This window comes from Triturus cristatus, chromosome 1_1, assembly GCF_964204655.1.
Source record: "Triturus cristatus chromosome 1_1, aTriCri1.1, whole genome shotgun sequence".
Classification (NCBI taxonomy): domain Eukaryota; kingdom Metazoa; phylum Chordata; class Amphibia; order Caudata; family Salamandridae; genus Triturus; species Triturus cristatus.
This window is the reverse complement of record NC_140579.1, coordinates 1,115,908,089-1,115,980,177: the sequence shown is the minus strand read 5'-3', so window position 1 is coordinate 1,115,980,177 and position 72,089 is coordinate 1,115,908,089.

The following is a 72,089-nucleotide window of genomic DNA, read 5'->3' as shown; positions in this document are numbered from 1 at the left end:
CCATCCATGGACAAGTATGTCAGCTCTATTCCTTCCTGTGTGCTGCCTGTCACCACTGTTATGTGTGAAAGGCACCGTACATTCGCTCTGAGGGCGTGTGTACGTTCCCTATCACTATGGGAGTGCTGCCGTAGGCCTACCCATAGTGATAGTGAGCGTACATGCGTGTGTATGATCCGTATCACTATGGGTACGCATACGCGAGCACACCCATAGTGATAGTGAGCGTACGCGCGTGTGTACGGTCCGTATCACTATGGGTACGCATACGCGAGCACACCCATAGTGATAGTGAGCGTACGCGCGTGTGTACGGTCCGTATCACTATGAGTACGCATACGTGAGCACACCCATAGTGATACGGACCGTACACACGCGCGTACGCTCACTATCACTATGGGTGTGCTCGCGCATGCATACCCATAGTGATACGGACCGTACACACGTGCGTACGCTCACTATCACTATGGGTGTGCTCGCGCATGCGTACCCATAGTGATACGGACTGTACACACGCGCGTACGCTCACTATCACTATGGGTGTGCTCGCGTATGCGTACCCATAGTGATACGGACCGTACACACGCGCGTACGCTCACTATGGGTGTGCTCGCGTATGCGTACCCATAGTGATACGGACCGTACACACGCGCGTACGCTCACTATCACTATGGGTGTGCTCGCGTATGCGTACCCATAGTGATACGGAGCGTACACACGCCTGTACGGGCCATTGCTATGCATTTGGGGTGCCCTAGGGCCCCGGAACGCACCGTACCTGTGTGTGAATCTCCAAATTACATAGGGGACACATGAGGGACAAGTATAAAGGCCTACATGCATGCTGGTTGTCATGGAGACCAAGTTTAAAGTATGAATTTTTTTCTGCAGGTGCACAGCAAAAGTCGGTTTGAATGAATCTACTTTGTTGCAAAGTGGTTGTGGAGTTGACATCATGCTCAAGAAAAAAGCAAACTGTCAAGAATTCCTGTCATACAAGGGAAACACGCCCTTATGTAAACAGGAGAGCTGTTACATAACTCAAGGGAAACACGCCCTTATGTAAACAGGAGAGCTGTTACATAACTCAAGGGAAACACGCCCTTATGTAAACAGGAGAGCTGTTACATAACTCAAGGAAAACACGCCCTATAAAGGGAGGAACCGGGAGGTACAAGGCTGTCGGATATTGTGTTTACACCGACGTACCTGCTTCGTGAAGAGCAGTGTTCCGGAGTGGTGCTCCAGTAAGGCAAGAACGGAGGTAGGTCGAGTCGTTACTCCCTGGGCCGTGTCTTGCCCCATCGTCACCTGTGAAGGACCCGGAAGCTCTACCGGTCAACCATTGAGCTTCGCTTTTTGACTCGGCTGAGTCCAAGCGCAGTGGCGCTTTTGCTGGTTGGAGTCGTAACTCCCAGCCCGACCAGAGACACAGGGACTGCCAGCTGTAACGCACACCAGGAGGTGTTTGCCGCGTTACAGACTCGGAAGTCCACAGGATCGATCGAGCGGCTGCTCTCGGTTCAGTCTTCTTGCTTGTGATTGGGGTATCGGTGACGCATCACCAGGAGGTGACTCCGCGTCCCGGTGCAGTCTGAGGAAGAGGTTGAGCGGCTGCTCCCTTCAGGTAGAGACCCCGGCTGGGTGTTTCCCTGACTCCTCGATTCTCCCCAACACTCTTCATGCCCCTCACAGCCTACCGATTGGCATTGTCGGCCATTTCATTTCTGCCCTCTGTTGGCATACGCCGGGATCGGCGTATATGCAGAGGACGGTTAGGACCATCCGTGCTGTGGGCTGGTAACGTACTTAGCCTGGAGGATTCCAGTGACTATAACTTTTGTTTGTTCTTTGTATTTTATTTGCCTTCATTAAAAGAACTAACCCTTCACAAGTGGTTGCGTCCTCATTGTCGTGTCTGTTAAACGATCCTGAGACGTTCAGGGCGTTACAAAATATCCGACCTTAATAACACTAACTGTCTCCCGGTCGATAACAGACATGGCAACACTTGATGATGTGCTGGCTGCTTTAGCGGCCATGCAAGTTGAAGTGGCTGCCTCTAGGCAAGAAACAGCCGATGTAAAAGCCAGACTGGATGCTATCCAATTGGACCCGCTCACGCCCAGCACCTCCCTCACGAACCAGACCCCTGCGGTAGTAGTGGAAATGCCGGTAGCCATCCCCTTGGCAACACCAGAGAGGTACAGTGGGGATCCTAACACAGTGCAGGTATTCCTCACACAAGTGGCGCTACATTTATCGTGCAAACCAAAGGCGTTCCCCACGAGTCAGGCTCGTGTGGCTTTCCTTATATCCTATTTGGCTGGAAACGCGGCACAATGGGCCGTACCTCTGGTGAGCAGGGACGACCCCCTCTTATGTGATTGGGGTGCTTTTCGCGAGGAATTCCTGAAGGTATTCGACAGAAGGGCTGACTCGTACACGGCGGACCGTGAAATGCTTGAGTTGAGACAGGGATCCAACGACCTGGTGCAGTATCTCAACGCGTTCCGAAGGCTGGTTGCGGAAACCAAGTGGCCTGTTGCTAAACAGACGGCGCTCTTCCATCAAGGGCTGTGCGATGAGCTCAAGGACGCCGTGGCTCATATTGACCCTCAACCCAAGACATGTGAGGGCCTTATCAACCTGGTATTACGGCTGGAACATAGGCTAAGTGAAAGAAAGGGGGATCATGGGAGAAAAGGAAAATCCCTTCCATCCTATGTGACGGTGGGAAGTCCTGAAACTTCCACCGCATCCAAGGGAGAACCCATGGACATCAGCGCAATACGAGCGAGCCTCACAGCCACGGAGAAAGAGTCACGCCGTAAACAAGGATTGTGCCTATATTGTGGCAAATTAGGCCACTACGTACGTGAATGCCCTGCCAAACCGAAGACGTCACGTTATCGGGCCAACCGGTCGGTAACAGCCGTGGTGGACATACCGGCGGAAAACTAGAGGACTCCAAGACCAGAGAAGGGGCATCTCGGAGTCACTCATCCATCCCTTCACTTTCCAACTCGGTCACTAAGGGACAACGACACCTGTTTATCACGGTGCACGTGGGAGTGCATGACCAGTGGATACCCGTTGTGGCCATGGTGGATTCAGGGGCCACTGGCATGTTTATGGACCACAACGAGGCATGCAGGCTAGGGCTAGTGCTTCTTCCCAAAGCAGTACCCGAAGACGTCTATGCGGTAGACGGAAGGCGATTGGTGACGGGGCCCATCGGACAGCACACGGGGGTCCTTCCGATGAGATATGGGAGGAACCATTTGGAACAAATCGATTTTAACATCATCCGAGCGCCCCAATATGGCGTCATATTGGGATTGCCGTGGCTACAGAAACACAACCCCTTTGTGGATTGGCCAACACATCGCATCGAAATGACGTCACCGTATTGCATCCTGCATTGTGGAATAAGAACGGAATCCCTTGACGCAGATGAGAGCGGGAGTCAGACGGTGGCTACAGCGGCAGAAAAAGATGTGGCTCTCCCCCAGGCTTATCACAGTTTTGAGGATGTATTTGATGAGGTGAAGGCGGAAGTGCTACCACCACATAGACAGTTTGACTGCCAGATCGACCTGGTGCCAGGGTCCAGCGTTCCCAGCGGCAGGCTGTATGCCCTGACGGAGCCTGAAAACGTGCATCTCCGGGGGTACCTGGATAAACTCCTCAAGCTAGGATTCATCCGCCCGTCCAAGTCTCCGGCCGCCTCGCCACTCTTCTTCATCCCGAAGGCTAATGGGGAGCTGAGAGCCTGTGTGGACTTTAGGGCATTGAATGCGATAACCATAAAAAATCGGTACCCCTTGCCTCTCATCAGTGTACTTCTGGAACAGGTCAAGAAAGCTCGTATCTACACCAAGTTGGATTTGAAAGGGGCATACCATCTGGTGCGCATGAGGGACGGAGACGAGTGGAAGACCGCCTTTAAGACCAGGTTCGGCCTTTTTGAGTACCTCGTCATGCCGTTCGGTCTGTGCAACGCCCCGGCAGCCTTTCAGTACTTTTTGAATGAGGTATTCAGAGAGGAGTTGGATATCTACGTGGTCGTATATATCGACGACATCCTCATCTATTCGTCCAGTGTGGAGGAGCACGTACACCACGTCAAAGCTGTGCTCCAAAAGCTGAGGGAAAACATGCTGTTTTGTAAGCTCAGCAAGTGTGACTTCCACGTCACATCCGTGGAATTCCTCGGAGTGATGCTGAGTCCAGAGGGACAGGAGATGGCAGAACGAAAGATCAAGGCGGTGAAAGAATGGCCGGTGCCCCAAAGCGTGAAGGACGTCCAAAGTTTCATTGGCTTCGCCAACTTTTACAGGCGGTTTATAGATGGATTTTCAGGAGTGGTGGCCCCAATCACACAGCTACTGAGGAAGTCCAAGGAGTTTGTCTGGTCCCCTGAAGCGAACAAAGCCTTTGAGGCCCTGAAAAGCGCCTTTGGTAAGGCGCCGGTGTTGGCTCACCCCGATCCGGATCTCCCCTACGTGGTGGAAGCGGACGCGTTGGATGTGGCGCTGGGGGCTATCTTGTCCCAACGCAACCACGACACAGGGGTGCTTCATCCCGTTGCGTACATGTCCCGCAAACTCAACGACGCCGAACGCAACTACCATATTGCGGAGAAGGAGCTTCTCGCAATCAAGGACGCCTTCACCGAATGGAGGCATTGGTTGATGGGGGCAAGACATGTGGTATCGGTGTACACGGACCATCGGAACCTACAGTTCATGACGGCCACTAGACACCTTTCTCCCAGGCAGCTGCGGTGGATGATCTTCTTTGCGGGGTTCAACTTCCGCATCACATATCGGCCGGGGACGGAAAACCGGAAGGCGGACGCCCTGTCCCGTCAATCTGCAGTTAAGGAACCATTGCCTGCAACCGAGCGTTCCATCATTTCCCCGAGGATGGTATTGGGGGTTATCCAACCGGATACTTTCCTGAGGGGAATAAAGAGAGGGATCAGGTCATTCGCATGGCGGAGGTGGCTCCTCAGTCACAGAGAATGGCAGCTGAAGGACGGGATACCCCTGAAGGGCAGGTGCCTATTGATACCCACGCCTAGGCTAAGGAAACAAGCATTCATCTGGTGCCATGACTCTCCATGCGCAGGTCATTTGGGCTTTGAAAAAACGGTGGCTAGCATGGGACGGCATTTCTGGTGGCCAACCATGAGAGTGGATGTCAGGAGGTGGGGACAGGAGTGTCCTACGTGTGCTACCATGAAGGCCGACCATGGCCGAACCCAAGGGCTCTTACATCCACTTCCGACCCCGGATAGACCATGGGATAGCATATCACTGGACTTCGTGGTGGGCCTACCGGTAGACCAGGGGATGACGGCAATACTGGTGGTGGTGGATTACTTGACGAAAATGGGGCACTTCATCCCCTGCAAGAGAGTCCCTACGGCCGGGGAATTGGCGTCACTACTCCTAAAGAATGTGGTACGACTGCATGGATTACCTGGGGTGATCGTGTCGGACCGGGGGTCGCAGTTTACTGCGCAATTCTGGAAGACTTGGTGCACTGCGCTGCATGTTAAGACCGCCCTGTCCACCAGCTACCACCCTCAAACGGACGGCCAAACCGAGCGCCTGAACCAAACGCTCAAACAGTATCTGCGATGTTTTGTGGACCAGGGCAGGGAAGAATGGGTCGACTTGCTATGGGTTGCAGAGATAGCCTATAACAACGCCACTCACAGCTCCACACAGTCATCTCCGTTCTATAGCAACTATGGCCAACATCCCAGGTTCTTGCCATTTCTACATCCGTTCAGAGAGGACAGGATTCCCGCCACAGCGGACAGGGTGGCACACATAAAAGACACGTTGATGCGCTCAAGGGCTGTCCTAATAGAGGCCAAGAGAAGATACAAGGCTGCGGCAGATAGGAAGAGAAGGCCCGGGCCACTGTACCGCACTGGAGACTACGTCTGGATATCCACAAGAAACATGAGGTTTCTAAAGAACAGTGTGTTCCATCCCAAGTACATGGGCCCCTATCGAATTACCAAGTGTATGGGTCCCGTGAACGTGAAGGTGTGCTTGCCCCAGTCATTGCGGATACACCCTGTCTTTCATGTATCATTGCTCAAACCAGCACCCTCCAAGCCGTCTGGGACACCTAGGCCGGTATGCGTGGAGTCGGAGGTGGAGTATGAAGTGTCGGGCATACGGGCGTCCAAATGGCGCAGGGGGAAGCTGTGGTACCTGGTTGCGTGGAAAGGCTATGGCCCGGAGGAGCATTCATGGGAACCGGCTGAAGGGGTTCATGCTCCGCGCTTGGTCTCCTTGTTCCATCGGCGTTTTCCTGCCAGCGCTGGACCCGTGGGGAGCCGCTGAGAGGGAGGATGTACTGTCAAGAATTCCTGTCATACAAGGGAAACACGCCCTTATGTAAACAGGAGAGCTGTTACATAACTCAAGGGAAACACGCCCTTATGTAAACAGGAGAGCTGTTACATAACTCAAGGGAAACACGCCCTTATGTAAACAGGAGAGCTGTTACATAACTCAAGGAAAACACGCCCTATAAAGGGAGGAACCGGGAGGTACAAGGCTGTCGGATATTGTGTTTACACCGACGTACCTGCTTCGTGAAGAGCAGTGTTCCGGAGTGGTGCTCCAGTAAGGCAAGAACGGAGGTAGGTCGAGTCGTTACTCCCTGGGCCGTGTCTTGCCCCATCGTCACCTGTGAAGGACCCGGAAGCTCTACCGGTCAACCATTGAGCTTCGCTTTTTGACTCGGCTGAGTCCAAGCGCAGTGGCGCTTTTGCTGGTTGGAGTCGTAACTCCCAGCCCGACCAGAGACACAGGGACTGCCAGCTGTAACGCACACCAGGAGGTGTTTGCCGCGTTACAGACTCGGAAGTCCACAGGATCGATCGAGCGGCTGCTCTCGGTTCAGTCTTCTTGCTTGTGATTGGGGTATCGGTGACGCATCACCAGGAGGTGACTCCGCGTCCCGGTGCAGTCTGAGGAAGAGGTTGAGCGGCTGCTCCCTTCAGGTAGAGACCCCGGCTGGGTGTTTCCCTGACTCCTCGATTCTCCCCAACACTCTTCATGCCCCTCACAGCCTACCGATTGGCATTGTCGGCCATTTCATTTCTGCCCTCTGTTGGCATACGCCGGGATCGGCGTATATGCAGAGGACGGTTAGGACCATCCGTGCTGTGGGCTGGTAACGTACTTAGCCTGGAGGATTCCAGTGACTATAACTTTTGTTTGTTCTTTGTATTTTATTTGCCTTCATTAAAAGAACTAACCCTTCACAAGTGGTTGCGTCCTCATTGTCGTGTCTGTTAAACGATCCTGAGACGTTCAGGGCGTTACACAAACAAACCCATCTGACTGTGCTAGGTTTAAAGGGATTGGAGGAAACATAGGATGCAAATGTGAGTGACCAATCACTCTGTACTCCTGTGCATGAAACAGGCCAGCAAGGCAGATATAAGGCAGCCAGGTCCCATGAGAGAGCACTTGCCTGCACATCTTTGGATTCGACGACCCTGCTGCTGCTCGTGATTCCCTGGAACCATGTCAAGGTCTGTGGAGAGGGCCCAGCCTTTCACCCTGGAGGAGAACCTGGCATTGCTGGATGTGACCTCCCACAGTACCCCATGCTGTATGGGCGACCAGGGTATCAGGTGAGTGCAGAGTCCACTAGCACAGACTGTGTCCCTTTTTTGTGACTGTGACTTCTGGCATTGTGTCCAGGTGTGACACACATGCAATGTACTGTAGGGGGGGTCCCAGGGGGGGGAATGCCTGATGTCTCCCAGCCAGAGCATGCTGTGGTGCATGTCTGCCGTCCTCACTTGCATTGTGTTTACTGTGACAATCACTGCATGGTGCATGCCACATTCTGCCTGTCTTATCCTCCTGGGAATGTTGCCTCTACAGTCCTCATGTGAATATGTGGTCAGCCCAGTGTGACAGGTGACTGTACCCACAGATGTGTGTTAGTTCTGTGTACCTGTGCTGAGAGTGTCCACGTGATGTGGGCGTACCCTGGATATCGGTGTGTGTGTAAGTCCCCTGTCATGTGGGTGGGTGCATATGTGGAGTGTAGCACCCAAGCTGCATGAGGGATGGATATACCCTGCCCATCTGTTGTGAGCAGGGAGCAGTGCTGTGTGTCTGACGTGCAGAGCCAGCCCCACACCTGTGAGCCCCCCCGTCTAGTGGCACATGTGCAGAGTGAGGTTTGTAGCTGCATTTGGCAATGGCAGGTGAATGTCCTGTGCGTGTCTGTGTACTCTGCTGAGGTGGCGTCAGTGGCCTGTGGCATGTGACTGCTTTGAGGTGCTGCACATAATCCTGGTGTAGCTTGTGATGCACAGTGTGAGCCTGGATCATTGATTGTGTCGTTGCCCTCATTCCACCTGTGTACTTTCAATGGCACGTACTGCTTTTGCCCTTCCCCAGAGGATAATGTCCCTATGACAAAGGTGCAATGCGTTGGCTGCATACTATGCCTTGTTGTAACCAGCAAATTTGTTCTAATATGTGTCTCTGTGACATGTGCCAGGTGTATTGATGTAGTGTCACTTGTTCATCCTCACAGGTAGGCGCCTCTGCCAAGAAGCAGATCTGGATGAACGCCGTCAGTGCCGTGAGGAGGACGGAGGGTCGCAAGCGGCGCCTGGCCCAGGTGAGAAAACGCTGGCAGGATATCCGGTGCTGGACGCGGAGGATCGCACGGGTCCTGCTGGGGGACTCACCTGAGACCCATAAGAACCGTGGGCGCCGCCGTCTGACCCACATCCACAAGCGTGTGCTGGCGGTGGTCTTTCCAGACTTGGACAGGCGCTTACGGGAGAAGCAGCAGCAGGAAGGGGGTAGGTACATGTATGTTTGTTGTGTGTCACCAGCATTTGTAAGTGCGCAGTTGCATGGATACACTGCCAGGGTTTAAATGTGCTGTGCAGATCCTGTTACCCACAGTATAGCGGTGCTCTCCTGCCTCCCTTCCCCTCCTTGCAATGTGTTCCCTGGTCTGTGTGTAGTCACTCCTTCACAAGGTTATCTAGGCTGGCAGTTTATCCACGTGAACAATGCCTGTAGCATCATGTGTGGGGGTGGTGTGTAACAGGTTTTGGGACCTTGCCTGTGCCCTGTCCAGTTCAGTACTTGTGGGTTCCATGTCAGTTGGCACTGATGCTGAGTCCAGACATGGGAGTTAGTCTCTCAAGTGTCATGCCTTACAGCACGCATGTCCTATGTTGTGGCCTGTGACATGATGTGTATGAGTGTGCAATACGCATAGTGCAGGGATGGTGGCGTGTGTTGCAGTCATTCCCATTCAGGACCATGGAGTTGTGTGGCCACTACTGTCCCCTGGGGCATATTTTCCTAGGTATCATGTGTGTCATCACAAAATGTGGACACTCTCAGTGTCTACAGCAGAGATTGTGCTCTGTGCCATTGTCCCCTGGCACCATGTATATTGACGTAAAATGTAGTACAAGTGTCCACTGTACAGCCTGACCTGATTTTCCTTGTTCATACTCACGGTGGCCAGTGCCTGTGTGTCTTTTTACAATCATCTGATGATGCACATTTGTACATGATTCTTTGGACAGGCGCACCTTGGGTATTTTGTGTCCAATCTTGCATTTTTCCAGCCCATGTGTATTTCACCCAGACTAAGAGATGTAAGTGCTTCCTGTGTCTCAACAAATTGTCTCATGTAGGGGGTGGTTGGTGCGGGCAAGGCCTAGATGTCAAAACCTGAAATCTCCTTGCTAGGTCTGGCCAGTGTGTGATGTTTGTCTGGACATACACTCAAGGTGCAGTGAGCCAGTCATGGTGGGCATGTTTTCAGTATTACCTATGCAGCATGTGCCTCAAGTTCATGGATATGGTCCCTGCTCATCCCTATTTTCGGCAACGCTGTGTGGTGCAGATGCAGTGCTGGATTGTCCCCAGAGCCTGGCTCCTCTGTCAAAATCCATTTCATGTCATTTGCAATTGTGTCATGCTCTCCATAGTTTTTCAGTGGCATGGTGGGTCAACCAACTGTGTGTTGCAGGGCCTACATATGTACCTTGTATTGTAGATGTTACTCATCTTTCTTTTCAGGCTATGCACTGTACCCTATGTAGATTGGACTCATTTGACATATGTATACAGGTGTATGATGAATTCCTGTCTCTTCACCTTGCCCACAGCATCGTCGGGGGACACGGATGGAGACATCAGCACAGACCGTGTGGAGGGACCGAGCACCAGTGCCAGCAGTGACATCTTGGCTGGCACATCGAGTGGGACTGAGGCGGAGGGGAGTGAGGCGGAGGACCTGTCCAGTGCCACCACAGAATATGAAGCTGACGGGTCCGAGGCTGAGCTCTCCGAGTGGGCGGAGGCTGCACCACCAGCTGACAGCGGCACAACATCTCTCCCCGCCCCCTCCATTGCCATCAGCCGCCTCCCACTTCCTCGTGTCCCTTCCCAGCGTGCCCGGTCACCACATGTCTCCTTCCTGCCAGGCACTGCACCCCCTGCCCCTGTCTCCACTGCTGCCGCCAATGCCGAGTCTGTGGACATCCAGCGGCAGTTGCAGGTTGGTCAGGCTGCGATGCTTAATGTCCTCCATGGCCACAGCCAAGTGCTAAACAACATGGAGGCATACTTGGAGGGCATTTTCTCATCGCAGGCTGACCAACGCAACTTGCTGTGGTCCATTGACTCGACACTGACTGCAGCAGTGGGTCTCCTGCAGCGCTTCGTCCAACCCCCTACCCCTGACCCATCCACACTTCCCACTCCCATGCCTGTCCCACGTACACCCAGACGTCAGCATGCACCCACCACAACAGACACAGGCACCACACCAGCAGGGAAGGTCAAACGCACACCTCCTGGCACGCACACACAGGGTGCAGTAGGCACACCCACTGGGTCGGGGGGCAAACGTAAGACACGCAGCCAGAGTGGGAGTCCGCATTCCACAAAATCCACTCCCTCCAAATCCCCTCCCCTCAGCTCTCCTGGCCAAGAGTCGGATACAGGGTCAGTTCTGCCCAGTCTGTCCATCAGCCCCAGTGTGGCACCACCCCGCAAGCGGTGGAGGCAGGACACCAGCAGGGGAGTTGAGGCCCCCCCCTGTCCACAGCCTCCCCCAGTGGCGCTGCGACCCATCTCTCCGACCCCCCCCCCCTCCTTGGGGCCTGTGGTTCCTTCGGGTGCAGGGGAGACGCTGGGGGACCTTGCTGAGGTGTGCAGCGCCATCCTGACCTCCACCTTTGGTGCTGCCCCACCCCCTGTGGTGGAGTCCTCCGTCCCTGCACCCACGACGCCTACCCTTCGCCCTCATGTCCCTGCGGTGCCTGGTCCTTCCCCCCCACATGATGCCCCCCCCCCTCTGGAAGACAAAGGAGTCTGACTGTGCAGGCAAGCTAGGGGACACGCGTCCCACTGTGTCCCCCTTCCGGATTGGAGTCGTGGACTGCGCTATGGGCCTTGTATATATTGACATTTATAAGGATTATTAGTTAGATCCTGCTGAATAAAGCATTTATTTTTTTGTTTAAATAGAACACTACTGTTTATCTGGTATTGCTGTTGGTGGACCTGCTCCATTATTTTGGGTGGTGGTAATGTGTTGGGTGTGTGGGAATTGTAGTCTTGTGCTGGTCATAGGGTGGACCCTGGTATCTGTGTGCCATCACAAGCTGTTGGCTACATAACTTTGTTCATGTAAGCAGTTACTGCATGGTGACATCGTCCCAAGGTGTGTTCCTTCCTCTGTGTAACCTGACATCTTCCCTGCAGGGTCATTCCAATATGTGGTGCTGAGCTGTGTCTACATTGGCTGGGTGTGTGATGGACTCGTTAGACTTGGGCCATGCATGCTGAGCGATGTCTCCACCTGCATCATTCGTGGCATCCTTGGTGGTCACTGTACTTGTGTATGTAGACTGTTGACATGACTTCATGTGGACATGTTTCCTTTTCGGCGCTATGCATGTGTATACTCCCAGCCTCGCACACATGTGGTACATGTACTGCAGGGTCTTTGTGCACCTGACTGACATTTGTGGCCATTGGATCTGTGGGTACTCCACCCTTTTCTTTCCAGGGGCACTGCTGTGAGTGTTAGGCACCCACCCCGCCTGTGTCTGGGCACTGCTGGGAGGACTCTGCACCCACCCCTCCTATGTTTGGGCACTGCTGGGAGGAATCTGCACCCACCCCTCCTGTGTCTGGGCACTGCTGGGAGGACTCTGCACCCACCCCTCCTGTGTCTGGGCACTGCTGGGAGGACTCTGCACCCACCCCTCCTATGTTTGGGCACTGCTGGGAGGAATCTGCACCCACCCCTCCTGTGGCTGGGCACTGCTGGGAGGACTCTGCACCCACCCCTCCTATGTTTGGGCACTGCTGGGAGGAATCTGCACCCACCCCTCCTGTGTCTGGGCACTGCTGGGAGGACTCTGCACCCACCCCTCCTGTGTCTGGGCACTGCTGGGAGGACTCTGCACCCACCCCTCCTATGTTTGGGCACTGCTGGGAGGACTCTGCACCCACCCCTCCTGTGTCTGGGCACTGCTGGGAGGACTCTGCACCCACCCCTCCTGTGTCTGGGCACTGCTGGGAGGACTCTGCACCCACCCCTCCTGTGTCTGGGCACTGCTGGGAGGAATCTGCACCCACCCCTCCTATGTGTGGGCACTGCTGGGAGGAATCTGCACCCACCCCTCCTGTGTCTGGGCACTGCTGGGAGGACTCTGCACCCACCCCTCCTGTGTCTGGGCACTGCTGGGAGGACTCTGCACCCACCCCTCTTATGTCTGGCCACTGCTGGGAGGACTCTGCACCCAACCCTCCTATATCAGGATATGTACGCTTAGAACATACACGGGTGTGGGTTCGCTCCATGCATACGCGGGTGGGGGTACGGTCCGTACGTACACTGTTGGGGTGGGGGGTACGCTCCATACATATGGGGGTGGTGTTACGGTCTGTACGTACACTGTTGGGGTGGGGGGTACGCTCCATACATACGGGGGTGGTGTTACGGTCCGTACGTACACTGTTGGGGTGGGGGGTACGCTCCATACATACGGGGGTGGTGTTACGGTCCGTACATACGCTGTTGTGGTGGGGGTTGGCTCCATGCATACGCGGGTGGGGGTACGGTCCGTACGTACACTGTTGGGGTGGGGGTTCGCTCCATACATACGGGGGTGGTGTTACGGTCCGTACGTACACTGTTGGGGTGGGGGGTACGCTCCATACATACGGGGGTGGTGTTACGGTCCGTACATACGCTTTTGTGGTGGGAGTTGGCTCCATGCATACGCGGGCGGGGGTACGGTCTGTACGTACACTGTTGGGGTGGGGGGTACGCTCCATACATACGGGGGGTGTTACGGTCCGTACGTACGCTGTTGGGGTGGGGGGTACGCTCCATACATACGGGGGTGGTGTTACGGTCCGTACATACGCTGTTGTGGTGGGGGTTGGCTCCATGCATACGCGGGTGGTGTTACGGTCCGTACGTACACTGTTGGGGTGGGGGGTACGCTCCATACATACGGGGGTGGTGTTACGGTCCGTACATACGCTGTTGTGGTGGGGGTTGGCTCCATGCATACGCGGGTGGGGGTACGGTCCGTACATACACTGTTGGGGTGGGGGTACGCTCCATACATACGGGGGTGGTGTTACGGTCCGTACATACGCTGTTGTGGTGGGGGTTGGCTCCATGCATACGCGGGTGGGGGTACGGTCCGTACGTACACTGTTGGGGTGGGGGGTACGCTCCATACATACGGGGGTGGTGTTACGGTCCGTACATACGCTGTTGTGGTGGGGGTTGGCTCCATGCATAGGCGGGTGGGGGTACGGTCTGTACGTACACTGTTGGGGTGGGGAGTACGCACCATACATACGGGGGTGTGTTACGGTCCCTAAATACACTGTTGGGGTGGGGGGTACGCTCCATGCATACGCGGGTGGGGGTACGGTCCGTACATATCTGTACCCACGCTGTGGAATGCTTGTGCGGGCCGTACCCAGGCCTTTGCCACGTGGGTACGAGTCCCGCCATTGTTGGGGTGACGTAGGTGTGGGCGTGGTACGACTCGTACCCACGCTCTTAAGGCGTGGGTATGGGACGTACCTGTATTGTTGTGTTACCGGTTCGCGTCGTCAACCACTTCCGTTGTGGCGGACGCTGGCTTTGCTGGACACGCCCCCACCCCCTCGTAGTGACCAGGGCCTGGGGGTCAGGTATGTCCAGGGCATGTGTGCTGTATGACTTGGGTGGGGGTTTTGTGGCCTGCCCCTGCTCCTGCCCCCCCACCCCCCTTTCCCCCCTCCCTTTGTTGTTCTGTCCTTCTGCGGCATCTGCGTCGGAACCTGTAGAGGAGGTCGACTGCTATGAGGGCCGAGATGACACGTAGGTTCGGGTCCATGTCTGTCCGTCGCGTGCAGGTACTCCTTGTTCGCGTCGTCCTGATTTCCCGGCAGTTTTTGGCTGCCGGAAAATATTCTCCGTGCGGGATGACGTCGGTGCGAATCGTACTGCCTGGTTCGTGAATGGCAGGCTGCGTGCGTCCCGACGTCACGTCGGCGCTTTCCCAGATCACATTTGTATGTGTATTTTCGTCGGTCGGTGTTTTGTACGAATCGTACGGAAATGGTATTTCTGTGCGAATCGTACTTCCATGTTTGTATATTGTTCCGACCGGGTACGCGTCGGACGGAGAATATGCTCCGTCCGACGGTTCGTACCTGGTTTTTCCAGGATCGTAATCGGCACCCTAGTGTCACTAAACCCCAGTGACCAGAGTCTGACTCCACCTCCTCCCCAATCCAAGCCCCGTAATACTTGCAGACACTCACCCTCTGCTCCGAGACACAGTTCCCAGCCTTACATAAACAGCTGTGCAGCAGTTTCTGGAAGCTGCTCTCCCTGGCTGATGCCAGTCCCAATGCACCAACCCCGAAGCCACTCCAGATCCTCCGCTTCTGCAAGCTTAGTGCGCATGCGGGATACAGGGGGCTTCACAGGAGCAGCTGGTTCACCGCCAGGCAGGATCACTATCCTGCACATGAAGAAGCACAGATGCCCACCACCCACTGGGATGGCGAGGTGACAGCTCTGAGAGAAGCCAGATGGCGAAAAAAACAATACAAGACATGAGCACCGCTGGTGGAAAGGCAAGGGGCACACTGTAATGGCCTGGCTGCTTGTTTACTGCAGCACTCCCAACCCAAAAGCTCAGCATCTGTGCTGCTGCGTCATTACACTTGGATGTGGCACTCATTTTTGGAGTAGGGAATCCACTTTGCGTCATGCTACATTGGACAACAGCTCTGCTGCTGGTACATGTGGCAGGACACACTATCCATATTGTGTTTTAGTGAATATACCATGAAAACTGGGCACCTCTCTATTTTTACAGGTAATATTCAGTCCATGTCTTAACCACACACTTACTAGCAGCTGTTACATTAATTTCTGAATACTTACAATCTTGCTAAGAGGGAGCAAAGTAATAAGTTAAACAAGTGATTGTCCAAGAGCACACAATTCGCCAAATGGAAGGTTAGGATTAAAAACTGTCTCCTGGTTCCAAGTTTCCAATCGGTCCACTAGACCACAGCTGGGTGGCAGAGACACTGCTGGGAATGCCCAGGGACTGCCATTCTCGTAACTGTGTTGTGGACACTGCCCAGCCTCATAGTACAATGCTAAATTCCAACACATTTCAGTGAAGTGGTAAAGCTGAGATTAGTTTGTCAAGTATCTTAGTTCCAGACCAAAATGTACCCACTGCCCACAGGTCCTATGACAGCAGGTGGTTATTAGGCCCTATCTTTGGTAGATACTAATATTCACCATTGTCAGACTCCCCAGCTTTTCGCAATTTCGCGAATCGTATATTTGCCCGCAAATTAATGCCCAGGTGCGGCAGGACAAAAAACCAAAGAGTTATTTCACCGAATTAGTTATAGTTTTATGGCCTCCCGGATCTGAAAACAATAATCTAAACTTGGCTTCTACTTGCTACACAGCCAGCCGCACTGAAAGTTTCACTTTCAGAAGGAACAGGCTGGCAACCCCCACCTACGTCCTGTCCCCAGTGGAGCTGTGCGGGTCAAAGCCTGGCAGACAGCAACTTCCTTGCTGAAATAAAATTCAGCTTGCTTACAGCCATACTACCCCCGAGGAACGCAATATTATCCGTGGTGGATGCCCTACTGGCAGTATCAAAAGGAAGACTGTCGAAGGGGAGCGCGCGGCGGCAGCGGCAAGATGGCCGCACCCTGAGAGGGCTCCACAGCATCGGAACGAACTGCGTAGCGAAGGGACCTTTCTTTTGAGCCGCGTACGCTCACAAGTGGATGTGAGTGTGTCGGAAACCGCCCGGATTACGGAGGCGAGTTTCCGGATCAACGAAATGCTTTCCTGTTTCTGTTTTTCAGCGCGCTTTTGACTCTGCCTCCAATGCCCAGCACTGCGGCCGCCATTTTGTGAGCGCTCGGAACAGCGCTTCACAATTCCCCCTCAGCACAACTTTTCTTCCGGCCGCTACTGTATGTATTTGCTTGTCACAGCCTGCATGTTACAGAGTTTGAAGGAGAGAGAAGGGGAGAGAAAAAGGGGGAAAGAAGGAACAAGAGAGAAAAGAGGAAAGGAGAAGAAAGAAATAGAGAAAGAAAAAAAGGAAACACTACATTTATAGATAACCTGCCTATATTTCCTCTGCATAACGGCTGCTGCTGCATTTCCACCTGGGTTTTGATTTTTACTTTGCCTCAGTCGATTCTGCATCTTGGCTGTCATCATGTGGTCACTTGTAAATGTGCATATTAATTCACCTCAGCTTCCCAGACATTACAGCTGATTCTGTTTGTGTCCTTCCATAATGTAATTATCCATACAGCAATTTATTACATTATTGCAGCTGTTACTGTATGCAGGTTTTCAATGGCGCAACTAATATGACTTTTTCCTCAAATAGCATGTTTGCTGTCATTCTATATGCGCAGATGCTGACCTGTGGTTGCTTGTAATGCAGCTCACCTTATCTATGCACTTCTAAAGTAACTCCCTCCTACGTACAGCAGGATTAGATAATGTTACAGTGGATATCGCTACAGTGTTAATGCGCATAATAATTAGTTAATCTGATCCTCTACTGGATTTTGGACCTATTTACTCATTCGAAAGGCAGTAATCATCTCTTTACCAATTTTTCTTTTGACTCCAACTGGAACCCCTTTTTTTTGACCTACTACTTGCTCCTGGGTAGCATTCTGTTGCTACTTGCTTTATTCTCCAAATACGTATGGTCACCTCTGACAGTATATTATCTGCTTTTCAGCGTTTTCTGTCCGCACTGCACCTACTTATATACTGTCTCAGTGCCTTCCAGATTCTGTTCTTCACTGACTCCACCTTCAACAACGATGGATCCTCCGCAGTCTAACAAATCTCATGGAACTTCTGGGACTGCTTCTGGTGGTCGTAAAGATTCTACAGTTAGCAACAGCAAACGCCTTAAGAAGGACCCCTCCTCTCCAACCAAGTCTCCTCTTCCCATCACGTTAGAGGACATTATGGATGAGCTGCGTCTCTTTCGTCCATTCATGTCGGACACCACCACCCTCCAAAGAATCGAGGAAAAATGGTCCGGTCTAGACATGAGACTATCTGATGTTGAACAGAAGGTAAGCGACGCACAGGATGTTATTGCTAAAGTTGAGGGTCTCACCAAGGAAGTTAACCAACTTAAAAAATCTACTGAGGATTTAGAAAATCGAATCGGCGTAACAACCTACGCATTTATGGAATTCCAGAGGGTTCCGAAGGTTCCGATATGATCTCCTTCTTGAAATCTCAGGTTCTGCAGCTGGTTGGCCTCCCGAAATCAGTTGACTTTAATATTCAACGAGCGCATAGATTAGGGCCTCAAAATGCATCCTCTGCTACCAAACCAAGAGGTATCATCGCCTATTTTCTGTTGTACTCTGACCTTATGGCAATCCTCACTTCAGCCAAACAACACAAGCACTTGTTTTGGTCAGGCCACAAGATTTTTTTCAGTCAGGATGTGTCTAAACAAACTGCCAATATACGCAAAGAATTCCTAGATCTCAGACCGGCCTTAAAATGCATGGCCTTATACACCCCTGTTTCTTCAAAGTGACTTACAAAGACAGAAACTTTTCCTTTGATGATCTAGCTGATCTCCGGAAGTTTATTCATACTCATCGTGAGGAACATATGGAACTTGGCAAACATTGATTGTCTTGTTGTTGTCTTTTGATTAAGTCTTTATTGTATTTCCCGTTTAAAAAAAAATATTTTTAGGTTATACATATGTTGTAAGTCATTGGTAACCGTTCCTTGTCTGTTTTAGGTTCCTCTTCTGCTGTGGTTGAAGATTCCTGCTTCCAACACTCGTTTGTCTATTTTGTTTGGCGTACTCAGTTGATTTGTTCCCTTGTGTCTGGTAAGCGCCCTTTCTCTTTTTCTCATTTGTTAAAAAAATGTCCTTTTTGGTATATTTTATCCCTTCCTTTTCATCTGATGCTTTTTTGTCGATTTCTGTTCTCGGTGCCCCTCCCGTTGGTGTGGTTGTTCTGGTTATTTGCTGTCCCCCCTCCCTCAACAATGTTATTTGTTCTCTCCTCTCTGATCTTTATGACTAAAGCCTCTTGGCTTTTCGTCATCCTTTCTTTCCTAAATTCTTCGGGAGATTATGCTCCCCATTCCTACTGTTCTTTTTCTCTTTTTTTTTTTCTTCTCTATATTTTCCTTCTCTTTCGCATCTTCTTCTCATCCCTCCTTTTTGTCTAAATCTTTTCTTGTCTCCTTAGTATACGGTACTTCATTTTTTTTTTTACTTTTCTTCTCCCTGTGTGGTCTGTCTACACAAGTTCTTCCTTCCTCTATGCACTATGTATTTTCTTAACCTTTCCTTTACTCCTTTTCTCTAGCATTTTTCCTCTCTCTTTCTTTGGCTTGTTCTTACTTTCAAGCCTAACAACAGTTAAACATTTTAGATGAAAGGTTTTCGTGTTGTATTATGGAATGTTAAAGGTATTTGCAACCCAGTTAAGAAGCAACGTGTTTTATCTCACTTAGCAAGACTCAAATGTCAGGTTGCATTGTTACAAGAGACACACCTTAAGCTACAAGAATTGTCTTCATTACGTAAACAATGGGTAGAAGTTTTTTGTTCTCCTGCAGTGAACAACAAAAATGGTGTGATAATATTATTTCACAAATCGTTGTGCGTTCAATTGCAAAATGAGTTTCATGATGATAATGGTAGATGGTTGTTTTTAAATGCTACTGTTAATAATGCTCCACTTTCGTTTTGTAATGTTTATGGTCCGAATGGTATAGACTTACTATTTTGGAATTACTTTTCCTCCTTCCTTTCCTCACATGCTGTAGACGATTTGATCTTGGGTGGTGACTGTAATCAACTGATGGATCCTTTCCTGGATCACAAATCACAAACCAAATATGTCCCCAACAAAATGCAAAAGCTTTTTCACAGAGCAATCTCATCTAGAGGCCTCATTGACTCATGGAGAATCTCTCATCCTGACATATTGGAATTTTCTTTTTTTTCTCCCGTTCACAAGTCTCACTCCCGTATTGACTGCATCTTTCTCACTCAACACGCACTACAGTTTATGACTGGCCTGGCATATGCTGGTCACTAGTTATAGTGGCCACCTTGCACCAGTCCAATTCGACTCTTGGTAGATAGGTTTAAAGACAACCTTTTAAAGAGAGCTATCCTAGTGGTAGCTGTGGAGAGCAGCCTTCAGGCTAAGTCTCTGAGGAATGTAAAGCAGCTTGTTTTATCTTATAATCTCTTGAATCAGCCCACAGGAGACGCGTGCAGTGTCTAAACACACACGCGGGTTTTAAATGCGTTTCAATTGCAAATGTCGCGGTTTGTATTTTACAGTTCTAGGGCACTTCGCAAAAGTCAACAGACAAGCAACTTACAGGGTAAGTATTTCGAGAGCCAACACACACTTGGGCACCGGAGTGCACGAGTTACCTCACCCAGGGAAGCCGGGTGCATAGGTGTCCTTTGGTGTCGGGTCGCGATACTGTTTCCAATGGAGATCACTGGATACTTGCTGCTTGTGACGACTGGAGAGGTGTCCGTTCAAATCCGACGATGGATTGGAGTTGCAAAAGACCTAGAAATTGACGGGACAGAGTTCAGAGTCACTTGCCAGTGACCGGTGGCCAGCAAGATGGATGACCACAGCTGTCGCGTCTCTTCAGGTCGGTGATGGTGTTTTGTCTCTTCGCTCACGAGGTTCAGGAAGGCTCGACGATGACCAGCAGCTGGATTCTGGAGGTGCCACGACGTCTGCAGCTGTCGACGGTGTCGGCACCCGGATTGAAGCCAACAAGCCTTGGCAACTGCAAGTCTTGTGTAGAAGGAAGATTGGCAATGGTGCAGACCAGCAAGGTCTGATGGACTTACCCAGCAAGGGTATGAGAGGGCAGGCCCAGAGCAACCAGGCGAGCCCTTAAAGTTGATGTGGAAGTCTTCCGGTGAGTTACTAGCCAACGGGCAAGCAACCGCAAAGACGCCTTTGCAGGAAAAGTTTAACAACAGCCCACGTTCACGCGGGACTGGGTAGGCCACTGAATTTCGGTACTAGACTTGCTAGGGACTTGGACAACAAGTGGTCCAAAGCACAACTTCATTGGACGTAGATTAGGGCTTGCACTCAAGATCAGTGCACGGTTCCCTGGTATTGCTGTTCCTCGTCACTCGTGGGGTCCAGATGCCATAGCTTCGCTGGGGACTCAAATTGGCCGTCGAGACGTCAGGAAATCTGCTTCAGGGGACACAGGGACTTCGGGCTCCGGCGGGAGCGGTAAAGTTTGCAACCATTGTTGAAGAGTTTTGGTGCCTGCCAAGCAGGGGAGTCACTCCTTGACTCCAAGGAAGATTCTTCAGTCTTCCTGAGATAGTGGAACGTCGAAGGGCCAGGATTCTTCTTAGTAGAGCGTCGTCCAGGTGTAATCTAAAATGCATTGGCAATGTGTGGTATCTTATAGTGAAAAGATGGGCGGGACTAGCTCTATGACCACTCCTCTAGGAGGGTCAGGGTAGTGGGTGGTTACACCCACTTCCCTTTGTCCAGTTTCGCGCCAGAGCAGGGGCAGGTAGCCCCTGAACCGGTTTGAGCTGGCATATGCACAGAAGAGCCTACTCCTCCCCCAGTGCAGGACTTCAAAGCACTCTAAGAGTGCACCCACCCAGCTCCAATACACTAAATCCTGTCTGGGAGGTGGTGACACCTCCCTGTGACAGGAAACCCTTTGTTGGGCTCCCTCCACTGCGAGTTTCGGTCAGCAGCAGGAGGGCAGCCCGGTGTCTGTGCTGGTGGCATCCATTTTGTGATGCCAGGGCTCTGAAAGATTTCTACCGTGTAGTACAGTGGGTACATGTCGTCCCCTCTAGAAGGGTGGGATCCTACTCCCACACCAGTTACTGGTGTGGGGGTAGGATTCCAAGTTGTTTGACACCAAACACGACATGTTTTGATGCAGTCATTCCAAAGTTAGCATTTACCGCGAGGTTATAATGCACTTAAGAGTATATGGTTTAACCGCATCCACAAACAGCAGCAGAGAATAGACTCGGCCAGCTGCAGAGGGGTCCTGCTCAGGCAGAAGCACCCCCTCACATAGTAAACCAAGCACCCTGCCCTTGGGATTGATAGGGCCTACCATAGGGGTGACTGATAGGTTTATATGTGTGTGTATGGTGAGATATAGGAACCTATACCTCTGTGAGGAGTGCTAACACTACCTCACACAGGCTGCAGTAGCAGGCCTGTGGTGTCAGATTGTGAATGCTTCCCAGGGGTGGCATAATACATGCTGCAGCCCCTGGTAGGCCTGTGAAGTACCAATGCCCTAGGTACCTAAGGTACCATATACTAGGGGATCATAAGGTACCACAGTATCCAATCACTAGTGCATCTAATATGAACACCAATCATTTAAGGGAGTAAGCAGATAGGCTGGGGTCCTGGATAGAAGGATCCCAGCCAGACTAGTCAAAAACCATTCAAACACCAGGAAAAAAGTGGGCGCAACCATATAGTCAGATTCCACCTTCCTACAATGACCAACTCGGAAATTGGCTCCATCCTAATCTCCGATCATGCCCCTGTCATCCTAGATATGGACTTTCCTTCACCTCATCCTACTTCCCGTCAATGGCGTTTTAATAACTCTCTTCTCTTAGATGCCCAGTTTGTTGAACAATTCCACACTATTTATCGATGATTTCTTTCTCCACAATCTCTCTTCTACTTCTCAATTTCATTCAGTTAGGGACGCTTTTAAGGCCATTGCCAGAGGTTTTATTATTGATTTTGTATCTCGTAAGAAGAAGAAAGCCCTCTCTGATTCTTCTCTTATCCTTAAACAAATCAAAGCTCTTGAACATCAATATTTCACTACTAGTTCTAATGATACTCTTTCCTCTCTCATCAAGGCTAAAATGCAATTTAACAAATATTCATGGGATTCTGCATGCAACAACCATCTAAGATTTATCGCTAAAATGTACGGTGGGCGGAATAAAGCTGGCAAATCTTTGGCCAATTATCTTAAAATTAAGAAACAGAAATCTAAAATTATTGCCATTCTTGACAATTCTGGTGTTCGTCAAACTGCTGATGACAGAATACTTGATTGCTTTGTCCAGTATTATTCTTCTCTTTATAGTCCAGAGTTCACTCCCTCTTCCGTTCAAAATGATTCTTTTTTTCAATCTCTTCCTCATGCTCCTGATGTTTCTGTAGATTTTAAGTCATTGGATACCCCTCTTTTGGAAAAGGAATTTCTCAATGCTCTTCATCTTTTACCCAAAGATAAAGCGCACGGCCCGGACGGTTTCACTGTTCGGTTTTATCTCCCATTTTTAAAAATCTCTAATACCTCATTTACTTTCATTAATCAATTACTTTCTCAACGAAGGGAAATCAGTGGGAACCTTCACCCAAGCTATGCTTTGTTTGATCCCTAAAAAGGATAAAGATCCTTCCTTAGGCAAACATTATAGGCCCATCTCTTTAATTAACACTGACTGTAAAATCTTCGCTAAAATATTGGCTATCCGCATCAACAATGTGATTCCTGATCTTATCAATATTTATCAATCTGGGTTTGTCAAAGGGAGGTCTATAACTGAAAACTCGAGAACCCTCCTTAACATCATTCACCTTGCCTCTCAAATGGATTCTCCTATTGCTGCCATTATGCTCGACGCTGAAAAAGCATTTAATAGGGTTAGCTGGGACTTTATGTTTGGAGCACTGAGATGGCTTGGTTTTTAGCTCCCCATTCATTCGTTTCATTCAATTGCTTTATTCTGATCCCTCTACTTCTATATGGGTTAATGGATGTCAATCTAAATACTTTTCTCTTCATAGAGGAACAAGACAAGGGTGCCCCCTTTCTCCACTTCTTTTTATTCTTGCTTTAGTGCCTTTTCTTGAAAAAATCAGGCGCTCACCTTTATACACAGGTCTCCAATTTCAAAATGTTGACATCAAGTTTACTGCATATGCAGATGATATTCTGCTTTACATCTCTAATCCTCCCACTTCTTTACCGGCTCTTTTTTCCTTATTACAAGAATATTCATCAGTCTCCGGCTATAAATTGAATATAGATCAATCTGAAGTTTTGTCCTTAAACAAATTTTGTCTATCCTATATGTTTCATGGCTCTGGCTTTGAATGGAATCCCAAAAACATCAAATGTTTAGGCATCCTTTATGCTAACACTATTAGGGAAACCGTTAAGATTAACCATATGGATATACTTAAAAAACTTTCTGCCCTTATTGAGAGATGGTCCTCTCTTTTTTTATCCTGGTGGGGTAGACTAGCCACTATTAAGATGATGCTTCTTCCTATTATCAATTTTTATCTCTCTATGCTTCCCGTTTCTCTCCTGCTTTACTTCTTTAGCACCATTAATCGTTCTTTAACAAAACGTTTATGGAATAACCGTAAAGCTAGGATTTCTCTATCTCGTCTCCAGAAACCCAAGGATGTGGGTGGAGTCAATTTTCTGAACATCAATCGCTACCACTCTGCCTTCACATTAAAACAAATTTGGCCTTTTTTATCTGATTCTCCTTGCCCTACCATGACGGCTTGGAGTACACTTGAGCTCGCTCAGCTCCTACCATTTACATTTCTCACAGCTACTCGTCTATCGCAACCGTCATAACGTTTTTCCACTCCCATTTTTAACCATTCCAAATCTCTTGCTCTTTCTCTACTTCGATCTCATCTTTCTCCTAGGGACTTTTTCTCCCAAACCCCAATATGGTAGAATACATTTTTAAAGATTAATAATAGAGCGCTCTTCTGGAAAGAATGGATTGATAAAGGTATCATGACTCTTGCTCAATTAATGAAGGACAATTTGCCGAGGGAATTTTCAGACATCCAGGAATCTTTCGGCATTTCCAACACTCACTCTTTTCACTACCCCCATTTGACAGTCTCTCTCATTCACATTTTTTCTCACTTATGTCCTCCAGCGGCTCCTGTTCAGGCTGCTTCATCTCTAATTGATTTTTCTATCCTTCTCAGAGCTGCTGCCATTTATAAATTGCTCTCCCGTCCTTCAGCAGATAGATCGAAGTCGCCAATAGAACTATTATGGGAACAAGACTTTACAAAATAATTTTCTCTACAGCTCTGGGAATCTGTTTGGTCCAAAATACATACCTCCTCCCGCTCTGCTAGTACTACCCAAACTCAATTGTTTTTTTTACAACAGATTTTTTTTTCTCCTTCTGACTTATACAACTTTAAACTACTTGACTCTAAAAAATGCTGGTCATGCTCATGTGAAGACAGCGATCTTCTCCATATGTTTTTTTCATTCTCTAATGATTAAATCCTTATGGCTTTGTATTTGGTCCAAATTAAACGATATTCTTTCCACAAATTTTACTTTTGACATTACACATATATTTTTAGGAGGCTCCTCACCAATATGGGATGCTCATTGTAATGCACGAAAATTCATAGATTTATTTATTGCTATTTCCCTCCAAATTATCACAACCAATTGGAAAGATACTTCAAAAATGTCATATCCGGCTTGGTGGAACTTGTTATGTCATCACCACCGATTGGATCGTGCGTTGGCCACCTCTGTACCTTTATTAATTAAAAGGGATTTATTATGTTCTCCTTTTACTGCATACCTCTCTAAGCATGTTCCCTGATTGTTTTTGCTTTCTTTTAAAGTACCTTCTGTTTACTTTTAACTCTTGCAGATGTTACAAATATTGTGTTGATATTCTTCCTTTTTATTATCCCCTCTCTCTTCCCTGCTATCTTTAATTTTTTTTTTCTTTTCTCTCTCTTTCTTTCTGTCTTCTTTCTTCTTCTCTCTCTTATTAAAAATTTAAAAAGCTCTTTTCTCTTAGTATAGTTGTATCTCCCAGTTATGGGATTCATTTTGATAATATTATAATGTAATACTGCTTGTTTTTTTTTCATTGTAAATTTTTTATTTTGCAATGATGTTTTACTATGTTTACAATTTGCAATAAAGCTCTTTAAACTAAAAAAAATAAAAATAAAAGGAAGACTGTCGGGTGAATGAAGAGTCACCTAATTTTTTGAAACACACAGCATTGTCAGCAGCAGTTGCGCACACGTATTTTAGAGATTTAGTGGCATCGCAGCTAAAGTCCTCAAGGTTGTGTTGGTGGTCTGAGCTCTGGATGTGCCTGGCCTCGATGCCGTATGGCAGGTTGCCGACTATAAGTGGCTGTTAGGCCGGGAAATGAAACACACGTGGAGGCGAAGTGAAAGTGTGCATAAGCTTCGGTGGAGGTCTCTGTCCCGAGGACACGCCCAGCAACAGCCACATTTATTTAACCAGCCCCACGTGACGTGGGGAGAACCACGTAGCCATCAGCCCACAGGGCATATACGTAACAAACCCCTTTGTCACAGAGGCAAAATGAGTCAAAACAGATGCTCCAGTTGCGTCACTGGAGCGACACTGCATTCCTCCCCAAAATACATAGTCAGGGCCGGCTTTAGAACTGGTTGCGCCCTGTGCGAAAATGCTTGCTGGCGCCCCCCGCACCCGCCCCCCCAATGACCACCTTGCCACGGATTCCCTCACTCCCACCATTTGACAATGCCCCCCAAGTCTCCCTAACCACTGTCTCCTAGATTCATTTAGTTATATAGCGCCACTCATACCAGTTTAAGGTGTCAGAACACTTTACATCACACATATGTTGCACGGAGACAATCATACGTGTATAAATCAGTGCATAGGATATGTTACATATAACAGAGGCCTACAAGGTGTAGGAGTCACATGGCACCCATACTGGTAGGCTCTATAGTTTAAGAGTCCTTGGTCTGAAAAAGCACAAATTCCGAATTTAAAATGTAACACCATTGTTAGGGGTGTTCTTTAATAATAAGAATTGATTTCTACCCAAATGAACCCTTTATGCAATATTAGTATAAGGAAAGACTGGGTAAAAAACACATGTTGCTGTAATATATTCCATGCAGTTGACAGTTAAGAGCTCACTTCTCTGTATTAGGATTTTAACTTTTAAACTGCAAGTAACATAAGGATTTCTCTGACAAAAGCGCTAACCTATTGATCTATTTATATTATATGCACTTTTTGATGTGAATGGGACACGTTCTTTGCAGCAGGCATGTTAACCTTCTGCACTATGATCAGTCAAAACTTCCACTACCAGACAAATCTCCGGGCTGTCTCCAGGAAGAACATTAATCACTGGAGTTATGGTGACATTTTTATTGATGCTTGAAAATTGCTGGGACAAGGAACGTGGCATCTGGTGTTTTTAAAACAATAAACATGACGCCCCCACCCAAGTCAGCGCCCGGCCCTGTACATAGTGCCAATATCGGCAACACCCACCAGCCCTTATGCAGCAACATACAGGTAACATAAATAATCAGGCAAGACAACTTTTTGGTGGAGAAAATTGCTGCAGGTTTATTAGCATACCAAATATACCAACATGGTGGGTTATCTTACTGGCGATCCAAAGGCAAGCCGCCCCTCGCAGCCTACCACCTGATAGGCCAACTTGCATCGTGGCCTTAGCCAATCGGTGCTTAGCGGTTGTGGTGAGGGGATAGCCCCTCCCACTTCCAGTGAACCGTCGGCCCACCTCCTTACTCACGCCCCCCCCATACGAGGGGCAGAGCGTTCAAGCGACCCCCGGTTGTACAGGTTTCCAACCGCCCGTAGGACAGACGGGGCGCCGTCGCACCTCAGGGTCCACCGCAAAGACTTCCTGGGGATATTAGGCCTCAGCACCCTTTGTGCTCCTGAAGAGGGTACCCCTGAGTACCTTTCTGCCTCTGGATCGCCCTGTAACTCCGCCTGCAACACAAATAAAAAGATTAGAAAATCCTTCCCCCCCCACCCTGATTACGCCGGGTAAGCAGTAGGGAGGGAAACGGCGTCAGGGTGAGGGACAAAGAGTCCGCCAGGTGGGCGGGGGAGGAACTTATACCTCTCCCATTTCCCCACCTCGGCCGGAAGTGACGAGCGGGACCCCAAAGGGGTCTCGCTCGTCACTAGGCTGTCCAGTGTGCCATCCTGTGGCACTAAAGGGGCCGCCCTCTTATGAGGGTCCCCTGCGGGGACGTCGTCAGTCAGCCCACATAGTGCCAATATCGGCAACACTCACCAGCCCTCATGCAGCAACATACAGGTAACATAAATAATCAGACAAGACAACTTTTTGGTGGAGAAAATTTCTGCAGGTTTATTAGCATACCAAATATGTCAACATGGTGGGTTATCTTACAGGCGATTCAAAGGCAAGCCGCCACTCGCGGCCTACCACCTGATGGGCCAACTTGCATTGTGGCCTTAGCCAATCGGTGCTTAGCAGTTGTGGTGAGGGGATAGCCCCTCCCACTTCCGGTGAACCGTTGGTCCTCCTCCTTACTCATGCCCCCCCACGAGGGGCGGAGCGTTCAAGCGACCCCCGGTTATACAGGTTTCTAACCGCCCGTAGTACAGATGGGGCGCCGTCGCACCTCAGGGTCCACCGCAAAGACTTCCTGGGAATATTAGGCCTCAGCACCCTTTGTGCTCCTGAAGAGGGTATCCCTGAGTACCCTTCCGCCTCTGGATCGCCCTGTAACTCCGCCACAACCCTGGGTCGCAGGACCGTCGGAGCCCGGGCCCCCCACCAAGGCCGGCATTCCTACTTACATCCTGTTATTTCTAGGGCCTCTCCCCTATCCAGCAAGAACAGGTCCATGCTTATACTGGACATCGTCCTCAAAGCACCCTGTGAATTTGGCGTGTAGCACCCATGTCTAATGAAGCCAAATCCCCTCTGCTCAGTGATTTTACACATAGCGCAGATGAACCTCTTGTGAGCAGGCACCATCGCCTCGCCCGACCGGGCTCCTTGCCCCGGGAGCCGGGGGTGAATTCAGACCACTAAAGTTCACCTGTCCCCAACTGATTGTCAATAGGCACCTTGTGGTCTTATTCTAGGGTGCATTACTTCGCCACATTGACCAGACAATTTCATAGTTCTTTTCGATTGATCCCTGGCGAACATAGTAATGGTGTCACAACAGGTTTGAGGGAATAAGTGTATGGTGCCCGTTATTAGACACTGCACCCTTTTGTGAAGTGACAACTCACGCAGCCTACCCTGCTTGCTGAACCTTCGACCGGTCACAGATGCCCGGCCTCTGCTATCCACCGGGGACTCTTGATACTTACACCAGTAATGGTGTCGGACTACAAGATTCTGTGTCACATGTTTCACTGTAGTCCCTTTGGTGGATCTGCTGGGACCCTTCTGCATCCCTGTAAATGCTGTGTCACGCACTACGGCCCTTTAATGCCCTTGCCCGTCCCGCAAAGACACTACTTGCCCCTTCTTGAGCAGTGGGAACGCCAAAACAATCCTTCTTCAATCATTGTAGTCAAATTATGTTCTGACCCCATGTTCCCCTCAGCTTATTGCACCGCAACCCACTAGTTAGCTGGCAGCTTTCGCAAATGTCTGGCTCCCTGGCTATAGGGCGAGTCTTTTTGTCTGTCCTGGATGGTCTCGAGGATCCATCTCTTGGTGCATGCTTGCAAACCTTAACATTATCACATTAGTTGGACAAGACCACTGCCTGGCCGCAAGCTTAGCTAAACCCCTGCGGAAATCGCCTGCCTGTGCGAGCAGACCTAGATTCATCGCTCCCAACTCCATCACCATCTTTCTTGCTTCCCAACGTTGGCATTATGCCGTATATGGTGTTTAGCTTCCCTTTGCTCCAGGGGAGAGCAGCTCTGTCTGGCGGTGTGTGTACTGAAGGAGATGTGTCCTGGAAGTACCATTGATATGAGTTCAAATGTCATTACTTCTCAGTACTTGGTGTGTTTAATAAAACTAATAACAGGTCCAAACAATCACTCGGGCATTCCTCGCTTACTTTAGACATGTTGGATTGAGGGGATTCTGTGAAATATGTAAGCTATCTCCCTTGGCATACCATCCCTTTAACACAGGTTTGATCTCTTTAGGCATGTCACTGATTGTCTCCATCATGCGTTTAAGGCCAGTTTGAGTTCTGCTTAGGCAACATCCTGTCTAACACACCGTGTTGAGTAACTACTCATGTTTATCTCTTGTACAAGTCGTCCCTGTTTGCCTGGCACTCAGACCCAAGGAAGCTTTTAACAAGCACCCTATACAAATGTATATACATGTTGCGCAACTTGGGGCACTATTACTTCCTCATTACGTACTTCCTGGCATGTAAATACTGCAAAAGGTATCCCCACCTTAGTACCTGAATAACCACTAAATAAATACTGTCTAAGGTAAAAAGATTACCAGTGCACCTAGCCAAGGGCCCTCCACTGCGTGTGAACCCCTGTTGTTGAGTTTTCGACTGTTGTTTTTGCCTGCCCACATCCGGACCCTTCAAGTAAACCAGCCAAACCAATCGCAGGCCCTCCCGCCAGGACACAACCTACATGGCCATTAATGTGCCAACATGTGTCCACTGAGATTAAACAAGTTAGAGGCTTTATTGTATCAGCCAGACCCAAAGTGGATCCAGAGTTCAATGGTCTTAGTGTGGGTCAGACTGGAGGAGGTATGTGTGGCTAATGTAGGCCCAAAATCTGTGCAAATTGATAATGCATCACCATAGTGCCAATGGGCCTGAGTATAAGAAACTAGCGATGCTGTGATACAACTTATGTAAATGTGAGCAGTATTAAAACCGACAGTTCATATTCAAGTACATGTAATACTTCAGATCCAACAAAGTATAGGTTAACAAGCCTGCTCCTCCTATTTCCGAAATCTTCCCCGCCTGCTGGCCCCTGTGTTCTAATCTTATTTGCGTCCATATACATAGTTCAAGCACCTGTGTAGTTCGACTGTAAAGTGTGTATCACTGTGACTCTATTGGGAGGGTGAAAGTTGATTGAGTCCTTCCCCCTACAGGTTCAAAACCTTATCGTATAACACGTATACTACTCTGTGGATAAAGCATGACAGTCATCCACGTACCTCACATTGTTGGACCTCACATTGTTGGACCCGTCCTGTGCTCTTTGAACTCAATTTTGACCTCTAACTGGCCAATTGGCAGACCCCCAGCAGGCCCTGGAAGTCCAATTTAACCTTTATATCCTTACAGCATAGCAACATTCACCGCAGCAAAATGCCCTGGTGCGTAAACGTCCGCTGGTCGCACCAGTCAAAACGGCGATTATTTAACTTAAACATACTGTGCATATGAAAACCTTATGCACAGGCAGCTGAGAATTTCACCCGTTATTAAACGTGAAACATTTTGGATTTATCAATCAAATTAAGCCGGTCACCACCCTAGGTGAAGTCTTGCCCTACCAAACATCTGCTAGTATACCAGGGAGCAGCCAAGACAGTGGGAACAGGAGGGGAACAATATGTATCAATACCTGCCCTTTCTTGACTATTGGGGATGCCAAATGTTCTTTAACACATTGTAGTCTATTTGTGCTTTAACTTTAACTTACTGATTCAACCCAGTTTGACCCCAAAACTTTGGGACAAATTTAGTAATGACATGCCCTTAATGGTACGTGACATTCTACAAGCCTGTCTTTGCCCTCTGTGGTAATGAGGCCTTCCGTTCACGTGTATCCGTTCATCTTGTGCTACACATACGCTGAGAAACTACTATGTTCCCTAACCGTATTCCCTCTGGTGACATGGGTTAGGCATCAGATAACTGTTACACAATGTGAGGTTGTTGACCCATGTGGTGCAACTGATAGTTCAACTTAATCTCCTATTATTAAACATGGGTTATATTAGTACCAGTGCCTGGTAGGGTGCTGTTGCCTCTTAACACCTGAATTCACCCTTACTCCATCTAGGCTCCCCTAAACCAGCTGTTCGCCCACTGAGGTGCAGCAGGGTTTTAGAAACTTGCCACCCCTAATAGCGCTGCAGTCTTTCTTCCTGCAGGAGGCAAATGGCAAACTTCAAAAGGCTCGACAGTGTGCTGTATGTGAAGTTAAAATGGAGGTCTAAAGCAGCCCTTCTCATATCCTTATGGTGCTTAGCTTGGTGAGCCGCTGGCCGGTATTTGCGGCATTTGTCATTGCCTTCAGATATATCCTACAAATACTACACTACGCCTACAACTAGCAATTATTTTTCTGGCTTTGTCAATGCTTGTTAGCTGCATAAGATACATAAGCCACCATTATGGCTTTGTTGCATTGCATATTGAAAAAGCTTCAATTCTACATGGTGAGACTGTTGGGTTTATGTTTAACATTATATCCAATGACTTAATTCAAATCAAAAGCAAGTTCTACAGCAATTGAGGGCATTACCACTAAACCGCACCCCAAATAAATAGAAATCAACAGTACCGCCCTGAGAAGCAGATACATGTATGTAAAACCCCATCTGTACCAGCTGAACCAATAGAAGCGGATTAAAACAAGGACACTGCTGTGACCACCAGGTGTCCTGCCTAGCCCTCCATACTTCCGCAACAGCCAGCTCGGTCACATGCGCGCGTGCCGTGTGCTCAAACTGGAAAGCAACAGCCATTTTGAAGCCGGACTGGCGATGTACAATCCTTACGCAGGACAGTGAAGCAGACCGCCTTCTAGCCGGCTCCCGCTAAGAGCCCCCTCTTTGCCTAGGAGACCCTGAAGCACAGACCTTCCCTACACCACTAAGGTCTTGGAGCGCTGGCCGTTACTGCACAAAAGGAAAGTGCGTATCACTGCGGCTTCGTTGCCAGGGGTGAACCTGTTACCACTCCCTCCCCCTGCAGTCTTCAATATACTAAAGCAGGGCCCGTAACGGTTGTGTGTATGTAGATGTTTGTTCAACCTACTGGTTGGCAATGAGTAGCACAGAAACTCCATTCACCCACGGGCTTGTGACAGCTTGCGTTCGACGGCCAATGCCCCGCGCGTGCGGGAAGTATGACCATGGTGACACCAACAATAGCACAATGAGGTGGATACAACCATTGTCAAAGCTCGAGTCGAAGCCAAGCAAACTGCCTGAGGTTCTGTGATTTGTCGATGTGCCCTTAATTTGTCGCAGAGCTCACTGACCTGAAAACACCATACAAACTCGAGCCACTGAAACTTCTACTTTTAAAAGTGTCATGCTTTCTGCTAAACTACCCTTCTAAATGATCACCCCTTTCAAACCCTCTCCTTCACTTTTTTGCCTGGCGAAGCTGCAGCCGATTCCAACCGCTAAAAATACTTGGCAGTGCGTTCAACATGTCGGACACATTACTTTTCCAACACAGCTCCAACATTGACTGGACAATCAGCCAGCAAACATTCTAATCACAGTCACGCTCTCTCGCCCCTCCAAATTGGCCTGAAAACTCGTGTTCTCGCTCCTGTATGGGCGTCCAAATCCAATACTCCTTCACTTTGTTCGCATTGCAAAGCGAAACCGCTGAAGCGTAGGGGGTATCGCGACGCTCGCAACCATGCCGATGGCCACCAAGGAATGCGCCTGAAGATCCACAAGTTCAGGCAGAATGTAAGAGTCTCGCAAAGACCACGAGGCACTCCTACTGGGACACGAACCCCCAGTCCCTGACTTATCAGGCCAATGCTTTAACCTTTATGGCTGTACAGGAATAGAGCATTGCATGGCTGCCTTGCTCCCTTTCCACCCGAACCTTACTTGGTGCCCACTTTTGTCCGCATGACGTGAGACAATTCTAATAGATGTGCAAAAGCTCCCCACCTTGGAATAGCAACAAAACACACAGGAGGGGCAGCTAAACAGATGAACAAAGCTTCCAGCAATGCAACAGAGGAGAATTTCACAGCCAAGTCTATACAAAAGACCAAACAACCAAATTGCACACCAGTAAAAGAATAGACACACAACGGGATAGTCCAAAACTATTCCTGGTAGTCCAAAACATTCACATTCATCTTTTATACCGACTAAAGCCTCGTTCTGGGCAATGTAAACTGGGCGAAATATTGCTTCCTATCGTAAATATAATACAAACGGACAACCAGAGATTTCTGACAGAGACCCCCAGCAGCGAACTGTTAAAGCTCCGAGACCGTCAGGCAGAGACCCAGAGTCCCAAGCGGACTGCCTAGACCACGGGCACCATCTTGTCAGAATTTAACATCAACCACTCCGGTGCTCACACCACCCGCACGCGAGCACACCCTCTCACTCGCCAAAGGTAAATCCCTGGGTTGATGAAAGGAGACCTTTGGGTGCTTCTCTAGCAAGCAGGTCTGCCTCGATGCACCTAGCACTGGCACCTCGGTCGAACTCCGATAATCGCGCAACCAATGGAAATGGTGCTTTTGGATTAAAGTTAGATCCTCTTTCCTCGATTGGTTGAGCAGGGAAGTCTAATTTCAATAATACAAACATTGCTCTCCCAACCCCCTGTCACAGGAGGCCAGTGTCTCGCATAGGCCACACATGAAACTCCCCCGAACAGAAATTGCCACGGAAATCTTCCTCATCTGTGTGTGCGACCTCAAACAATCACATTGTAATGTCATGATGAGGAGACTGAAAATATACCTTTGATCAGCAGTCAGACAGGAACGTCTTATGGAAGTTGAAAATACTTCATGAGCTAATCATTTCACAGAAATAATTTTTTAAGTAATGGCCAAAGGGTCGTTGTCTTGAATAATTGCAAAAACTGGTTCGACCGTGCTTTGGATTGAAAACGACGGAAGCTGCTATCCGTTGCCTCGCTCATCTCTTTTTTAAAATCTCGGTCCAAATTCAGCTTTAGTTGCGCCCTTGCTTATCAACATAGAATCTCTACTAAGGTTCCATGTTGAATCACAAATTTACCTTACACTGCGGTGTTTACACAGATGCACAAGCTTATCCCACGGGGTTAAGGCACATGCTGCGGGGAACTTGTCAGCTGCCCGTTGCCCCGAGCAAACTGACCGCATCCACAATGCCAGCGAGGGTCACGCCAAAAACCCGCCCGTAGGACAGGCACCCCCTGTAGGAGAGTAGGATCTGCACTTGTGTTGCCCCCACTTTTTTTCTGATGTATACACTGGTTTCTGGCTATAGTCTGGCTGGGTCCCTGCTAATCAGGGCCCCAGTCTAACTGATCTCTCTAAACAACTTGGTGTGCATATTAGATGCACTAGTGATTGGATACTGTGGTACCTTATGAGCCCCTAGTATATGGTACCTTAGGTACCTAGGGCATTGGTACTTCACAGGCCTACCAGGGGCTGCAGCATGTATTATGCCACCCCTGGGAAGCACTCACAATCTGACACCACAGGCCTGCTACTTCAGCCTGTGTGAGGTAGTGTTAGCACTCCTCACTGAGGTATAGGTTCCTATATCTCACCATACACACACATATAAACCTATCAGTCACCCCTATGGTAGGCCCTATCAATCCCAAGGGCAGGGTGCATGGTTTACTATGTGAGGGGGTGCTGCTGCCTGAGCAGGACCCCTCTGCAGCTGGCAGAGTCTATTCTCTGCTGCTGTTTGTGGATGCGGTTAAACCATATACTCTTAAGTGCATTATAACCTTGCGGTAAATGCTAACTTTGGAATGACTGCATCAAAACATGTCGTGTTTGGTGTCAAACAACTTGGAATCCTACCCCCACACCAGTAACTGGTGTGGGAGTAGGATCCCACCCTTCTAGAGGGGACGACATGTACCCACTGTACTACACGGTAGGAATCTTTCAGAGCCCTGGCATCACAAAATGGATGCCACCAGCACAGACACCGGGCTGCCCTCCTGCTGCTGACCGAAACTCGCAGTGGAGGGAGCCCACAAAGGGTTTCCTGTCACTTGAGTTGTCACCACCTCCCAGACAGGATTTAGTGTATTGGAGCTGGGTGGGTGCACTCTTAGAGTGCTTTGAAGTCCTGCACTGGGGGAGCAGTAGGCTCCTCTGTGCATATGCCAGCTCAAACCGGTTCAGGGGCTACCTGCCCCTGCTCTGGCGCGAAACTGGACAAAGGGAAGTGGGTGTAACCACCCACTACCCTGACCCTCCTAGAGGAGTGGTCATAGAGCTAGTCCCTCCCATCTTTTCACTATAAGATACCACACATTGCCAATGCAATTTAGATTACACCTGGACGACGCTCAACTAAGAAGAATCCTGGCCCTTCGATGTTCCACTATCTCTGGAAGACTGAAGAATCTCCCTTGGAGTCAAGGAGTGACTCCCCTGCTTGGCAGGCACCAAAACTCTCTACAACGGTTGCAAACTTTACCGCTCCCGCCGGAGCCCGAAGTCCCTGCATCCCCTGAAGTAGATTTCCTGACTTCTTGATGGCCATTTTGAATCCCCAGCGAAGCTGTGGCATCTGGACCCCACGAGTGACGAGGAACAGCAATACCAGGGAACCGTGCACTGATTTCGAGTGCAAGCCCTAAACTACGTCCAACGAAGCTGTGCTTTGGACCACTTGTTGTCCAAGTCCCTAGCAGGTCCAGTACCGAATTTCAGCGGCCTACCCCATTCCGAGTGACCGTGGGCTGTTGTTAAACTTTTCCTGCAAAGGGGTCTTTGCAGTTGCTTGCCTGTTGGCTAGTAACTCACCTGAAGACTTCCACATTGATTCCAAGGGCTCGCATTGTTGCTCTGGGCCTGCCCTCACTTACCCTTGCTGGGTAAGTCCATCAGACCTTGCTGGTCTGCACCATTGCCAATCTTTACTCCACACAAGACTTGCGGCTGCCAAGGCTTGTTGGCTTCAATCCGGGTGCCGACACCGTTGACAGCTGCAGACATTGTGGGACCTCCTGAATCCAGCTGCTGGTCATCGTTGAGCCTTCCTGGACCTCGTGAGCGAAGAGACAAAACACCATCACCGACCTGAAGAGACGCGACAGCTGTGGTCATCCATCTTGCTGGCCACCGGTCACTGGCAAGTGACTCTGAACTCTGTCCCCTCAATTTCTAGGTCTTCTGCAACTCCAATCCATCGTCGGATTCGAACGGACACCTCTCCAGTCGTCACAAGCAGCAAGTATCCAGTGATCTCCATTGGAAACAGCATCGCGACCCGACACCAAAGGACACCTATGCACCCGGCTTCCCTGGGTGAGGTAACTCGTGCACTCCGGTGCCCAAGTGTGTGTTGGCTCTCGAAATACTTACCCTGTAAGTTGCTTGCCTGTTGACTTTTGCGAAGTGCCCTAGAACTGTAAAATACAAACCGCGACATTTGCCATTGAAACGCATTGAAAACCCGCGTGTGTGTTTAGACACTGCACGCGTCTCCTGTGGGCTGATTACTTACCTGCTAACACTGCAGAAGTGAAGCCCCAGCGATTCCCAAGGCCCTAGGCCTCTTCCTTTTGCAAGTCGAGTTTGTTAACCCATTATTTTAGTATATGGTCTGGTACGCCCCTAGGGCTACAGCCATATTTGTGCTTAATTTATTGAGAACTGTTGATCTTTTGAATGTTTACCTGGCTCTGATCTCATAAAGAGATTAGTAGAGTATATTTAGAAATAAATACATATATATTTGATATATATACCTGTGTGGTGTCTTTTCATTTGGTAATTCAAGAGATTATAAGGTAAAACAAGCTGCTTTACATTCCTCAGAGACTTAGCCTGAAGGCTGCTCTCCACAGCTACCACTAGGATAGCTTTCTTTAAAAGGTTGTCTTTAAACCTATCTACCAAGAGTCGAATTGGACTGGTGCAAGGTGGCCACTATAACTAGTGACCAGCATATGCCAGGCCAACGTCTCAAATTGGTGGGCAGCGTGTGGGATTCCAGCTTGCCATTGTTTTACCAGAAAATCTCTATTTGAATTACTAACTGAAAACCACTTAAGGTACTCAAGGTACATATAAAGTCAAGCTAGTATCAATAAGTTCTACTGAACTTAGAGCTGTTTGTGAAGGGACACGCACACCCTTGCTACAGCTCAAGCTAGGTCCAGTAGGCCTCAACTAGTGTAGGTAGTACAACACTGCACAACACTAGTGTTAGACCTGGCACCATTGGCGTGGGTCACCCTTCCATTTTTTGTCTGTGCCTCAATGTGTTTTTGTGTTGGTGTTAGCTGCTCAGGGCACTGTGCCACTGCCATCCAGTGCCACAGTGCAAGTGCTCCCTATGGTAAAATGTATTATGTGAATTGACTTCCACGTTTGGGGTATTTGGTTTACTATCAGTCCCTAGTAGAGTGCACCAGGGGTGCCAAGGGCTTGTATATCCAAATGCTGCTAGTGGGCTTGCAGCACGGGTTGTGCCACCCACCGAAGCAGCGGGGTAAAATGTGTCTAGGGTCTGCCACTGCAGAACCTGCGCGCGGTCTGGTACCGTCGCGCTGACTGAGCAAGTGTCCCCACTTACCAGTCCCTAAACCCTCCCTTAACTACATGTTAGTCACCCCTCTGGTAGGCCTAAGCGCAGGGTGCATTGTAGGTATAAGGTAGGACATGCCCTGATGTGTGTGGCATGTCTTAGTAGTGAATTACAGCCATTTTCGTTTTTCACTATTGAAGGCTACCTGCTCTCCATAGGCCAGAATGGGCTGCTGGGATCGCTACACGCTGTGACCCCAGTGGACTCAGAGAGCCTGGTAGAACGTCATGTTTAGTATGCCTGAACTCGGGATAATAAAATACATCTTTTAGTAAAGGTTATTTTAATATCCTGGGTTTGCAAATGCTACTTTTAGAAAGTTAGCCTTTGCGTGCCTGACCATCTCAGTCCGCCTCTGCTGTGTGTGTGTGTCCTGCCTAGCAACAGTACAGGAGCAGGGCTGGGGGATTCCAGGAGACAGGTTGGCTGCCAGGTGGTGGGTAGAGAGATTACACCAGGATGGGTGGGAGGAGTGCACCCTGACTCTTGAATAGACCTGTGCTCTGCCACCACAAAGCCGGCGCCGCCCCCTGTGGAGCGGCTGATGTCTCTGCCCTGCTGCTGAAAGGAACAAGCCGAGTCACCACAACAGAGTGCTCCAAAACTGGACTGAGTCAGGCCCAGGCCCCCTGGCGCTAAAGAACAAAAGAATCCCTGTATAAAAGTAGGAGCCTGGCTCCTAAGAAATCAGATCCAGATTGAACCACAAAGGAACTCTGCCCGACTAGAAGGACCTGGAAGAAGCTGAAGGAGGAGTAACTTTCCCTGACCTAAGGGACTGGCCTGCAGTAGGTGCCTTGCTGAGGAAGGAGAGGAAAAGACTGAAAGAGACTTTGCACTTTGTTTTCAACTATCTCCAAGGGCTTGGAAGAAGAGCTTGCCCCCTGAACTGAACCCCAGGACCAGTGGGTTCACCGTGTCTCCGCTCGTCTGAGAATTCGAGCCGTGTGCTTTCTCCCGCCGGAGTGCCCTGCGCACCTTCGCATCCCTCCTAGGGCCGTGACACCCAGAAGCCTGGCCGCCTCCACTCGCCGAGAGCCCCGCTCTACCTGAGTCGCTCTGGACCCATCGAGTCTGGCCGCCCCGCTTCCCTGTCACCTGCCTGCTACTGGAGCGCGCTTGGTGCCCTCTCGCCCTCCCGCCGGATTTCTAGTGGGGAAGTGAAATCCAGCCTCGGACGGCCGCCCGTACGTCGTAACGTATCCGGCCGCCCCGCTTCACCTCCCAGCCTGAGTCTGACCGTGCCGCCCTCCGCAGTGACCTCCCGCACAGTCCGTGTCGGAGGCCCTGGGCCGCACCTGTCTACCGAGAGCCGCCCGCTGAATTCTTGATCCGGAAGACCCACGAGGTGCAGAACCTGCATCTCCCCTGAAGACTCGTCCAACCACATCGCACGTTCCCAGGTACAGTGAACTCTCTATCGGACTCGGGGTCCGCAACGTTCTGATTTCCCCGTATCACTGTATCCCGGGTACGCTGCGCATCACCGTGACTGGACCGACTCAACCGAGCCCTGTGAAGCGCTCGTGAACGAATAAGTTACCAAAGACAAGAACAGTGCCTAATCATCATCTTGTGGCTTCCCTTTCGCGACCGTTATTGATGGTCTTGTACATGCCTGCGTAACAAAGAATCTTTTATATAAAGCATCCGTATTTTTGATACAACTTACGCCTGGTGTCCGTTTGTGGGGGGATCATTGTGGTTTACTGTGTGTGATCATAAATGCTTAACTGACTAGCGCCCTGAAGTTTAGCCCTGACTGCTCGCGCCACACTACCTATAGGGTGAGCAGGGGTTGTTCTGAGGGGGTAACTCTCTCGCCCTGAATAGAAGAAGGGACCACTGCTTGTCACAAGTACCTACCTGTGCCAACTAGGGGTCCCCCATTCTAACATTGGTGGCAGCGGTGGGATTTCGAATTTGCATTTATGATTTACATACAGTGAATTATCGATCACCACGTAGAGCAGACCTATAACGCAGCCACAGATTGAGTGACAGTTGTTGCTAAAGAAAAATCTCCACCTTAAGAAACCATGCCTAGCTCAGTCAACGGAGGCGGAGCGCCCTCTGTATTCTCTGGAGTAGATGACATCGATTGGGAGCCCGAGGCACTGAGGAAGTGCACAAATGATGTCCTGAAGGGATATCTCTCCAAGTACAGAATCAAGCAAAGTGGACTAAGCAACAAGGATCAGTACGTGACAGCACTGAGAGCCTGGCACGAATCAAAGTTCCCAGAGAATGCCCGGGAGGTGATACCCCCCGAAGGTGTGTTTGAGCCTAGCAGAGGCCTGTCGCCAGAGGAGTTGGCCGACAGGAGTGCCGCCCGAGCACACGAGGTGGAGATGGCAAAACTGCAAATGGAGAGAGAAAGGCAGAAACTGGCCATGGAGCATGAGGTAAAAATGAGGGAGTTGGATCTCAAGGCCAGGAGTTTAGACAACTCACCCTCTGGTGGCAGCAATTCAACAGAGTCAAGGGTGCACATTCCTAAAGATGTAGTCAAAGAATATTATAAGCAGGATGATATTGGGCAGTGGTTTAGGGCCTATGAAGTAGCCATGTCCTCCCACCGGGTCCCTGAGAAGGATTGGGGAGCGGGGTTGTGGGGAAGGTTCCTGAGTGAGGGGCGGGACACACTGCTAGACCTCCCCTCTGATGTCCACACATCCTATCCACACATGAAGGAGGCTCTTATGACAAGGTATGGGTTAACTCCTGAACTGTACAGACAGAGATTTAGGGATTGCACCAAGAAACCTGGTACCACTTATGTAGAATATGTGACCTTTTTTTGCAGAGCGCTGGATGGTTGGGTGAAGGGTAGCAAAGTGAATGATTACCAAGGGCTGTTTGATTTAATTGCATGGGAGCACTTGTCGGATAATTGTTTTCCTGAGCTACGCCAACACCTGATCGATAGCAAGCTGTCCAACCCGAGGAAGCTTGCTGAGGAGGCGGACCGCTGGATCAGCACCAGGGTCCACAAGGGTCCCGTAGGAGGCCCCGCCAAGGGTGTTCAGGGTCCCCAGCAGAAGAGTGGGGGGGACAAGGGTAAACAGAGGGAGTTCTACAGAGGGCCCCAAAGTAATTCCCAAGGGAACCAAGGGAAAGGTTCTCAGCCACCCCCACCCCCGAAGCAGACCGGGGCCCCGACAGGTAACCCTGTTCAAAGAGGGCCCCTCCGATGTTACAAGTGTAACAACCTGGGGCACATTTCCGTGGATCCCAAGTGCCCCCTGTATGGCAAACCAGCACCCTCTGGTGCTCCACCCCCCAAGCAGGTGAATAGTGTAGCCTTGGGGAGGGAGATAGATGTCCAAGGGGCGGGGGATCCCGTACAGATGACCCTAGTCTCATTAGGAGACAGTGAGATGGTCGCTGAGGCCCAGCTGCCCCCCAATACTCAAAAGTATGGGCAGTGGGTGACCATAAATGGCAAGAGGGTGGGAGCTCTTAGAGATACAGGAGCCAGTGTGACTGCTGTCAAGCAACACCTGGTGTCTCAAGAGCAGGTTGTCCCGCACGCATTCTGCCGTGTTGTCAACGCTGACAACACAGAGAGTCAGTGTCCAATGGCTCAGGTTCCCTTTGAGTGGGGGGGGGTCTCTGGTACTCTGCAAGTGGCTGTGAGAGAGGCCATGCCTGTTGATTGTCTCCTAGGTAACGATTTGGAGAGCTCCCCTTGGGAAAAGGTGGAGAAGACAACTCACCTGCGGATGGTGGGCTTGCCTGATTGGGCGTGCGTGACCACCCGGTCGATGGCAGCCAGTAGGGGTGTTGAAGGAACCCTGGAGCCTGAGGGAGAGGCCCAGGAACCGGCCTTAGAGAGAGGGCAAGGGAGGCACGGGAATCCGGCTCCTGACGTTCCCACGGCCCAGGAGGAAGCAGACCTTGAGGGGGATGCCCTGGAGCCTACCGGGGAACAGATAGCCGAACTGGGGGACCTGCCTGAGCTGACCCATTGGCAGCAAGAAGGAGGCCCCACCAGGGAGGAATTCTGCAGGGAGCAGAAAGAGTGCCCCTCTCTAGAGGGTATGCGGCAGCAGGCTGCAGCCCAGGCCAATGGTGATCAGTCCGGAACTCACTTGATCTACTGGGAGAACGACCTCCTATACTCAGAGCCTAAGGTTGCTGAACCTGGGTCAGCCCGTGCGCTGGTGGTACCCCAGAAGTTCAGAGCCTTCCTACTGGGGCTGGCTCACGACGTACCGTTAGCAGGACATTTGGGGCAGGACAAGACCTTTGAAAGGCTTGTCACCCACTTTTATTGGCCCCAAATGCGCAGGAGTTCTGACACTCACTGCAGGACATGCCAGACTTGCCAGGCAAGTGGCAAGAGTGGAAGGAAGCTGAGAGCTCCACTCCAACCTTTCCCTGTGGTCAGTACCCCATTCCAGCGAGTGGGGATTGACATTGTGGGGCCACTGGACCCCAAGACAGCCATGGGCAACAGGTTTATCCTGGTCTTGGTGGACCATGCCACCCGGTACCCTGAAGCCATCCCTCTGAGGACAGTGACGGCCCCCGTGGTGGGACGGGCACTGATGGGAATTTTCTCACGCGTAGGATTCCCTCTAGAGGTGGTGTCTGACAGGGGGACCAACTTCATATCGAAATATATGAAGTCCCTTTGGCAAGAGTGTGGTGTAACCTACAAGTTCACCACACCTTACCATCCCCAAGGAAACGGGTTGGTTGAGCGCTTCAACCGAACCCTGAAGGGCATGATTATGGGTCTCGAGGAACCCATGAGGCGTAAGTGGGACGTCCTCTTACCATGCCTTCTCTTTGCGTACCGCGAGGTGCCACAAAAGTCTCTAGGGTTCAGTCCCTTTGAGCTTTTGTATGGCCACCCAGTACGAGGACCTCTTAGTCTGGTCAAGGAAGGCTGGGAGCAATCTCCCAGGAAACCTCCCCAGAATGTATACAGTTACATGCTGGCTTTCCGGAACCAGACTAGGCGTTTCAGGCAGCTTGCTGAGGCAAACCTGGAAGCCAGCCAGGAGGAAATGAAGCGGTGGTACGACCAGAACGCCACTCTGGTTGAGCTTCAACCTGGCCAAAAAGTGTGGGTCCTGGCCCCTGTGGAGCCTTGTGCACTCCAGGACAAGTGGACCGGACCCTTTGAGATTGTGGAGCGCAAGAGTTCTGTCACCTACTTGGTGAACTTGCGGTCTCCTAGGAACCCCTTAAGGGTCCTACATGTCAATCGACTGAAGCCCCACTTGGAGAGGTCCGAAGTGGGCATGCTCTTGGCCACCGATGATGGGACGGAAGAGGAGTCCGAGCCTCTCCCTGACCTCTTGGTAGCCTCAGAGCGAGACGGGTCAGTGGATGGAGTTAACCTCTCACCCACCCTGACCCCTGAGCAACAGGGTGACTGTCGCCAGCTGCTGGGGCAGTTCCCTGACCTGTTCTCCCTGGTTCCTGGTATCACAAATTGGTGCGTCCATGATGTAGATACAGGAGACAGCTTACCTGTGAAGCACAAGGCCTACCGGGTAACTGACAGGGTCAGAGCCTGCATCAAAGAGGAGGTCTCGAAGATGCTTGCCCTAGGGGTGGTTGAGTCCTCCAGCAGTCCTTGGGCCAGCCCCGTGGTCTTGGTCCCAAAGGCTGCAGCGCCGGGTGCCACGCCCGAACTCCGGTTCTGTGTGGACTACCGAGGACTCAACTCCGTCACGAAGACTGACGCGCACCCCATCCCCAGAGCTGATGAGCTCATCGATCGGTTAGGGGCTGCACGGTACCTCAGCACGTTTGACTTAACGTCTGGGTACTGGCAGATCGCCTTAACTGATGGGGCCAAAGAGAGGTCCGCATTCTCTACACCAGATGGGCATTACCAGTTCCGGGTGATGCCCTTTGGGATGAAGAATGCCCCTGCCACCTTCCAGAGGTTGGTCAACCAGGTGTTGGCTGGGCTGACCGAGTTCAGCGCCGCCTACCTGGATGACATCGCAGTGTTCAGCGGCACATGGGAAGAACACCTGCAACATCTCTGGGAAGTGTTGATGGCGCTGCGCAAGGCAGGCCTCACGATCAAGGCAAGCAAGTGTCAGATCGGGCAGGGTTCAGTGGTGTATTTGGGACACCAAGTGGGGAGCGGCCAGGTGGCGCCCCTCCAACCCAAAGTGGAAACCATCCTGGCTTGGGAGCCCCCAAAGACCCAGACGGAGGTGAGGGCCTTTTTAGGACTCACCGGGTACTACAGGAGGTTTGTCAAGGGGTATGGCAGCATCGTTGCCCCCTTGACCGAGCTGACTTCGAAGAAGCAGCCCAGAAAAGTGATATGGACTGACACCTGTCAGAAAGCCTTCGACACCCTGAAAACTGCCATGTGCACGGCGCCCGTGCTCTTGGCTCCTGACTTCTCCAAAGAGTTCCTGGTGCAGACGGATGCATCAGAGCATGGTGTAGGGGCTGTTCTCTCACAGATCACTGAGGAGGGCTTTGACCAACCCGTAGCCTTTATTAGCAGGAGGCTACTTCCCCGGGAACAAAGGTGGAGTGCGATAGAACGAGAAGCATTTGCTGTGGTCTGGGCGCTGAAGAAGCTAAGACCCTACTTGTTTGGGTCTCACTTCCGGGTTCAGACCGACCACAGGCCCCTCAGATGGTTGATGCAAATGAGGGGTGAGAACCCAAAACTGTTGAGGTGGTCCATCTCCCTACAGGGTATGGATTTTACGGTGGAGCATCGCCCTGGCACAGATCACGCCAATGCTGACGGTCTGTCCAGGTTTTTCCGCCTTAGTGATGCAGAACTCCCTGGGGTAGGGTAGTTCTCCCCACTTTTCAGCTGGAGGGGACACGTGTTAGACCTGGCACCATTGGCGTGGGTCACCCTTCCATTTTTTGTCTGTGCCTCAATGTGTTTTTGTGTTGGTGTTAGCTGCTCAGGGCACTGTGCCACTGCCATCCAGTGCCACAGTGCAAGTGCTCCCTATGGTAAAATGTATTATGTGAATTGACTTCCACGTTTGGGGTATTTGGTTTACTATCAGTCCCTAGTAGAGTGCACCAGGGGTGCCAAGGGCTTGTATATCCAAATGCTGCTAGTGGGCTTGCAGCACGGGTTGTGCCACCCACCGAAGCAGCGGGGTAAAATGTGTCTAGGGTCTGCCACTGCAGAACCTGCGCGCGGTCTGGTACCGTCGCGCTGACTGAGCAAGTGTCCCCACTTACCAGTCCCTAAACCCTCCCTTAACTACATGTTAGTCACCCCTCTGGTAGGCCTAAGCGCAGGGTGCATTGTAGGTATAAGGTAGGACATGCCCTGATGTGTGTGGCATGTCTTAGTAGTGAATTACAGCCATTTTCGTTTTTCACTATTGAAGGCTACCTGCTCTCCATAGGCCAGAATGGGCTGCTGGGATCGCTACACGCTGTGACCCCAGTGGACTCAGAGAGCCTGGTAGAACGTCATGTTTAGTATGCCTGAACTCGGGATAATAAAATACATCTTTTAGTAAAGGTTATTTTAATATCCTGGGTTTGCAAATGCTACTTTTAGAAAGTTAGCCTTTGCGTGCCTGACCATCTCAGTCCGCCTCTGCTGTGTGTGTGTGTCCTGCCTAGCAACAGTACAGGAGCAGGGCTGGGGGATTCCAGGAGACAGATTGGCTGCCAGGTGGTGGGTAGAGAGATTACACCAGGATGGGTGGGAGGAGTGCACCCTGACTCTTGAATAGACCTGTGCTCTGCCACCACAAAGCCGGCGCCGCCCCCTGTGGAGCGGCTGATGTCTCTGCCCTGCTGCTGAAAGGAACAAGCCGAGTCACCACAACAGAGTGCTCCAAAACTGGACTGAGCCAGGCCCAGGCCCCCTGGCGCTAAAGAACAAAAGAATCCCTGTATAAAAGTAGGAGCCTGGCTCCTAAGAAATCAGATCCAGATTGAACCACAAAGGAACTCTGCCCGACTAGAAGGACCTGGAAGAAGCTGAAGGAGGAGTAACTTTCCCTGACCTAAGGGACTGGCCTGCAGTAGGTGCCTTGCTGAGGAAGGAGAGGAAAAGACTGAAAGAGACTTTGCACTTTGTTTTCAACTATCTCCAAGGGCTTGGAAGAAGAGCTTGCCCCCTGAACTGAACCCCAGGACCAGTGGGTTCACCGTGTCTCCGCTCGTCTGAGAATTCGAGCCGTGTGCTTTCTCCCGCCGGAGTGCCCTGCGCACCTTCGCATCCCTCCTAGGGCCGTGACACCCAGAAGCCTGGCCGCCTCCACTCGCCGAGAGCCCCGCTCTACCTGAGTCGCTCTGGACCCATCGAGTCTGGCCGCCCCGCTTCCCTGTCACCTGCCTGCTACTGGAGCGCGCTTGGTGCCCTCTCGCCCTCCCGCCGGATTTCTAGTGGGGAAGTGAAATCCAGCCTCGGACGGCCGCCCGTACGTCGTAACGTATCCGGCCGCCCCGCTTCACCTCCCAGCCTGAGTCTGACCGTGCCGCCCTCCGCAGTGACCTCCCGCACAGTCCGTGTCGGAGGCCCTGGGCCGCACCTGTCTACCGAGAGCCGCCCGCTGAATTCTTGATCCGGAAGACCCACGAGGTGCAGAACCTGCATCTCCCCTGAAGACTCGTCCAACCACATCGCACGTTCCCAGGTACAGTGAACTCTCTATCGGACTCGGGGTCCGCAACGTTCTGATTTCCCCGTATCACTGTATCCCGGGTACGCTGCGCATCACCGTGACTGGACCGACTCAACCGAGCCCTGTGAAGCGCTCGTGAACGAATAAGTTACCAAAGACAAGAACAGTGCCTAATCATCATCTTGTGGCTTCCCTTTCGCGACCGTTATTGATGGTCTTGTACATGCCTGCGTAACAAAGAATCTTTTATATAAAGCATCCGTATTTTTGATACAACTTACGCCTGGTGTCCGTTTGTGGGGGGATCATTGTGGTTTACTGTGTGTGATCATAAATGCTTAACTGACTAGCGCCCTGAAGTTTAGCCCTGACTGCTCGCGCCACACTACCTATAGGGTGAGCAGGGGTTGTTCTGAGGGGGTAACTCTCTCGCCCTGAATAGAAGAAGGGACCACTGCTTGTCACAAGTACCTACCTGTGCCAACTAGGGGTCCCCCATTCTAACAACTAGTATGTCTCACCATGGTGGAGCCAGTGGGTCCACCCCATCTCAGTACAAAGATATAGCCTACACTGAACTGAAGGCCTTATGCTTTGAAAGAAATCTGAGGGAGGGCAGGAGTCCCTCATCACAACACCTGATCTGTTAGTAGCAGATGACCTGAGACAAGCTCTAGGAGCTAGTGGGTATGCATCAGGGGGTGGGTCACACATAGTCTCTGGGTCTGATGATGACAATCAAGATGACCTGGACTCTGTGGGTGAAGGGCCAGACCCAGAAGGGTCTGAAGAGAATAGAGGAAATCTCCCTAAGAGAGCTGACAGAGTGGGAGACAGGCCTAGGTCCCTCTCAAGGGACTCTGACAGGTCATATCACTCTGGAAGAGAATCTATTCCACAGAGGAACTCCAACTTTCCCAGGGAGACCTCCTCTGAAAGAAGGTTCGAGATGCTCCAGTATGAGGAAGCTAGGCTTGCCCTCAGAACTAAGCAATTGGCCTTACATAGGGAAGTCTTCGAGCTCCAAAGAGCTTCAAAGAAGGAGGGGTTGATACCCCTGGTGGCAGCAACAGTGTCCCTAGAGGCAGAGATTACATGCTAGATCATAGGAACCTGTCCAAGGTTGTTCCTCCCTACCAGAGTGGGGATGATATCCACAAATGGATAACTGCTATGGAGAGGGCCTGTAAAGTTAAACAGGTCCCCCAGACACAGTGGGCAGCAATCTTGTGGCTCTCCTTTTCAGACAAAGGGAGAGACAAGCTCCTCAATGTTAGAGAAGAGGATGCTAATGATTGTGAAGCCCTGAAGAGTGCTTTGATAGATGGGTTTGGTTCAACCACTGAACAGTACAGGTTGAAGTTCAGAGATACCCAGAAAGCACAGACTCAGGATTCGACTGACTTTGTTGATTGTGCAACCAAGGCTCTAGAAGGTTGGCTGGTGGGTAGTAGAGTAACTGACTTTAAGGGATTGTATAATCTTATAATGAGATAAAAGATCCTGAATAATTGCCAGAACCAGTTGTTGCATCAGTAGCTGGTGGACTCTGATCTGACCTCTCCCCAAGAATTGGGAAAGAAGGCAGACAAATGGGTCAGAACCAGGGTGAGGCAGAAAAACCAGAACCAAGGTGGTGACACTAAGAAGCAAGATCCTAAAGGCTCAGATAAGGGTGGGGATAAATCTAAAGATCAGAAGTCTTCACAAGGGCCCCAACAATCTGCATCTGGTGGGGAGTCACAATCTGCAAAGGGAAAAGGCCAAAAGAAGCCCTGGTGCAAATTCTGTAAACAGAAAGGGCACTGGACTTCTGACTGTACAAAGTCCAAAAACCAAACCACCACCACTCCAGCCCCTAAGGCAACTGTTCCCCCTAGTGCATCAAGTGGTGGAGGTAATACTCAGAATAAGGGTGTAGTAGGGTTGACCCTGGGTTCTGATGTGGACTCTGGCCTAGTCAGAGTACCAACACAGGCAATGCTAGTTTGTGAGGGAGACCTTGATATGTCCTTCCTAGTGAGCCCCAGTAATCTGGGCAAATACAAACAGCAGCCTATCATAAATGGCAAACAGGCTTTGGCATTTAGGGACACAGGTGCTAGTGTCACCATGGTGGCAGAGGACCTAGTGGACTCTACACAGATCATCCTGGGTGAAATGTACCAGGTAACCAATGCAAGCAACACCAGGACCAACCATAGCCTGGCAGCTGTGAATTTCTCCTGGGGAGGGGTAACTGGCCTCAAAAAGGTAGTACTCAGTGCAGACCTCCCTGTCGAATGTTTGTTGGGCAATGATCTAGAGACTTCAGCCTGGTCTGAAGTAGAATTATGTACTCATGCTGAGATGTTGGGCATACCTGCAGAGGTATTTGCTGTGACCAGGTCACAAGCCAAAATGCATAAAGCTGAACCAGCTCTGGATCCTGAAACTATGGACCAGGTGCTACCCAAGAGGAAGAGCAGTAGGGTTAAGGCTGGGCCTTCTCCTCTGTCTCAGATCTCAGATTCCCCTCCTGAGGGAGGAGAAGCAGAGCCTGTAGAAGGAACTGCCCCAGAGGAACTTGAGCCTGGTCAGGTTGAGTTCTTGGGGGCAGGGGGCCCTTCCAGGGAAGATCTGAGCAAAGAGCAACAGTGCTGCTCCACTCTTGAACCCCTCAGACAGCTGGCTGCTGCTGAGGCTGCTGGGAGTGCTAGTGGGCCCCATTAGGTTTATTTGGATGAGGGGCTCCTATATTCTGAGGCTAGAGATCCTACCCCTTGGGCCAAAACAAGACCTGGGACAGGCTTGTACCACATTTTCATTGGCCACACATGTCTGAAGACACAAAGGAGTTTTGTCGCTCCTGTGTCACTTGTCAAGCCAGTGGCAAGACAGGTGGCACCACAAAGGCCCCCCTGATACCGCTACCTGTGGTGGGGGTTCCCTTTGAAAGGGTAGGAATTGACATTGTTGGTCCCCTTGACCCACCAACAGCATCTGGGCACAGATTTATACTGGTGGTAGTGGATCATGCCACCAGGTATCCAGAAGCTATACCCCTAAGGACTACCACAGCTCCTGTGGTAGCAAGAGCCCTCATTGGAGTTTTATCCAGAGTGGGTTTCCCAAAGGAGGTCATCTCCGACAGAGGTTCTAACTTTATGTCAGGATATCTAACTGCAATGTGGAAGGAGTGTGGTGTAAACTACAAATTCACTACTCCCTATCACCCACAATGCAATGGGTTAGTTGAGAGATTCAACAAAACCCTAAAGGGAATGATTAAAGGACTCCCCGAGAAGCTTAGGCGAAAATGGGACCTTTTACTTCCCTGCCTTCTGTTTGCATACAGGGAGGTTCCTCAGAAGGGGGTTGGCTACAGCCCTTTTGAACTTCTGTTTGGGCACCCTGTTAGAGGACCATTATGTCTGGTGAAAGAGGGATGGGAGTTACCTCTCAAACCTCCCAAACAAGATGTAGTGGACTATGTACTTGGTCTCCGCTCCAGGATGGCTGAGTACATGAAGAAGGCCAGTAAAAACCTTGAGGCAAGCCAAGAACTCCAAAAAGCTTGGCATGACCAAAAGGCTGTCTTGACTGTTTACCAGCCAGGCCAGAAAGTGTGGGTGTTGGAGCCTGTGGCCCCAGCAGCCCTCCAGGACAAATGGAGTGGCCCCCATACAATTGTTGAAAAGAAGGGAGAGGTCACCTACTTGGTAGATCTTGGCACTCCCAGGAGCCCCCTTAGGGTGCTCCATGTCAACAGACTTAAAGCATATGTGGACAGGGCTGACATGAGCTTGCTCATGGCAACTGATGAGGACCAGGAGGAGGAGAGTGACCCTCTCCCTGACCTGCTCTCACAGAACCCTGAAGATGGGTCAGTTGATGGTGTTGCTTTGGCAAGCAGCCTTGCTGAACATCAACAAACTGAATGTAGACAAGTGCTACAGCAGTTTAGACATATGTTTAGCCTGACCCCAAGTCAGACTTTCTGGTGCACCCATGAGGTGGACACTGGAGACAGTCTGCCGGTAAAGAGTAAAATCTACAGGCAACCTGACCATGTCAGGGACTGTATCAGGACTGAAGTCCAGAAAATGTTGGAGCTAGGTGTTATTGAGCCCTCAAATAGCCCTTGGGCTAGCCCAGTAGTACTTGTCCCAAAACCTCACACCCAGGGCGGTAAGAAAGAGATGAGGTTTTGTGTTGACTACAGGGGCCTCAATGCAGTCACCAGGACTGATGCCTACCCAATACCAAGGGCAGATGAACTAATAGACACGTTGGCCTCAGCCAAGTATCTCAGTACATTTGACCTTACAGCAGGCTATTGGCAAATCAAGTTAGCTGATGATGCCAAGGCTAAAACAGCATTTTCGACCCCTGGTGGGCACTATCACTTTGTGGTAATGCCCTTTGGTTTGAAGAATGCACCTGCCACATTTCAGAGGTTGGTGAATAAAGTTCTAACTGGTATGGAAACCTATTGCTCAGCATATCTTGATGATATTGCTGTCTATAGTTCCACCTGGCAGGATCACTTGGTCCACCTCAGGAATGTACTGGAGGCCCTGAAGAAAGCAGGCCTCACTATCAAGGCCACTAAGTGCCAGATAGGGCAGAGTCAGGTTGTGTACCTGGGCCACCTTGTAGGTGGAGGCCAGGTTCAACCATTTCAGAGCAGGATCCAGACCATAATGGACTGGGTAGCTCCAACCACCCAGACTCAGGTGAGAGCCTTCTTGGGCCTGACTGGGTATTACAGGAGGTTTGTTAAGGGATATGGATCTATAGTGACCCCCTTAAATGATCTTACTTTCAAGAAAATGCCAAAAAAGGTTCAGTGGACAGCTAGCTGTCAAAAGGCATTTGATGACCTCAAGCAGGCAATGTGCACTGCCCCCATCTTACAGAGTCCAGATTACAAAAAGAAGTTCATTGTCCAAACAGATGCTTCAGAGCTGGGTGTGGGAGCTGTACTGTCTCAACTTAATGATGAAGGTCAAGACCAGCCAGTAGCTTTCATAAGCAGAAGGCTGACCCCTAGAGAGAAACGTTGGTCAGCCATTGAGAGGGAGGCCTTTGCTGTGGTTTGGGCCCTGAAGAAGCTGAGGCCATACTTGTTTGGCACTCACTTCATAGTTCAGACTGACCATAAGCCCCTCCTATGGCTCAAACAGATGAAAGGTGAAAATCCTAAACTGCTCAGGTGGTCCATTTCCCTACAGGGGATGGACTATACAGTGGAACATAGACCTGGGACCCAACATGCCAATGCAGATGGACTCTCAAGTTATTTCCACTTAGAACATGAAGACTCAACTGGTCAAGGTTAGTTTAATGTCCCTGCGTTTGGGGGAGGGGTTGTGTAGGAGAGTAGGATTTGCACTTGTGTTGCCCCCACTTTTTTCTGATGTATACACTGGTTTCTGGCTATAGTCTGGCTGGGTCCCTGCTAATCAGGGCCCCAGTCTAACTGATCTCTCTAAACAACTTGGTGTGCATATTAGATGCACTAGTGATTGGATACTGTGGTACCTTATGAGCCCCTAGTATATGGTACCTAGGGCATTGGTACTTCACAGGCCTACCAGGGGCTGCAGCATGTATTATGCCACCCCTGGGAAGCACTCACAATCTGACACCACAGGCCTGCTACTGCAGCCTGTGTGAGGTAGTGTTAGCACTCCTCACTGAGGTATAGGTTCCTATATCTCACCATACACACAGATATAAACCTATCAGTCACCCCTATGGTAGGCCCTATCAATCCCAAGGGCAGGGTGCATGGTTTACTATGTGAGGGGGTGCTTCTGCCTGAGCAGGACCCCTCTGCAGCTGGCAGAGTCTATTCTCTGCTGCTGTTTGTGGATGCGGTTAAACCATATACTTTTAAGTGCATTATAACCCCGCGGTAAATGCCAACTTTGGAATGACTGCATCAAAACATGTCGTGTTTGGTGTCAAACAACTTGGAATCCTACCCCCACACCAGTAACTGGTGTGGGAGTAGGATCCCACCCTTCTAGAGGGGACGACATGTACCCACTGTACTACACGGTAGGAATCTTTCAGAGCCCTGGCATCACAAAATGGATGCCACCAGCACAGACACCGGGCTGCCCTCCTGTTGCTGACCGAAAGTCGCAGTGGAGGGAGCCCAACAAAGGGTTTCCTGTCACAGGGAGGTGTCACCACCTCCCAGACAGGATTTAGTGTATTGGAGCTGGGTGGGTGCACTCTTAGAGTGCTTTGAAGTCCTGCACTGGGGGAGCAGTAGGCTCCTCTGTGCATATGCCAGCTCAAACCGGTTCAGGGGCTACCTACCCCTGCTCTGGCACGAAACTGGACAAAGGGAAGTGGGTGTAACCACCCACTACCCTGACCCTCCTAGAGGAGTGGTCATAGAGCTAGTCCCTCCCATCTTTTCACTATAAGATACCACACATTGCCAATGCAATTTAGATCACACCTGGACGACGCTCAACTAAGAAGAATCCTGGCCCTTCGACGTTCCACTATCTCTGGAAGACTGAAGAATCTCCCTTGGAGTCAAGGAGTGACTCCCCTGCTTGGCAGGCACCAAAACTCTCTACAATGGTTGCAAACTTTACCGCTCCCGCCGGAGCCTGAAGTCCCTGCATCCCCTGAAGTGGATTTCCTGACCTCTCGACGGCCATTTTGAGTCCCCAGCAAAGCTGTGGCATCTGGACCCCACGAGTGATGAGGAACAGCAATACCAGGGAACCGTGCACTGATTTCGAGTGCAAGCCCTAAACTACGTCCAACGAAGTTGTGCTTTGGACCACTTGTTGTCCAAGTCCCTAGCAAGACTAGTACTAAATTTCAGCGGCCTACCCTGTCCCGAGTGACCGTGGGCTGTTGTTAAACTTTTCCTGCAAAGGCGTCTTTGCGGTTGCTTGCCCATTGGCTAGTAACTCACCTGAAGACTTCCACATTGATTCCAAGGGCTTGCCTGGTTGCTCTGGGCCTGCCCTCACTTACCTTTGCTGGGTAAGTCCATCAGACCTTGCTGGTCTGCACCATTGCCAATCTTCACTCCACACAAGACTTGCAGCTGCCAAGGCTTGTTAGCTCCAATCCGGGTGCCAACACCGTCGACAGCTGCAGACTTTGTGAGACCTCCCGAATCCAGCTGCTGGTCATCGTCGAGCCTTCCTGGACCTCGTGAGCGAAGAGACAAAACACCATCACCGACCTGAAGAGACGCAACAGCTGTGGTCATCCAGCTTGCTTGCCACCGGTCACTGGCAAGTGACTCTGAACTCTGTCCCCTCAATTTCTAGGTCTTCTGCAACTCCAATCCATCGTCGGATTCGAACGGACACCTCTCCAGTCGTCACAAGCAGCAAGTATCCAGTGATCTCCATTGGAAACAGCATCGCGACCCGACACCAAAGGACACCTATGCACCCGGCTTCCCTGGGTGAGGTAACTCGTGCACTCCGGTGCCCAAGTGTGTGTTGGCTCTCGAAATACTTACCCTGTAAGTTGCTTGCCTGTTGACTTTTGCGAAGTGCCCTAGAACTGTAAAATACAAACCGCGACATTTGCCATTGAAACGCATTGAAATCCCGCGTGTGTGTTTAGACACTGCACGCGTCTCCTGTGGGCTGATTAGTTACCTGCTAACACTGCAGAAGTGAAGCCCCATCGATTCCCAAGGCCCATGGCCTCTTCCTTTTGCAAGTCGAGTTTGTTAACCCATTATTTTAGTATATGGTCTGGTACGCCCCTAGGGCTACAGCCATATTTGTGCTTAATTTATTGAGAACTGTTGATCTTTTGAATGTTTACCTGGCTCTAATCTCATAAAGAGATTAGTAGAGTATATTTAGAAATAAATACTTACATATTTGATATATATACCTGTGTGGTGTCTTTTCATTTGGCAATTCAAGAGATTATAAGGTAAAACAAGCTGCTTTACATTCCCCAGAGACTTAGCCTGAAGGCTGCTCTATACAGCTACCACTAGGATAGCTTTCTTTAAAAGGTTGTCTTTAAACCTATCTACCAAGAGTCGAATTGGACTGGTGCAAGGTGGCCACTATAACTAGTGACCAGCATATGCCAGGCCAACTTCTCACCCCCCCCGGACATGGCGGCCCCCCTGCGGTCCCAACCGCATCTCGGCCCCCAGCGGCAGCCCCCCTCGCGTGATGCACTTTAGCCAAAACAGCCGCTCCTGGCCTATCGGTGCTATATCTAGTAGTGCTATGACCCCCATGTCGTCCGAGGCCAGGCAGCAACCCGGCACGGCCTCCCGGCGGCACAGGTCACTTGTGCGGGAAGATCTGGGCTGCCCAAACTTCACTCAGGGAGACCCTTCCTCCGCTTCAACCCCCCGGTAACCACACTGCCAGGACCGGCCTCCCGACGGCCCGGGTCACTTGTGCAGGGGCAGACGGCTCACCGAAGGCAAGCGCCGGGAAGATCCAGGCTACCCAACATCGCTCAGGGAGACCTCTGCGCGCATGTGTTTGGGCAGTTGTATTTAGGGGAACCCGACTGAGGGTATCAGAGCGCTTCACTTGAGCACCAACTGCATTACAGACGCACACATTGATTTCTAGACATAGAGATTCAGTGATTTGCCCAGAATCACAGGATGTTTGAGCGACCCTGCGAGACGCGAACCGGGTTCTACAGCTTCGAGACCCACCCGATCGAGCCGTTAGGCCACATTGCAGCCCCCCCGGCGCTAGAGCCCAGGGCCTGGTTCCGGTCTAGATTCCCCGACCCCCGGCGCAGATGCCGCGGTGGGTTACTCTCCCCTATAAGGATGGGCATGCTACCCGGCCTCTACCCCTTACTCGATGTGGTGCCCTGTTAGACCTGGCACCTTGGCGTGAGTCTCCCTTCCACTTTTTGTCGCTGTGCCTCATGCATTTTGCTGGTTTTAGCTGCTCAGAGCACTGTGCCACTTACAACCAGTGCCACAGTGCAAGTTCTCCCTATTTAAAATGTATATGTTGGTTGGATTCCATGATTGGCTTATTTGGTTTACTGTCAGACCCCAGTAAAGTGCACCAGAAGTGCCCAGGGCTTGTAAATACAAATGCTGCTGGTGGGCTTGCAGCACTGGTTGTGCCACCCACAGAAGCGGCCTAGTAAAATGTGTCTAAGGTCTGCCATTGCAGAACCTGCATGCAGTCTGGTACTGTCATGCTGACTGGGCAAGTGCACCCACTTGCCAGTCCCTAAACCTTCCCTTAACTTCATATTAGTCACCCCTATGGTAGGCCCAAGGGCAGGGTGCATTGTCAGCATAAGGTAGGACAAGCCCTGATGTGTGTGGCATGTCCTAATAGTGAATTACAGCCAATTTCGATTTTCACTATTGTAAGGCTACCTGTTCTCCATAGGCTAGAATAGGCTGTTAGAATTGTCACATTCTATGATCCTAACAGACCCAGGGAACATGGTAGAAATTCGAGTTTAGTATGCCTGAACTCAGAATAATAAAATACATCTTTTAGTAAAGTTTATTTTAATATTCTGTGTTTGCAAATACCCCTTTTAGAAAGCTGGTATTTGCTTGCCTAACCATTTCAGCCCGCCTCTGCTAGGATGTGTATCTGCTGTCTCGTTTCTGTGAGTGACAGGGCTGGGGAATTCCAGGAGACAGGCTGGGGCAGCCCGGTGGTGAATATAGAGATCTACATCCAGATGGGAGGGAGGAGTACACCTGGACTCTGAATAGGGCTGTGCTCTGCCACCACAATGCTGGCTCCACCTCCTGTGGAGCGGCTGATGTCTCTGCCCTGCACTCTGAATAGGAAAGTCAGTCATGTCAACAAAGTGCTCAGGAACTGGTTTGGACTGGGCAAAGGCCCCTCTACCCCAGAGGAACAAAGGAATTAGGGGTATAAGTATTGGGACCCTGCTCCCAAGAAATTAGATCCTGCTTGACAAGAAGAACCTCTGCCTGAGGAGAAGGAACTGGGAAAGCTGTAAGGAGGAGTACTGTCCCTGACCTGGGGTATTGGCCTGCAGTGGTTGCCTTGCTGCTGAAGGAGAGGAGAGAGACTACAAAAGACTTTATTTCAACTTGTGCTTAAAAAGATCTCCAAGGGCCTGAGTAGAGCTGGCCTCCTGTTAAGAAGTCCCAGGAACAAAAGGACTTCACCCCCAGCTTCCCCCTGAACTCTGCTGTGTGAGTTCTGCCCTCCTAGAGTGCTAGAACCAGTTTTGGGGCCTCTGGGAGCTGTGCCTGCTGTTGGGAAGCTGGCTAATGGGAAAGAAACCAAAGATCTCCACTTTTTCACGCACAGCCGGCTTAGCGAGAAAATTTCCGTCGCACCATTCGTTAGCGTGCAGAATTTTATCGCTGAGGACATCGTCGCAGAGCCTGCTGCCGCTGAGCCCGATCAGCCCTGGGAAAATTGTCGCCCCGCTCGTTAGCGGACCGAATTTGATCGCTACCAGCCCAAGATCCCCGCTCCGCCTGTTAGCGGGCAGAATTCTATCGCTGCGAACATCGTCGCAGAGCCTGCTGCCGCTGAGCCCGATCAGCACTGGGAAAATCGTCGCCCTGCTCGTTAGCGGACCGAATTTGATCGCTACCAGCCCAAGATCCGTGCTTCGCCTGTTAGCAGGAAGAATTCTATCACTGCAAACTTCGTCGCAGAGCCTGCCGCTGCTGTGTGAAATCGTCGCAGAACAAGCCAAGATCATCGCACCGCTCATTAGCGTGAGTAATTTTATCGCTGCGAAAATCGTCGCAGACCCAACCAAGATAACCGCTGGTGAAATTGGCGCCCCGCTCGTTAGCGGGCCAAATTTTGTCGCATAGTGCCGCTAGGAGCTTTTTATCGCATCATAAGGTACTGTGGGTTAAAACGGACGCTAAGGTGAATGATTTTGTCTCTAATCTAAGAGCTCTTTCTAAAATCATATTCTTGAACTGTGTATGTCATTTATGTCGTTATTTGGTCTTGTGCTAAGCCTTTATATAAAAGATCACTATTTTTGTGGTGTCCATTTGTGGTGTTGTCACTGGGTTACTGTATGTGGTCACAAATGCTTAACCTATAACGCTCTGAGATAAGCCTTGTCTGCTCGCGCCAAGCTACCTAGAGGGTGAGCAGAGGTTATTTTAGGAGTGTAACCCCTTACCCTGACTAGAGGAGAGGGTCATTGCTTGTTACCTGTGCCAACCAGAGATCCTCAATTCTAACATTGGTGGTCAGTGGTTAGGATTCTGAATTTGCATTTGTGATTCATGTACAGTGATTGGTGAACACCACTTAGTGAGTTCAGACCATAACGCAGCTACATACCTTTTGATTTTTGTTTGCCAAGAAATCTCCAGTTTTTAAATCATGCCTGGTTCAGTCATTGTTGAGAAAGCACCATTTGTAGTCTCTGAAGTTGAAGATGTTGAATGGGAAGAAGAGAGACTAGAGAGCTACACCAAGGCCCAGCTGAAGGGCTTCTGTAAAAAGTTTCAAGTCCCCATTATTGGATGTAAGCTTAAGGCAGATCTACTCAAGGCGCTGAGGGCCTGGATTGAGTCCAGATCACATGAGGAGGCAGAAATAATTGAACCAGCAGGAAGCGTCCAGAGTTTTGGAAGAGGCCTGTCGCCAGAAGTTGGCAGACAGGAAAGAAACCAGGATGCATGAAATGGAGACGGCAAAACTAAATTGAATGGGCAACTGGAGCTGGAAAGCAAAAAGATGGCTCTGGAAGAGAGGAAATTCCAAATGGAGCATGAGATGAAGTTGAGGGAATTAGATCTAAAGGCTAAGAGTTTAGAGTCTACTCCCTCTGGTGGCAGCACACCGTCATTGCAGGCAGAATCAAGGGTGTACATACCCAAAGATGTGGTGAAAGAATTTTTAAGGGTGATGACATAGGACAGTGGTTCAAAGCCTATGAGGTAGCCATGTCTTCCCACCGGGTCCCTGAGAAAGATTGGGGAGCGGGGTTGTGGGGGCGGTTCCTTAGTGAGGGGCGGGACACACTGCTAGACTTGCCTTCAGATGATTATAATTCTTATCCCCATATGAAGGAAGCTTTGATGACTAGGTATGGGTTAACCCCTGAGTTGTATAGGCAAAGAATCAGGGGTTGCACAAAGATTCCAAACAGTACGTATGTTGAGTATATAACTTTTTTTTGCAGAGCACTGGATGGCTGGGTGAAGGGTAGCAAGGTTGATGATTATCAAGGGCTTCTTGATTTAATGGCATGGGAGCACTTGTCCATTAATTGTTTTACTGAGCTACGCCAGCACCTGATTGATAGCAGGCTGACTAACCCTAGAAAGCTTGCTGAGGAGGCGGACCGCTGGGTCAGTACCAGGGTCCACAAGGGTCCAATGGGAGATTCCGCCAAAGGTGGACAGGGTCCCCAGCAGAGGAGTGGGGGGGACAGGGGTAACCAGAGGGAGTTCCCAAGAAGACCCCAAATTAATCCCCAAGGAAACCAAGGGAAAGGTTCTCAGCCTCCCCCACCCCAGAAACCGACCGGGGCCCCGACAGGTCCACCTATTCAGAAGGGGCCCCTAAAATCTTACAAGTGTGGTACCATAGGGCATTTTGCCTCTGATTTAAAGTGTCCTTTGTATGGTAAACCAGCACCCACTGGTACTCCGCCCCGGCAGATGGCTAGTGTAGCCTTGGGGGAGGAGAGGGCACTCCAAGGTGGGTGGGGTCCCGCAGAGATGTCCCTTGTCTCATTAGGAGACTGTGAGATGGTCCCCCAAACCCAGCTGACTGATAACACTAAGTAATACAGGCAGTGGGTGACCATCAATGGCCGTAGGGTGGAAGCTCTCAGAGACACAGGAGTCAGTGTGACAGCTGTCAAGTGTCACTTGGTGTCTCAAGAGCAGGTTGTCCCAGGAGCATTCCATACAGTTGTTGCCGCTGACAACACAGAGAGTCACTGCAAGGTGGCTCAGGTTCCCTTTGAGGGGGGGGGGGGGTCTCTGGTACTCTTCAGGTAGCTGTGAGGCCCGCCATGCCTGTGGACTGTCTGTTAGGGAACAACTTGGAGAGCTCACCTTGGGCTAAGGTGGAGCGGCGTGCTCACCTGGAAATGTTGGATATGCCGGATTGGGGGTGTTTCACCACACGGTCCATGGCAGCAAGTAGAGGTGCTCAAGAGGTCCTGGAGCCTGAGAGGGAGGCCCAGGGACCGGCCTTAGAGAGAAGAGGCAGGGGGCGCGGGAAACTGGCCCCTGAATTACCCACGGCCCAGGAGGAAGCAGACCTTGAGGGGGATGCCCTGGAGCCTACCGGGGAACAGATAGCTGAACTGGGGGACCTGCCTGAGCTGACCCATTGGCAGCAGGAAGGAGGCCCCTCCAGGGAGGACTTTTGTAAGGCACAGAAAGAATGCCCTTCTCTCGTGGGTATGCGGCAGCAGGCTGCAGACCAGGCCGCATGTGATCAGTCTGTGTCACATTTCATTTACTGGGAGAACGACCTCCTATATACAGAGCCTAGGGTTGCTGAGCCTGGGTCAGCCCGTGCGCTGGTGGTACCCCAGGACTTCAGAGCCTTCCTACTGGGGCTGGCTCACGATGTGCCATTGGCAGGACATTTGGGGCAGGACAAGACCTTTGAAAGGCTTGTCACCCACTTTTATTGGCCCCAAATGCACAGGAGTTCAGACACTCACTGCAGGACCTGTCAGACTTGCCAGGCAAGTGGAAAGAGTGGGAGGAAGCAGAAGGCTCCTCTCCAGCCATTCCCTGTGGTCGGTACCCCATTCCAGCGAGTGGGGATTGACATTGTGGGGCCACTGGACCCCAGGACAGCCATGGGCAACAGGTTTATCCGGGTCCTGGTGGACCATGCCACCCGGTACCCGGAAGCCATCCCTCTGAGGACAGTGACGGCCCCCGTGGTGGGACGTGCACTGATGGGAATTTTCTGCAGAGTGGGATTCCCTCTAGAGGTGGTGTCTGACCGGGGTACCAATTTCATATCCAAATATATGAAATCCCTTTGGCAAGAGTGTGGTGTAACCTACAAGTTCACCACACCTTACCACCCCCAAGGAAACAGGTTGGTTGAGAGATTCAACCGTACCCTCAAGGGCATGATAATGGGTCTGGAAGAACCCATGAGGCGTAAGTGGGACGTCCTCTTGCCATGCCTTCTCTTTGCGTACCGTGAGGTGCCACAGAAGTCTCTAGGGTTCAGCCCCTTTGAGCTCCTGTATGGCCACCCAGTGAGAGGACCTCTAAGTCTGGTCAAGGAAGGCTGGGAGCAATCTCCCAGGAAACCTCCCCAGAATGTATATAGCTACATGCTGGCCTTCAGGAATCAGACTAGGCAATTCAGGCAACTTGCTGAGGCAAATCTGGAAGCCAGCCAGGAGGAGATGAAGCGGTGGTACGACCAGAATGCCACTCTGGTAGAGCTTCAGCCTGGACAAAAGGTGTGGGTCTTGGCCCCCGTGGAGCCTTGTGCGCTCCAGGATAAGTGGACCGGTCTCTTTGAGGTTGTGGAGCGCAAGAGTCCTGTTACCTATTTGGTGGATTTGCGGTCTCCAAGGAACCCCTTAAGGGTCCTTCATGTCAACCGCCTCAAGCCCCACTTGGAGAGGTCCCAAGTGGGCATGCTCTTGGCAACAGATGCTTGGATGGAAGAGGAGACCGAGCCTCTTCCTGAGCTCCTGTCAGCCCAGGAGCAAGATGGGTCAGTGGATGGTGTCATCCTCTCTTCCGCCCTGACCCCTGAGCAACAGAATGATTGTCGCCAGCTGCTGGGACAATTTTCTGATCTGTTTTCCCTGGTTCACGGTGTCACTGATTGGTGCGTCCATGATGTTGACACTGGGGATAGTACACCTGTGAGGCACAAGGCCTACAGGGTGACTGACAGGGTGAGGGCATGCATCAAGGAAGAGGTCTCCAAGATGTTTGCACTCGGGGTAATTGAGTCCTCCAGCAGTCCTTGGGCCAGCCCCGTGGTCTTGGTCCCAAAGGCTGCAGCGCCGGGAGCCACACCCGAACTCCGGCTCTGTGTGGACTACAGAGGACTCAATTCAGTCACCAGGACTGATGCACACCCCATCCCCAGAGCTGATGAGCTCATAGATCGGCTAGGGGCTGCCAACTACCTCAGCACGTTTAATTTAACGTCTGGGTACTGGCAGATCGCCTTGACCGATGGGGCCAAAGAGAGGTCAGCATTTTCCACCCCAGATGGGCACTACCAGTTCCGGGTTATGCCCTTTGGGATGAAGAATGCCCCTGCCAACTTCCAGAGGTTGGTCAACCAGGTGTTGGCTGGACTGGATTCGTTCAGTGCTGCCTACCTGGATGACATCGCGGTGTTCAGCTCCACTTGGGAAGAACACCTGCGCCACCTCTGGGAAGTGTTGATGGTGCTGCGGAGGCAGGCCTCACGATCAAGGCGAGTAAGTGCCAGATCGGGCAGGGTTCCGTGGTGTACTTGGGGCACCAGGTTGGGAGCGGCCAGGTGGCGCCCCTTCAATCCAAGATAGAAACCATCCTGAATTGGGAGTCGCCCAAAACCCAGACAGAGGTGAGAGCCTTCCTAGGTCTCACCGGGTACTACAGGAGGTTTGTCAAGGGGTATGGCAACATTGTTGCCCCCTTGACAGCGCTGACTTCTAGGAAGCAGCCCAGGAAAGTGATTTGGACTGACACCTGTCAGAAAGCTTTTGAGGCCCTGAAAGCTGCTATGTGCACTGCGCCCGTGCTCTTGGCTCCCAACTTCTCCAAAGAGTTTATCGTTCAGAGAGACGCTTCAGAGCATGGTGTGGGGGCTGTTCTTTCACAGATTAATGAGGAGGGCCTAGATCAACCTGTAGCCTTCATTAGCAGGAGATTACTTCCACGGGAACAGAGATGGAGTGCTATTGAGCGTGCTATTGAGCGTAAGGCATTTGCTGTGGTCTGGCCACTGAAGAAGCTAAGACCATACCTGTTTGGGTCTCACTTCCGGGTTCAGACAGACCACAGGCCCCTCAGATGGTTGATGCATATGAGGGGTGAGAATCCAAAGCTGTTGAGGTGGTCCATTTCCCTACAGGGTATGGATTTCACGGTGGAACATCACCCTGGTACAGATCACGCCAATGCTGACGGTCTGTCCAGATTTTTCCGCCTTAGTGATGAGGAACTCCCTGGGGTAGGGTAGTTCTCCCCAAATTTCAGCTGGAGGGGACACGCGTTAGACCTGGCACCTTGGTGTGTGTCTCCCTTCCACTTTTTGTCGCTGTGCCTCATATGTTTTGCTGGTGTTAGCTGCTCAGAGCACTGTGCCACTGCCAACCAGTGCCACAGTGCAAGTGCTCCCTATATAAAATGTATATGTTGGTTGGATTCCATGATTGGCTTATTTGGTTTACTGTCAGACCCCAGTAAAGTGCACCAGGAGTGCCCAGGGCTTGTAAATACAAATGCTGCTGGTGGGCTTGCAGCACTGGTTGTGCCACCCACAGAAGCGGCCTAGTAAAATGTGTCTGAGGTCTGCCATTGCAGAACCTGCATGCAGTCTGGTACTGTCATGCTGACCGGGCAAGTGCACCCATTTGCCAGTCCCTAAACCTTCCCTTAACTTCATATTAGTCACCCCTATGGTAGGCCCAAGGGCAGGGTGCATTGTAAGCATAAGGTAGGACAAGCACTGATGTGTGTGGCATGTCCTAATAGTGAATTACAGCCAATTTCGTTTTTCACTATTGTAAGGCTACCTGTTCTCCATAGGCCAGAATGGGCTGTTAGAATTGTTACATTCTATGATCCTAACAGACCCAGGGAACATGGTAGAAATTCGAGTTTAGTATGCCTGAACTCAGAATAATAAAATACATCTTTTAGTAAAGTTTATTTTAATATTCTGTGTTTGCAAATACCCCTTTTAGAAAGCTGGTATTTGCTTGCCTAACCATTTCAGCCCGCCTCTGCTAGGATGTGTATCTGCTGTCTGGTTTCTGTGAGTGACAGGGCTGGGGAATTCCAGGAGACAGGCTGGGACAGCCCGGTGGTGAATAGAGAGATCTACATCCAGATGGGTGGGAGGAGTACACCTGGACTCTGAATAGGGCTGTGCTCTGCCACCACAATGCTGGCTCCACCTCCTGTGGAGCGGCTGATGTCTCTGCCCTGCACCCTGAATAGAAAGTCAGAGTCATGTCAACAAAGTGCTCAGGAACTGGTTTGGACTGGGCAAAGGCCCCTCTACCCCAGAGGAACAAAGGAATTAGGGGTATAAGTATTGGGACCCTGCTCCCAAGAAATTAGATCCTGCTTGACAAGAAGAACCTCTGCCTGAGGAGAAGGAACTGGGAAAGCTGTAAGGAGGAGTACTGTCCCTGACCTGGGGGACTGGCCTGCAGTGGTTGCCTTGCTGCTGAAGGAGAGGAGAGAGACTACAAAAGACTTTATTTCAACTTGTGCTTAAAAAGATCTCCAAGGGCCTGAGTAGAGCTGGCCTCCTGTTAAGAAGTCCCAGGAACAAAAGGACTTCACCCCCAGCTTCCCCCTGAACTCTGCTGTGTGAGTTCTGCCCCTCCTAGAGTGCTGGAACCCGTTTTGGGGCCTCTGGGAGCTGTGCCTGCTGTTGGGAAGCTGGCTAAGAAGAAAGAAACCAAAGATCTCCACTTTTTCACGCACAGCCGGCTTAGTGAGAAAATTTCCGTCGCACCGCTCGTTAGCGTGCAGAATTTTATCGCTGAGGACATCGTCGCAGAGCCTGCTGCCGCTGAGCCCGATCAGCGCTGGGAAAATCGTCGCCCCGCTCGTTAGCGGACCGAATTTGATCGCTACCAGCCCAAGATCCCCGCTCCGCCTGTTAGCGGGCAGAATTCTATCGCTGCGAACATCGTCGCAGAGCCTGCTGCCGCTGAGCCCGATCAGCGCTGGGAAAATCGCCGCCCCGCTTGTTAGCGGACCGAATTTGATCGCTACCAGCCCAAGATCCGTGATTCGCCTGTTAGCTGGAAGAATTCTATCGCTGCGAACTTCGTCGCAGAGCCTGCCGCTGCTGTGTGAAACCGTCGCAGAACAAGCCAAGATCATCGCACCGCTCATTAGCGTGAGTAATTTTATCGCTGCGAAAATCGTCGCAGACCCAACCAAGATAACCGCTGGTGAAATTGTCGCCCCGCTCGTTAGCGGGCCGAATTTTGTCGCATTGTGCCTTAGCGAGTAAATTTCTACCGGATAAGCAACATCTTGATTTTCAACGCTGGAGTGCCGCTAGGAACTTTTTATCGCATCATAAGGTACTGTGGGTTAAAACAGACGCTAAGGTGAATGATTTTGTCGCTAACCTAAGAACTCTTTCTAAAATCATATTCTTGAACTGTGTATGTCATTTTTGTCGTTGTTTGGTCTTGTGCTAAGCCTTTATATAAAAGATCACTATTTTTGATATAAATCTAGTGTGGTGTCCATTTGTGGTATTGTCACTGGGTTACTGTATGTGGTCACAAATGCTTAACCTATAACGCTCTGAGATAAGCCTTGTCTGCTTGCGGCAAGCTACCTAGAGGGTGAGCAGGGGTTATTTTAGGAGTGTAACCCCTTACCCTGACTAGAGGAGAGGGTCCCTGCTTGTCACAAGTACCTACCTGTGCCAACCAGAGATCCTCAATTCTAACATGCCCCCTGTCTGGGCCCACTACCTCACTGCCTCATGCCCGCGAGAGAGGTGGTCATGCTCATGAGAAATCCCCCCACATCGGCGGCCGTGCACGCCAAATACCGTGCAGGCCAGTGCGGCTGCCGCCTTCGGGACCAACACCCCCACCGCCCAAGCCCCCATCTCACTTACTGTCCCCCAGTCACCTGGTGTCAATGCAGCTAACCTCACAGGGACCAGGGGCACTTATGCGTGGGGCGTGTCCCTACCGGGCCTAGCCCGAATTTTGGAACCCTGGGGGGGAGGGGGCGGTTACTAACCTTGTGGTCCCAGGCGGCCAGGCAGAAGTCGCACGACCAAACGGCATCAGGGTGAGGGACAAAGAGGCCGCCAGGTGGGCGGGGGAGAACTTATACCTCTCCCCTTCCCCCACCTAGGCCGGAAGTGACGAGCGGGACCCCAAAGGGGTCTCTAGACACTAGGCTGTCCAGTGTGCCATCCTGTGACATTAAAGGGGCTGCCCTCTTATGAGGGTCCCCTGCGGGGACATCGTCGGTCAGCCCACAAACTAACCATACCACTGGAATACATAGAAAATACATAATGGTCACAATTGAATTCTGAGAAGAAAAATCCAAGGCGTCACACTGTAAGAACAGATACATATGGAAAGCTGACATACCTGGTAACAGGAATTTACCTGACACCCAGAAAAAAAACCACAGCTCCTCACACCACATGATCCTTCAGTCTGGTCGAAGGCATAGGATTGCTCCTGAGTTCATATCTGGTACGAGTACTGCGGCCAGGTGGGAAATCAGATGAACTAATTGGTAGACTCCCCAGAGGGTGCTCAACCACAACAGGACTTCTGAGTCCAGGGTTAATAGATTCTGATGATCCACATTCCAATGGCTCTGCTTCGGACCACATGTCCTGTTCATTCATCACAGAGCATCATCTCTGTCATCTAGGGAGCTATTTTGGCATAGATGAAACTTTTTGAATGCTGAAAGGCTCCTAGTGACAGTCTCTTGTCCACGACACACAGTGACTTGGATGCCAAGCATAGAAACTATCTTCCATGGGTGAGGCTCAAAAGGCAGCCTAAACTTGCTGCCCGGGCATCGATCCTTCCTGCACCAGATCACGACGTTCAAATCTGACACCTTTGCTCCCCTGCAATTGCTGGCCCGTGCGTTGGATCTCTTTCTTCATTTCTGAACCAGCTGATCATCAACAGGACTCGGAGCTCATCTGGGATGGGGAGGGAGGGAGGGAGTCCATGACTACTCAACCCATTGACAGATGCCCAGGTGCTCGCCCGGTGGTCGAGTTGGGAGCATGCTGATAGTCACAAAGAAAAGAGTAAATGGCCACTTCAGGAGACTGTTGGCTCGCCGATGCAATCCAGATGACCTTATTTAAAGGCTTTATGAATCTGTTGTTTTCCCCATTGGCTTGAGTGATTCTTAAGGACGTTAGATACAAGGCTGTCTCTTGCCCCTGGAAAGGCAGACTTTTGTCTGTTCTGAGGTCTTTGATTAACCATGGGTAGCCATAATTTTCTCTAACTTTGGCACAACTTCACTGGCACTCAGAGAAGATAAGATCTCTACTTCCAGATATTTGGAATAGTCGTTTATCATCACCAAGGTATGCTTCCATCTGGGAGACTTCCTAAATCGAGACTGGTACAAACCTACGGACTCGGTCCCCTTTCGGTCAGTACCGGTGGTGGCAGACTCGTATCCCCCGAGGCTTGGCACCACGGGCAGGATCGGACCACTTCATGAACCTTTTCATCCATTAAAAGGAACCATACTTTTGTTCAGAGTCTGTTCTTGGTCTTAAACATGCCCTGTTTTCAAGCATGGGCCAGTTGAATCAATTTATCGGTGAGGGTGGTAGGAACGACCAGATGATGTGCTCGCAGGAGGCTATCATTGGGGTCAGTACTTAACGTGATATAAACTTTCCATGATTCGCCGTGCCTCCAACGTAAGCAGAGCTCACTGGCTCTTGAAACTGTGCCACTGATTATTTTTCACAGTTTCCAGAGTTTTCAGGAGACATTCATCCTGATTCGTGGCATAGCAAAGTGCATCCACATAAAGGGGTATGGGATGAGACAAATCAGTCACATAATACACTTTTTCTTCGGTCTCATCAGCATCATCTTCTTCATTGGAAGTGGCGGCACGAGGTTGCAGAGACAAATAGTCTTCCAGGTTGTTAGACCCCGGGTGATACTCATCACAGTCGCTTGTGCGGGATGTTATCAGATTGTTTCTTATGAGCTCAGGTCTTGTACACCTATGGCAACTTGCACATCAACTAATTCTTGCTGTCCGTTATTGCATTAATGATAGGATGTAACTTTTATTGTTCTATCATGAATTGATATTTTATTAATCATGACATCACTCCCCCTTTTACTTTATGTTTTTCTCTTTCTCTGAGCCCCGGTGTAGTCCATTTACTGTAATGACTATATTACCTACATTTGCTGGTGTTTTAATCCATATGATTCAGTTTTTAATTGTTCCTTGAGGAATTGACATTGACACCTGCATTACTTTTTTGTTTGTTTTTCTCTGAGTCTTGGCCTTGCCTACTTATTTTAACGCTTTCATCACCCATACTTGCTGTTTCCAGGCGTTTTCACCATAAGATTACATTTTTAAACTGCTTTTTCTGATGAATTGATATTTTTTTATTAATAACGTACACGTTTTATGATATACTTTTATTGTTAATATTGTATTTTATGTTGTAACGCTTTTTAGGACAAGTACTGTCGAAATAAAGCTGTTTTGAATTGAATTGATACTCCACATGGCAGTTGTACTCCTGTAGTTGGAGCATCAACTTCTCTATTTTCTGAGGTGGTTTGGATGTGGTAACATTAAAGAGTGGGATTAACGGCTAATGATCAGTGGTGACAGTGAAGGGCTTACTATACACATATAGATGAAAATGGTGACATCCCCAATGAATGGCGATTGCCTCCTTCTCAATTTGAGAATATCTCTGCTCCGTGCTGGTCAGTGAACGACTTGCAAAAGCTACGGGGGCCAAGTCATCCTCATCAGTGGATCTTTGCATCAGGATGGCCCCCAGTTCTCTAGGGCCTGCATCCACATCTAGCATCGTGTCCTGTCTTGGGTCAAAATAGCCCAACGTGGTGTTCGATGGCATGGCATCTTTCGTAGTTTGAAAAGCAGCTTCTTGCTCAGTCACCCAGGACCATGGGACGGATGCTTTTGTTGGCTCTCGGATTTTTGATGAAGAGCCACAATAATTGACCATGACTAAGAAACTGCTCACCTCTGTCACCGTGGCTGGGGCATGCGCTTCTTTGATGTCATGTACTTTATCAGGGTCCGCGGCTACTCCCGCCGATGAGAAGACATATCCTAAGAAATTTAACTTCTGCTGCAAGAATTCATACTGATTGCAATGGAGAGTGAGGCCAGAGTCCTGAATTCGTTGTAACACCCTTCTTAGCCTGCCATTGATCTCGGGCACAATCTTTGCATGAATTAAAATGTCATCGCTGAATTAATAATGCCTGGTAGGTCCGCAAAAAGTTCATGAATTGTATTTTAAAATATGTAGTATGGCAGGTTGTCGGCTATAAGTGACTGTTAGGTCTGGAAAAGAAACACACATGGAGGTGAAGTGAAAGTGTGCATACGCTGTTTAGGTCAAGGTCTCTGCCCTGAGGCCACACCCGGCAACAGCCACATTTATTTAACAAACCCCACGTGATGTTGGGAAAACCAAATAGTCATCAGCCCACAGGGGCATATTTGTCACAAGGGCAAAATGAGTAGAAGCAGACGCTCCAGTTGCGTCACTGGAGCAACACTACAATCAACAGTGGTGATTTATTTAAGAGGACTACCGTTATTACAGCATTTACTTTGCATTAGTATAACAAGAATGAAAAGTAAATGCCCTGTAATGGTACTGCTATATAAACAAAACATAAGTGTTTGTTTATTTACAAAGCATTTACCTTTCTTGTCTTTCCTACAAACGTGAAGTAATTGCTCTGTAGCTGTACTGCTTATTGATGGGGGATCAGTGAATTAATGAATAGAGGCCAGTCAAGACTCTGGTTTGACCCAAGGATAAACGTTTTAAGAAATTTTTAAAACGTGCATTTATTTAATATTTTGATGTTTTTCACTTCAGTGCATTCAATTGTATCACTTTGAGTAACATTTATCAAAAGTGGTAGTTTCAGAAACATTTATGTACCCTCCACCCCCTAACAATGATACCATCAGTGAACCAAGAGACTAGTCAGTTGTCATGTGCCCACAACATGTGATCTGTATTATTATTTAAAGGAATACATTATAATCAATTAATACATCAATCAATCCATCCATATACAAGAGAGGTTTTGGTGTAGTGTACATCCTGAACTCACATGTTGGAAGGTGCTCTCATATCTGTAATGAATATAAATGAGGATCAGTGAAAAGGTATGTGCTTAAGTTCACACAATTTGGTCAAGCAGGAATCTGGAGCAGTATTATAGATTACTACAGCAAACACAAGAGAGATTTTGTGTACAGCTCACATAATGAACACACATATTTGAAGGTGCTCATGTCTCATAATGAACAAAAAAAGGCTCAGTGAAATAAAGCATTTGCCTGAGATCACACAGTTTGGTCAAACAGGGAATCAGGATTGATCCCTGATTTTTTCAGTTTCACACTGTGCAATTCGGCGAGTAGATGATTATCTCTTTCTGATATCCAAGATTATTACTTTAGTCATTAAATCTTGCAGGATGACATTAGAGCGTAGGTGACAGACAACATGGGTTACTAGGAGGGCATACACCATGTTTTTTTCATACATATTCCCATTTTATTAGGACATAACTATGAAATGTCACTAAAATTAGGAACCTCAAAAATGCTGTAAAAAGTAAACACAATAGTCTGCCGCAAAATTTCCATTTTTATGCTGCAAAATTTCCTAATTCATTCGCAATATCCTGCAGGGGGTCTGGTGTTTTCAAAGCTTAAGCCATTTCATTCCATTTAGATACCAGAGTTGTTAATTTTTTTAACTTGTCTCTCAAAAGTTGCAATAGTAAGCAGGCTTACTTCAGGAGATGTTAAAGGTAATAGAATTCATGTACACACACAATAAACTGAATCTCTGCTTGAGTTATATCTTTTAAGATGGCCTGATTTAGAGGAGGGGATTTAGAAGGACTTCCCCTCCTCCAAAAGTCACTACATCACTCGGTCCTCACACTGGCCAACAAATGTCTACTAATATCTCCGCACGCCCAATGGGCCCTGGGAAGTGGTAATGGAAAGTTGACCACCCTAGATGCTACGAGAGTGCAACATGCACACTGCCCGAATTCCATCTATTCACAAAGGTGTCAGCAGAAGGATTTGACACAAGCACTCCAAAGAATGCAGCATTACCAACTTCACTCTTGTGTGGACAGGGGTGTGGTAATGCAAGTATGAGATCACCTCTGACTTTGGAAGTTGTTTTGCGGTCCAATCCAAACAGGTCAGTTCTTTCAATTACTTCTGGTGTCCACCGTTTTATATGTGCTGTGTGCCTTTCATGTGTAGTGAATATGCTCTGACATAGTGATTTACTGTTCTGAACCTGGTCAAGGCTTTTACTTACTCTAGACACGTTCCAACAATTTTCACCTCTTTGTCCCCGATTCCCAAGTTCAGAATAATAAATGAACAAGTTACTTACCTTCGGTAATGCCTAATTTGGTAGAGACTATTTATCTGCAGATTCCTTACTTTAGAATATTTCCCAGGCATCCATTTGGACCCAGACATTTTCCAGAAGTACCCCTGCGTGCAGGTAGGTGGCATCATTTGGCTCTGTGCCGTCAGCATCAGAAGTGATGTGTGCGCTGCCTATATAAGAGTACTAATGTCAGTTTCTTTTCACAGACTTCGGGAGGAAGGTCGAAGGCTCTCAACTGTTTGCGCACAATCTCCACACATGAAGGCAGAGGGTATGCAGGTTCGGGTGGAGAACCCTCCCCTGTTGCTGTGAAAGAAGATCCCCCTGAAGAGTCAGTCTGACTGGAAGACCGATGCTCATGCTCAATAGCTCAGGATACCAGACTCTTCATGTCTAATCTAGAGCCACAGGAAGGACTTGCGCCCAATCATTTCTGATCTTCCTGAGAACCTTAGATGGGATTGGTACTGGCAGAAAGGCGTACAGGAGGCTGGAGCTTCACTCGAGATGAAAAGCATCTCCAAGCGAGAGCCTCCTTGGAAACTCCAGTGCACAGATCTGCCGACATTGCAAATTCTTAGTGGTGACAAACAGATCTAACCAAGGCTGTCCCCACTCTTGAGAAAGACCTTGCAACACCTCCGAATGGAGATGCCATTCATGGTCTGCTAGACATCATTGGCTGGTTCATCCGCCCTAGTGTTCAGAGGGCCCACTAGGTGTTGAACTACCAGGGAAATGCCCTGATGTAGAGCCATGTCCAGAGATGCAGGGTCTCTTGACAAACGATCCACGACCCCACGATGCCCTGTTTTTGCAGTACCACATGGCAGTTGTGTTGTTCGTGAACACCTGCACCAGCCTTCCCTTTAAGGAGGGAACAAAAGCTTTCAATGTCAATCAAATCACTCGAAGTTCCGATTCTCTGAGATCTGGACCATGTCAGAGAGATTCCCTATTGCTCTGCCCACTGGAATGTCAGGTCCAACTGCAGGGCCCTCACATGCCAATGTACGTTTGTCATTAGCAGGAGGCCATGAGACCCAAAAGCCTCAGTGTCAGTCTCACTGAAATCCAGGATACAGGCTGGAACATTAATATCATAGCCTGAATATCCTGGACTTGCTCTCCGGGAGGATAGGCCTGAAACTGAAC